The sequence below is a fragment of the Ranitomeya variabilis genome, chromosome 5, assembly GCF_051348905.1.
Source record: "Ranitomeya variabilis isolate aRanVar5 chromosome 5, aRanVar5.hap1, whole genome shotgun sequence".
Lineage (NCBI taxonomy): Eukaryota > Metazoa > Chordata > Amphibia > Anura > Dendrobatidae > Ranitomeya > Ranitomeya variabilis.
The window spans coordinates 56698147-56769573 of NC_135236.1; the positions used below are offsets into that span (position 1 = coordinate 56698147).

Consider the following 71427-nt stretch of genomic DNA (forward strand, 5'->3'; position numbering starts at 1 on the left):
CACATGCTTGTGCAGGGCAGGGACGGCTTGCCTGCTGAAGTAAAAGCGGCTGGGCACATTGTACTGTGGGACTGCCAATGACATCAAGTCACGGAAGCTGTCAGTCTCCACCAGCCTGAATGACAGCATTTCCAGTGACAGAAGTTTGGCAATGCCTGCAGTCAGAGCCTGTGCTCGTGGGTGGTTTGACGAGAAAGGCCGCCTTTTCTCCCATGCCTGTACTACCGATGGCTGTAGACTGGGCTGGGAGTGTGTGGATGACTGGGAAAGTGGTGCTGCGGGTGGAATTACAGCGGGTCTCTGGACAACAGGGCCAGAGGTTCTTCCACGGCGATCCTGGGAGGAAGCCGAACCAGCTGCGTGTGAGCTGGAGGAAGAGGCAACACGAGCTGAAGAGGTGGTAGCTGCCGCTGTTGGTTGGCCTAGCTCTTCAGTGTGTTTTTCTAACAACGCCGCGTGCCTGTTGCGCACATGTTTCCACATGTTGGAGGTATTGAGGCTGCTGACATTTCGACCTCTTTTGACTTTCTGATGACACACCTTGCATTTGACATAGCAAATGTCATCTGCAACTGTGTCAAAAAAGGCCCAGGCACTGCAAGTCTTGGGAGCGCCCTTTTTGGCTTTTGGAAGAGACATGCTCCTAACGGGTGCCAAAGCGGAGGCTGCAGGATCCGCAGTCTTCCCCCTCCCTCTCCCTCTTTGGGCCGTACGGGGAATCTCTTCCTCAGAGCTGCTCCCACCACCTTCCTGTCCCTCACGCCAAGATGGGTCAAGGACCTCATCATCTACACTACCCTCTGCCCCCAACTGCTCCTCCTGGGTAGTCTCAGCAGCAGAGCACGCACCAGTAAGTGGCACCTGAGTGTCATCATCAGCGGATGCGGCCTGCGATGTGGTGACCGGAGCCACTGGCCCACCCGCCTCTTCAGAGGAAGAGAGAAAAAGCTGTTGGGCATCACTGCACCCTGCCTCTTCTTCCATTTCTCCAATGCTGCTTGGCTGGCCCCCTGTTTCCAAGCCAAGAGATTCAGAGAACAGAAGTAGAGACGGCTCCTGTCCTGGGCTCTCTGTCTGCCTGGGCAATTTGGCAGGTGGTGAAGAGACAGATGGCTGCTCTCCAGTGCTCTGTGTCTGAGAGGATGTGGCACTAATTGAAGTTGATGCATTAGCTGCCATCCATCCGACAACGGCTTCAATTTGGTCTTCACGCAGCAGCGGTGTACGGCGCTCTGCGACAAAGCTGCGCATGAATGACTGTTCCCTTGTGAAAGTGGGTGCTGATGAGTCACCGGTGCCCGCAGCGGGCACAGAATCCCCACGTCCCCTCCCTGCTCCGCGCCCACGCCCACGTGCCTTACTCACTGCCTTCTTCATCTTGGGTGACTGATAAAGATAAGCAGAAAAGTACTAACGGCTTTGTGTGCTTATTCCTGAACAACTCCTCCTAACAGGTATAAGAAACACTAATTTTCTAAAGTGTGGACTAGACTTTAATATGAGCTAATGTGGCCTACAGAAATGTAAAGTGGTGTCACTGGTGTGTTTGGTGAACTTTATTATTTATTTATTTTTTGGGGGCTGAACTGACAACAGAGAGAGCTGCAGTCACACGGAGACCGTGCAGACAGCCGGAAACGGCGCTGCAAGGCCCAAAAACCCTCCTCTACGTTATCCTATGTAGTGTTTTTCCACAAGTTAGCTGGAGACGGGTGGAAAGACACTAATAGGAATTTTTTGAAAAAATGTGCAGCAGCCTGCACTACTTAAAACAAAATGAAAATTGATTTTGCGGTATGACGCAGTGAACAACCCTGAGCTGGAGACAACCAGGCTACGGCTGCTCACAGACTACAGGGCGAGCTGCAGTCACACGGAGACCGTGCAGACAGCCGTAAACGGCGCTGCAAGGCCCAAAAACCCTCCTCTACGTTATCCTATGTAGTGTTTTTCCACAAATTAGCTGGAGACGGGTGGAAAGACACTAATAGGATTTTTTGTTAAAACTTAGCAGCAGACTACACTACTTGGAAAAAAAAAAAAAAAAAAAGAACAGTATGAGGCAATGAACCACCCTCCCTGAACTGAATACAACCAGCTATGGATGGCCTATGTGGCTGCACTCAGACTAGAGAGTGGGCTGCACTCACACACACACACACACAGACCCTGCAGATCGCTGTGAAAACAGCGCTACAAGGCAAAAGCAAGGTGAATAGTAGGTGAACACAGCGGTTGCTAAATTAGCCTTTGGAAAGCACAAAGAAGCAAATCGCTATCTCTAAACTGTCCCTCAGTCAGCAAACAGCGTCCTGTCACTAACTGAATTCACAGCAGAGTGATCGCAAAATGGCGCCAGCGACTTTTAAACTGCATCATGACATCATTTCAGCAGCCAATCACAGCCTTGCCAGTAGTTTCATGCCCTCCATGCTAAACAGGATGTGCCCACACTTGAAATCATTCTCATTGGCTGAATTTCTGCATTTTGAATCTGGGAACTTCCGATTCCGGTATCCGATACGCGGCAAGTATTGGAATTCCGATACCGCAAGTATCGGCCGATACCCGATACTTGCGGTATCGGAATGCTCAACACTAGTATTCAGCTCATAAATCCATCTAAGTTCTAGTTTTTTTAAAAGGCATACCCTGTCTCCTCCCCTTCTCTGTATGGGGACCCTATCTATTATTCTACATTTGAGGTCTTTTTCTGTATGTTTAAGTTCTGCAAAGAGTTTAGAGACCGGGAGATCTAATCGCTTCTTTCTAATCGAATGCCGATGATTATTTATACGTGTTTTCAGCTCACAGGTCGTTTCCCCTACATACCACAGTTTGCAGGGGCATTCAAGTAAATAGATTACATGGTCAGAGTTACATGTCAAAAATTGTTTGATTGTATACACCTTATTCGTGTCTGGATGTTTGAATGTGGGACCTTTTAATATATATGGGCAATTTACACAGGACAGGCACGGGAAGCAGCCTTTTTGGTTCTTGCCTGTGATCGTAGTCTGACTGAGATTTCTTAGGGGACCAATGTCTGATTTGACCACATAATCTTTGATATTCTTACCCCTACGATATGAGAACAGTGGGGGCTCCCTTAGTTCTTTAATCCCTGGTAAGCAGTTACCTAACATCCCCCAATGCTTCCTGATAATATTTGCTATAGCTCCACTTTCCTCAGAGTATGTCATCACGCAAGGTACCCTGGTTAGTATTTTTCTACCTTGGTCACTTTTTTTAATGACCTTACACTTTGCAATATTGATTATTTCCTGTGGATATTTTCTGTCTAGGAATTTTTTAACCAAAGTATCAATAACTCCCTCCATCTCTTCAAAAACTTCACATTTTTTTCACCTGAAATCCTTGGAGTGCTGCCTTCTTTTTTGCTATCTGGTATACATGTTGGATAGATGTGTGGACCATTCTATCCAGGGGGCCAGGCACCCACCATTGGTGAGCATTGTGCTGTTCCATTTTTTCCCTATATATATATATATATATATATATATATATATATATATATATATGTATATATATATATAAAGACCCTTGTCACCTGAAATAAAGTTAAACAAAACAAACAATATTCCATACCTTCCGTCGTTCAGTCTTGTCCCACGCTGTAAATCCATCTGAAGGGGTTAAATCATTTTACACCCAGGAGCTCTGCTAATGCAGCTGTGCTCCTGCCTGTAAAACTTGGTGAATGAATGGAATGTTTAACTTTATTTCAGGTGACAAGGGTCTTCAGGTGGATTAAGAGTATAGTAAGATATTAAAACACCATATGTCTTTATTTCATTAAAATACTTTTTCCTAATGTGTGTGTTTTATTAACTATTTCGTACTATTGGATTAATAATGGATAGGTGTCAGAATTGACGGCTCTCCATTACTAACCTGGCTTAATGTCACCTTACAATAGCAAGGTGACACTAACCCTTTATTACCTCATATCCCACCGCTACACGGGAATGGGAAGAGAGGCCAAGTGCCAGAATTGGCGCATCTTCCAGATGTGCCTTTTCTGGGGTGGCTGGGGGCAGATGTTTTTAGCCAAGGGGGGTCCTATAACCATGGACCCTCTCTAGGCTATTAATATCTGCCCTCAGTCACTGGCTTTCCCCACTCAGGCGGAGAAAATTGCGCGGGAGCCCACGCCAATTTTTTCCATGATTTAACCCTTTATTTTAACAGCTAGAGCCCCAAAATTTTGCACACAGACACTTGGAACATTACTAATGAGAAATATATATAAAAAATAAGGGATATGAGATGGTTTACTGTATGTAAACCATGTCTCATATCCTGTCGGGTTTGGGAAGGAGAAATGAAAAGCCGGCAATTGAATTACCGGCTTTTCTGCTGTCTAGAGCTGTATTAAATATAAATACAGTATATATATATATACCTGTTCTATGTGTAGACATTTATTCTACCTATTCTATTCTATTCTGTCAGTGTGATTTTACTGTACACCGCACTGAATTACCGGCTTTTCTATAGAACTCTGCTGCGAATTTCTCGCAAGTCACACTGCTGGTCCGTGTGTAATCCGTATTTTTCTCGCCCCATAGACTTTCATTGGCGTATTTTTTGCGCAATACGGTGACAGATGCAGCATGCTGCGATTTTCTACGGCCGTACAAGACCGTATAATACGGATTAGTAAAATACGGCAGATAGGAGCTAGGCCATAGAGAATCATTGTACCGTATGCAATCCGTATTTTCTGCACTTCTCATACCTCCGTAAAACTCTCTAGTGTGACGCCGGCCTAAAAGTTGGACAGCACTCGCATGCTTTGAGTGCTGTGCGATTTTTTTCTCGCACCCATTGACTTGCATGCTGCGATTTTTTTTCTCAGTCCGATTTCGGCTGAGAAAAAAATCGCAAATGAGATGTCACCTATTGAATAACATTGGTCCGAGTGCAATCCGATTTTTTGTCGGATTGCACTCGTCCGTTTTGCTCGCAAGTGAGTATGAGCCCTTAGGGAAAACCTGTGATAAGAAGGATAAGTCCTGGTAATTCTCTGTTTCCAAGCCTGCTCTCACATCAGGACTACTTTCGCCTCTGTGGTTATGTTCACACCACGTCTTTTCCTGGCAGCCATAAATGTCTGTTTATCAAGTGGAAGAGACTCCGTTTCTCCAGCATTTTAGCCTATTCTTCGTCGTTTCCTGAGTGTTTTTTGATCGCCAGTAGGTTCTTTTTTTGAGAAATTTTTCCAACATTTTTGTGACATATGTGGTACTGGCATTTTCCTGAGCTTTTTCTTAAAATTTTTTTTTGTCCCCGTTCAACAATGAAGTAACTGTAAGTGTTCTTTAAAGCAGAAAAAAAGACTCCTTGGCAGTGAGGTTATTCATGGTCATCTGAGGAATGTTCTGCGATGCTGAATGCATGTTGGCAAATCATCAAGATCCACTGCTGGCAGCTCCTGTGTAATGACGTTCCAGATGTGCTCGATGGGAAACAAGTGCAGAGACCCTGCCGGAAATGGTGACACGTTCAGGCCATGCAGGCCGCTCACAGTAAGGGTATGTGTCCACGTTCAGGAAATGCTGCGTTTTTGTCGCAGCGCTGAGCCGCAGCATCAAAAACACAGCGTCCAGATGTTACAGCATAGTGGAGGGGATTTAATGAAATCCCGTCACCACTGGGCATTAAAAAACTGTGTTGGGCACAGTCATGTGACCCGGCTCTTCAGGGCAGTCCTAGGTCATGTGACCAGCGTCATTCAGGGCAGTCCTAGGTCATGTGACCCGGCTCTTCAGGGCAGTCCTAGGTCAAGTGACCCGGCCTATTCAGGGCAGTCCTAGGTCATGTGACCCGGCTCGTTCAGGGCAGTCCTAGGTCATGTGACCCGGCTCTTCAGGGCAGTCCTAGGTCATGTGACCAGCGTCATTCAGGGCAGTCCTAGGTCATGTGACCAGGCTCGTTCAGGGCAGTCCTAGGTCATGTGACCCGGCTCTTCAGGGCAGTCCTAGGTCAAGTGACCCGGCCTATTCAGGGCAGTCCTAGGTCATGTGACCCGGCTCGTTCAGGGCAGTCCTAGGTCATGTGACCCGGCTCTTCAGGGCAGTCCTAGGTCATGTGACCCGGCTCATTCAGGGCAGTCCTAGGTCATGTGACCCGGCTCGTTCAGGGCAGTCCTAGGTCATGTGACCCGGCTCTTCAGGGCAGTCCTAGGTCATGTGACCCGGCTCTTCAGGGCAGTCCTAGGTCATGTGACCCGGCTCTTCAGGGCAGTCCTAGGTCATGTGACCTGGCTCTTCAGGGCAGTCCTAGGTCATGTGACCCAGCTCTTCAGAGCAGTCCTAGGTCATGTGACCCGGCTCTTCAGGGCAGTCCTAGGTCATGTGACCCGGCTTGTTCAGGGCAGTCCTAGGTCATGTGACCCGGCTCTTCAGGGCAGTCCTAGGTCATGTGACCTGGCTCGTTCAGGGCAGTCCTAGGTCATGTGATCAGGCTCGTTCAGGGCAGTCCTAGGTCATGTGACCAGCGTCATTCAGGGCAGTCCTAGGTCATGTGACCAGGCTCGTTCAGGGCAGTCCTAGGTCATGTGACCCGGCTCTTCAACTGTAAGTGTTCTTTAAAGCAGAAAAAAAGACTCCTTGGCAGTGAGGTTATTCATGGTCAGCTGAGGAATGTTCTGCGATGCTGAATGCATGTTGGCAAATCATCAAGATCCACTGCTGGCAGCTCCTGTGTAATGACGTTCCAGATGTGCTCGATGGGAAACAAGTGCAGAGACCCTGCCGGAAATGGTGACACGTTCAGGCCATGCAGGCCGCTCACAGTAAGGGTATGTGTCCACGTTCAGGAAATGCTGCGTTTTTGTCGCAGTGCTGAGCCGCAGCATCAAAAACACAGCGTCCAGATGTTACAGCATAGTGGAGGGGATTTAATGAAATCCCGTCACCACTGGGCATTAAAAAACGCATGCGTTTTTCCCGCAAAAACGCACATGCGTTGCGTTTTTTCAGAACGCAGCATGTTGCTACAATGAGAAAAACACGCAGGAACACCGCAGGTGACCTGCCAGTGACCTCAGGTGCATTTTTGGTCAGGATTTTACCTGCATAAAATCCTGACCAAAGCCTGAAGCAAACCTGAACATGGACACATACCCTAACAGCAGGAACACGCAGCCTCTTTTTTGGCAGCCATATGATTAGACACTCAATCATTTTACTGTGGATTTGCAATAGAAAGAGTCTTTCGAGAAATGTTTCAGTGATTTTTCTGGTGTTCCTTTTACCTGACCTGCTAAAAAAATTCAGTGTACAGATACCCTACGCTCCTTTCTGTCCCCCCACAAAAAAAAAAATGTAAAAATTGATTTTTCTTTTACCTCCTTATGGGGTCCGCCAATACTGACACTCACATCCCTGCTTTTGGCTGCGGACTTCACCTTGTGCAGAAGGCTCCGGCCACCACCCTTCTACTATCCAGTCCTCTTCCCAATACTGTGCCCCTACACCAATACCAGGTGTGAGGCTATGTGCACACGTTGCAGATTTGCCTGCGGATTTTTCTGCACTAAATCCGCAGCTCTTGGCAGAAAACGCAGGTGCATTTTTTGATGCGCTTTTTGTGTGTTTTTTATGCTTTTTTTATGCGTTTTTGAAAGCTAAATAAAGATCTATTATTGAACAAAAAAAAGATTTGTGATGTAATTTCTTGTCCAACCTCCTCTTTTACATTTGTCCAACCCACACTCCATTAGATAGATAATAGATAGATAGATAGATAGATAGGCTACTTTCACTCATCAGTTTTTTCCGTTGTTTTCAAAACTCACCGGATTGTGCCTGACGGCAAAACCCTGATGTGTGAAAGTAGCCAGATAGATATAACTATCTATCTATAAATATATCTATAGATAGATATACCATAGTTATCCATCCATAGATATATAATAGCAAGGCCTATGTTTATTAATGAACGTTTAATTTAAAAAAATGGCGTGGGCTCCCGCGCAATTTTCTGCGCCAGAGAGGGAAAGGCGACGGCCGGGGCTAATATTTGTAGCCTGGGAAGGGGTTAATACCCATGGTCCCTTCCCAGGCTATGAATATCAGCCCGCAGCTGTCTGCGTAGCTTTTACTGGCTATTAAAATAGGGGGACCCCCCAAAAAATAACGTGGGGTCCCCCTATATTTTATAGCCAGAAAGACTACGCAGACAGCTGCGGGCTGATATTCATAGCCTAGAGAGGGGTCATGGATATTGGTCCCCTGGCTACAAATACCAGTCCGCAGCCGCCCCAGAAGTGGAGCATCTGTAAGATGCGCCAATTCTGGCACTTAGCCCCTCTCTTCCCACTCCCGTGTAGCGGTGGGATATGGGGTAATAAGGGGTTAATGTCACCTTGCTATTGTAAGGTGACATTAATCCCGGTTAATAATGGAGATGCGTCAATAAGACACCTATCCATTACTAATCCTATTGTAGTGAAAGGGTTAAAAAAAGGCACAGCCAGAAAAAAGTATTTTAATATTCTTAATTTCACCATACTTACCATACTCGATCGCCTGCAAAAAATTAAAAATAATAAACCGTATACTCCCTGTACGACGCAGTCCAATTAATAACGAGTGTCCCACGACGATCTCCCCTATAGAACAGTGACATCGGGTGATGTCACTGCTCTATAGGACCTCCAGTGACACACTGACACGAGACAATGGCTCCTGCAGAGCATCACTGAGGTTACCTGAGTTGAGGGTCTCACTGTATGGCAAAGCTGCGTGGGAATTTTCCCACACAGCAGTGCCACAAGTGAGACTAGGGACTATTTTTTACAGTGGCGGAGGAATACATTGCAGAAGGATATCTTCCGTCATTGTATTCCTGGAGCCCCTGGAGAGGGGTCGCATCAGCTGATGCTGCTGCTCTCCACGGGAGATGTTGTATGTACTGTTATATGTTTGTGTTTTTTTTTTGCTTTTTTACATTCAACACATTAGCCAGATGATGGGACTATACTGTCCCATCATTGGCTAATGTGTCAATCACTGTCACTGTAGCAGGCATAGCCCGATGGGACTTGTAGTCCCATCGGACAATGCCTGCACACACACACGACAGACATGGCAGACCCCCGACAGCCCAACACAGACTCCCGACAGATCCCCGACAGCCCCGCAGACCCACACGCACACACACGCAGACACTTGAGCTCATTCAGGGCAGTCCTAGGTCATGTGACCCGGCTCGTTCAGGGCAGTCCTAGGTCATGTGACCAGGCTCGTTCAGGGCAGTCCTAGGTCATGTGACCCGGCTCTTCAGGGCAGTCCTAGGTCATGTGACCCGGCTTGTTCAGGGCAGTCCTAGGTCATGTGACCAGCGTCATTCAGGGCAGTCCTAGGTCATGTGACCAGGCTCATTCAGGGCAGTCCTAGGTCATGTGACCGGGCTCTTCAGGGCAGTCCTAGGTCATGTGACCCGGCTCGTTCAGGGCAGTCCTAGGTCATGTGATCAGGCTCGTTCAGGGCAGTCCTAGGTCATGTGACCCGGCTCGTTCAGGGCAGTCCTAGGTCATGTGACCCGGCTCTTCAGGGCAGTCCTAGGTCATGTGACCTGGCTCGTTCAGGGCAGTCCTAGGTCATGTGATCAGGCTCGTTCAGGGCAGTCCTAGGTCATGTGCCCAGCGTCACTCAGGGCAGTCCTAGGTCATGTGACCCGGCTCGTTCAGGGCAGTCCTAGGTCATGTGATCAGGCTCGTTCAGGGCAGTCCTAGGTCATGTGACCCGGCTCGTTCAGGGCAGTCCTAGGTCATGTGACCAGGCTCGTTCAGGGCAGTCCTAGGTCATGTGACCCGGCTCGTTCAGAGCAGTCCTAGGTCATGTGACCCGGCTCTTCAGGGCAGTCCTAGGTCATGTGACCCGGCTCTTCAGGGCAGTCCTAGGTCATGTGACCCGGCTGGTGCAGGGCTGTGCAGCCACATGTGGGGTACTGCCACGTTCAGTAGAAAGTGCGGGACACATTTTGGGGCCATTAATACCCATTTGCCCTTGTGAGGATGTAAAATCTGCGGCTAACACAACATTCTAGTAGAAAAGGTCATTTTTCCTTCTATTCATTCCTGTCAGACGTCTCAAGGGTTCACAGACTTTCTGACACTTCTGAATACTAGTCTGAAGGGTCCAGAAATAAAATGTTCTCTCACACCGGGAGATGGAGAAGCCGAAAGGAACCACAAGTCCCAGAATGCCTTGCCAATCGCAAAGCACGCCGGTAGTTTATAGCCTCTAGGTAGAAATAAACAGGAGTTACGGCACCGCCCACGCCTGGTCACATGACTCCAGGACACACGTTCCATCCAATCATGTGTAGCGGAACGATAGAGCGCTAACCAATCACAAGGGGGAAGTAGGCGGAAGTAGGCGTGGCGGAAGAGGCGCATTGTACCCTGTGGACGGTGGGTGACGTACGGTGCTCTCAGCTGTGGTGTGACAGACGCTCCGGGGGCCGCGGATGGGGCGGACATGTGACCCCGGAGGAGGTGAGCGCCCGGTGGGCCTAGCATCAGTGCGGGACCCCTTCTCCCCCGCCTCACGGCTGCTCCGGGCTGTGCTGTCTGGCTGCATTGTTGTGCCGGGGTGCTGCGTACCTCGTTTTCTGCGTCACGTCCATAGACCCTGTGAGACTTGTCACCCGGATGTGTATTAACCCCTCAGTGGCCAGGCCATTTTTACCTCATTTTTTTGCCCCCTTTCTTTTTTTTATTATTTTGTTACCGTATCTGGGAACTTTGTGACTTTTCCGCCCGTGTGGACGGTGTCGGCTTGTTGTTTGCGACACGGGTTGTAGTGTTAGATGAAGCCTTTGGTTTTACCAGATAATGTACTGTGAGATGGGACAAAATAATTCCAAGCCTGGTGTAATGGTGTTAAAAAATGCTTTTCCATCACTGCCTGGTGCGGAGCCTGCGCCCTGGGCCGCTGACTGCCCGGTGTCGGGGTGCGGAGACTGTGCCCTGGGCCGCTGACTGCCCGGTGTCGTGATGTGGAGGCTGCGCCCTGGGCCGCTGACTGCCTGGTGTCGTGGTGCGGAGGCTGCGCCCTGGGCCGCTGACTGCCTGGTGTCGTGATGCGGAGGCTGCGCCCTGGGCCGCTGACTGCCCGGTGTCGTGATGTGGAGGCTGCGCCCTGGGCCGCTGACTGCCTGGTGTCGTGGTGCGGAGGCTGCGCCCTGGGCCGCTGACTGCCCGGTGTCGTGATGTGGAGGCTGCGCCCTGGGCCGCTGACTGCCTGGTGTCGTGATGCGGAGGCTGCGCCCTGGGCCGCTGACTGCCCGGTGTCGTGATGTGGAGGCTGCGCCCTGGGCCGCTGACTGCCTGGTGTCGTGGTGCGGAGGCTGCGCCCTGGGCCGCTGACTGCCCGGTGTCGTGATGTGGAGGCTGCGCCCTGGGCCGCTGACTGCCCGGTGTCGTGATGTGGAGGCTGCGCCCTGGGCCGCTGACTGCCTGGTGTCGTGATGCGGAGGCTGCGCCCTGGGCCGCTGACTGCCCGGTGTCGTGATGTGGAGGCTGCGCCCTGGGCCGCTGACTGCCTGGTGTCGTGGTGCGGAGGCTGCGCCCTGGGCCGCTGACTGCCCGGTGTCGTGATGTGGAGGCTGCGCCCTGGGCCGCTGACTGCCTGGTGTTGTGATGCGGAGGCTGCGCCCTGGGCCGCTGACTGCCCGGTGTCGTGATGTGGAGGCTGCGCCCTGGGCCGCTGACTGCCCGGTGTCGTGATGCGGAGGCTGCGCCCTGGGCCGCTGACTGCCTGGTGTCGTGATGTGGAGGCTGCGCCCTGGGCCGCTGACTGCCCGGTGTCGTGATGTGGAGGCTGCGCCCTGGGCCGCTGACTGCCTGGTGTCGTGGTGCGGAGGCTGCGCCCTGGGCCGCTGACTGCCCGGTGTCGTGATGTGGAGGCTGCGCCCTGGGCCGCTGACTGCCCGGTGTCGTGATGTGGAGGCTGCGCCCTGGGCCGCTGACTGCCTGGTGTCGTGATGCGGAGGCTGCGCCCTGGGCCGCTGACTGCCCGGTGTCGTGATGTGGAGGCTGCGCCCTGGGCCGCTGACTGCCTGGTGTCGTGGTGCGGAGGCTGCGCCCTGGGCCGCTGACTGCCCGGTGTCGTGATGTGGAGGCTGCGCCCTGGGCCGCTGACTGCCTGGTGTCGTGATGCGGAGGCTGCGCCCTGGGCCGCTGACTGCCCGGTGTCGTGATGTGGAGGCTGCGCCCTGGGCCGCTGACTGCCCGGTGTCGTGATGCGGAGGCTGCGCCCTGGGCCGCTGACTGCCTGGTGTCGTGATGTGGAGGCTGCGCCCTGGGCCGCTGACTGCCCGGTGTCGTGATGTGGAGGCTGCGCCCTGGGCCGCTGACTGCCCGGTGTCGTGATGTGGAGGCTGCGCCCTGGGCCGCTGACTGCCTGGTGTCGTGATGCGGAGGCTGCGCCCTGGGCCGCTGACTGCCCGGTGTCGTGGTGCGGAGGCTGCGCCCTGGGCCGCTGACTGCCCGGTGTCGTGATGCGGAGCCTGCGCCCTGGGCCGCTGACTGCCCGGTGTCGTGGTGCGGAGGCTGCGCCCTGGGCCGCTGACTGCCCGGTGTCGGGGTGCGGAGCCTGCGCCCTGGGCCGCTGACTGCCCGGTGTCGTGATGCGGAGCCTGCGCCCTGGGCCGCTGACTGCCCGGTGTCGTGGTGCGGAGGCTGCGCCCTGGGCCGCTGACTGCCCGGTGTCGGGGTGCGGAGGCTGCGCCCTGGGCCGCTGACTGCCCGGTGTCGGGGTGCGGAGGCTGCGCCCTGGGCCGCTGACTGCCCGGTGTCGGGGTGCGGAGGCTGCGCCCTGGGCCGCTGACTGCCCGGTGTCGTGGTGCGGAGGCTGCGCCCTGGGCCGCTGACTGCCCGGTGTCGTGGTGCGGAGGCTGCGCCCTGGGCCGCTGACTGCCCGGTGTCGGGGTGTGGAGGCGCTGACTGCCCGGTGTCGGGGTGCGGAGGCTGCGCCCTGGGCCACTGACTGCCCGGTGTCAGGGTGCGGAGGCTGCGCCCTGGGCCGCTGACTGCCCGGTGTCGGGGTGCGGAGGCTGCGCCCTGGGCCGCTGACTGCCCGGTGTCGGGGTGCGGAGGCTGCGCCCTGGGCCGCTGACTGCCCGGTGTCGGGGTGCGGAGGCTGCGCCCTGGGCCGCTGACTGCCCGGTGTCGGGGTGCGGAGGCTGCGCCCTGGGCCGCTGACTGCCCGGTGTCGGGGTGCGGAGGCTGCGCCCTGGGCCGCTGACTGCCCGGTGTCGGGGTGTGGAGGCGCTGACTGCCCGGTGTCGGGGTGCGGAGGCTGCGCCCTGGGCCGCTGACTGCCCGGTGTCGGGGTGCGGAGGCTGCGCCCTGGGCCGCTGACTGCCCGGTGTCGGGGTGCGGAGGCTGCGCCCTGGGCCGCTGACTGCCCGGTGTCGTGGTGCGGAGGCTGCGCCCTGGGCCGCTGACTGCCTGGTGTCGTGATGCGGAGGCTGCGCCCTGGGCCGCTGACTGCCCGGTGTCGTGGTGCGGAGGCTGCGCCCTGGGCCGCTGACTGCCCGGTGTCGTGGTGCGGAGGCTGCGCCCTGGGCCGCTGACTGCCCGGTGTCGTGATGCGGAGCCTGCGCCCTGGGCCGCTGACTGCCCGGTGTCGTGATGCGGAGCCTGCGCCCTGGGCCGCTGACTGCCCGGTGTCGTGGTGCGGAGGCTGCGCCCTGGGCCGCTGACTGCCCGGTGTCGTGGTGCGGAGGCTGCGCCCTGGGCCGCTGACTGCCCGGTGTCGTGGTGCGGAGGCTGCGCCCTGGGCCGCTGACTGCCCGGTGTCGTGGTGCGGAGGCTGCGCCCTGGGCCGCTGACTGCCCGGTGTCGGGGTGCGGAGGCTGCGCCCTGGGCCGCTGACTGCCCGGTGTCGTGGTGCGGAGGCTGCGCCCTGGGCCGCTGACTGCCCGGTGTCGGGGTGTGGAGGCGCTGACTGCCCGGTGTCGGGGTGCGGAGCCTGCGCCCTGGGCCGCTGACTGCCCGGTGTCGTGATGCGGAGCCTGCGCCCTGGGCCGCTGACTGCCCGGTGTCGTGGTGCGGAGGCTGCGCCCTGGGCCGCTGACTGCCCGGTGTCGGGGTGCGGAGGCTGCGCCCTGGGCCGCTGACTGCCCGGTGTCGGGGTGCGGAGGCTGCGCCCTGGGCCGCTGACTGCCCGGTGTCGGGGTGCGGAGGCTGCGCCCTGGGCCGCTGACTGCCCGGTGTCGTGGTGCGGAGGCTGCGCCCTGGGCCGCTGACTGCCCGGTGTCGTGGTGCGGAGGCTGCGCCCTGGGCCGCTGACTGCCCGGTGTCGGGGTGTGGAGGCGCTGACTGCCCGGTGTCGGGGTGCGGAGGCTGCGCCCTGGGCCACTGACTGCCCGGTGTCAGGGTGCGGAGGCTGCGCCCTGGGCCGCTGACTGCCCGGTGTCGGGGTGCGGAGGCTGCGCCCTGGGCCGCTGACTGCCCGGTGTCGGGGTGCGGAGGCTGCGCCCTGGGCCGCTGACTGCCCGGTGTCGGGGTGCGGAGGCTGCGCCCTGGGCCGCTGACTGCCCGGTGTCGGGGTGCGGAGGCTGCGCCCTGGGCCGCTGACTGCCCGGTGTCGGGGTGTGGAGGCGCTGACTGCCCGGTGTCGGGGTGCGGAGGCTGCGCCCTGGGCCGCTGACTGCCCGGTGTCGGGGTGCGGAGGCTGCGCCCTGGGCCGCTGACTGCCCGGTGTCGGGGTGCGGAGGCTGCGCCCTGGGCCGCTGACTGCCCGGTGTCGTGGTGCGGAGGCTGCGCCCTGGGCCGCTGACTGCCTGGTGTCGTGATGCGGAGGCTGCGCCCTGGGCCGCTGACTGCCCGGTGTCGTGGTGCGGAGGCTGCGCCCTGGGCCGCTGACTGCCCGGTGTCGTGGTGCGGAGGCTGCGCCCTGGGCCGCTGACTGCCCGGTGTCGTGATGCGGAGCCTGCGCCCTGGGCCGCTGACTGCCCGGTGTCGTGATGCGGAGCCTGCGCCCTGGGCCGCTGACTGCCCGGTGTCGTGGTGCGGAGGCTGCGCCCTGGGCCGCTGACTGCCCGGTGTCGTGGTGCGGAGGCTGCGCCCTGGGCCGCTGACTGCCCGGTGTCGTGGTGCAGAGGCTGCGCCCTGGGCCGCTGACTGCCCGGTGTCGGGGTGCGGAGGCTGCGCCCTGGGCTGCTGACTGCCCGGTGTCGGGGTGCGGAGGCTGCGCCCTGGGCCGCTGACTGCCCGGTGTCGTGGTGCGGAGGCTGCGCCCTGGGCCGCTGACTGCCCGGTGTCGGGGTGTGGAGGCGCTGACTGCCCGGTGTCGGGGTGCGGAGGCTGCGCCCTGGGCCACTGACTGCCCGGTGTCAGGGTGCGGAGGCTGCGCCCTGGGCCGCTGACTGCCCGGTGTCGGGGTGCGGAGGCTGCGCCCTGGGCCGCTGACTGCCCGGTGTCGGGGTGCGGAGGCTGCGCCCTGGGCCGCTGACTGCCCGGTGTCGGGGTGCGGAGGCTGCGCCCTGGGCCGCTGACTGCCCGGTGTCGGGGTGCGGAGGCTGCGCCCTGGGCCGCTGACTGCCCGGTGTCGGGGTGCGGAGGCTGCGCCCTGGGCCGCTGACTGCCCGGTGTCGGGGTGTGGAGGCGCTGACTGCCCGGTGTCGGGGTGCGGAGGCTGCGCCCTGGGCCGCTGACTGCCCGGTGTCGGGGTGCGGAGGCTGCGCCCTGGGCCGCTGACTGCCCGGTGTCGGGGTGCGGAGGCTGCGCCCTGGGCCGCTGACTGCCCGGTGTCGGGGTGCGGAGGCTGTGCCCTGGGCCGCTGACTGCCCGGTGTCGGGGTGTGGAGGCGCTGACTGCCCGGTGTCGGTGTGCGGAGCCTGCGCCCTGGGCCGCTGACTGCCTGGTGTCGTGGTGCGGAGCCTGGGCCGCTCACTGCCCGGGGTCGGGGTGCGGAGCCTGCGCCCTGGGCCGCTCACTGCCCGGGGTCGGGGTGCGGAGCCTGCGCCCTGGGCCGCTCACTGCCCGATGTTGGGGTGCGGAGCCTGCGCTCTGGGATGCTCACTGCCCGGTGTCGTCCTCATGATACTCTTCTTCCTTTCAGTTTTGCTGTGAGACATCGTCCGGTTCTGTGGTTGTTTGTACTTTTGTACTTTTGGTTTTGTGTCTCCACACGTCACAGTGAAACCTGCAATCACTCCCGGCTCTGCTACATCTGGTTATACATCGCTTACTATGTTCGCCCCTCTATATGCTATCTTGTCTTAGGGTGTCACTTTGCGCTTTCACCAGCCCCCCTTCCTTACACTTCTTGGGGGCCCCTAGATCTCACACTCTCCTATTTCTATTCATACTGCCCCATGCACCTCAAGTGCCACTTTTCTTCATGTGCGTCCTCCATCCATCCATGTGGGCCTCACGTCTTCCCTTCCTCTTCCTTCACGTCCCTGTCCATCAGAGGTTCCGGTCCTCAAGTCTTCTATTCTCCTACGAGCCCCTGGTCCTCATAAACCCTCCTTTCTCTTCCTCAGGTATATATACCTCTGGCCCTAACACACACTTATTGGTCTTTCCTGCGGACCCCTGGGCCTCATCCTCCCCTTCCTGTGGTCCCCTGGGCCTGGCTCATCTTTTCTTTTCCCTTCCTGCAGGCCCCTTGACCTCGCACATCCTTATGTCTGCCTTTCTGTGGGCCCCTGGGCCTTTACATCCTTCCCCTCCATCGGGCAGCTGGGCCTCGCACATCATTCCCTTTCCCTTATTGAGGACCCCCGGCCTCGCACATCCTTCCCTTCCTGCGGACCCCTCGGCCTCTCACATCCTTCCTTTTCCCTTATTGAGGACCCCTCGGCCTCTCACATCCTTCCTTTTCCCTTATTGAGGACCCCTCGGCCTCGCACATCCTTCCCTTCCTGCGGACCCCTCGGCCTCTCACATCCTTCCTTTTCCCTTCCTGTAGGCTTCACACATCCTTCCCTTTCCCTTTCTTTGGGCCCCTGAGCCTCGCACATCCTTCCCTTCCTGCGGACCCCTCGGCCTCTCACATCCTTCTCTTTCCCTTATTGAGGACCCCTCGGCCTCGCACATCCTTCCCATCCTGCGGACCCCTCAGCCTTTCACATCCTTCCCTTTCCCTTCTTGCGGGCCCTTGGGCATCGCACCTCCTTTTCTTTCCCTTCTTGCGGGCCCCTGGGCATCGCATCTCCTTTTCTTTCCCTTCTTGCGGGCCCCTGGGCATCACACCTCCTTTTCTTTCCCTTCTTGCGGGCCCCTGGGCATCGCACCTCCTTTTCTTTCCCTTCTTGCAGGCCCCTGGGCATCGCACCTCCATTTACCATCATATGGGCCCCTGGGCCTCGCACATCCTTCCCTTACCCTTCCTTCAGGCCCCTGGGCCTCACACCCCTCACCTCTGCTGACTGTGCAGTATTAGTAAATGTCCTGGTTTTGGGACCCTGGCCATCTCTGGAGCTGTAAGAGGCCGTCACTTGTCCTGTACCATCTATAATATTAGTGTCTTATGTGGTAGAGGGCCCGGCTAGGACTGCTGCCTCTGCGCCCCCTGTGGGAATCATTGGTGCCCCCATGCTCTTCCTTCCCAATAAGGGTGTAAACTAAACACATGGGAGAGATTTTATTCTGCGGGTGACTGACATACAGACTCCAGTGGCCCCTTCTTGGCCTTGGTCTTATTGTATTTGTAGGTGGTGTCTATTAGGGGTCCTCCTAACATGGCGAGGGTGTGAACGAGGCCGTGACGTGTCGGTGCTTCGGTAGTGAGGTCCTGGTGCTTGTCTCTGGATTAAATACTAATGTTGGCCCCCATAGCTGGCACTGTTTACAGAAGGATCGGTCCCCACTTCCCTCAGACTGTTTCCTCTTGGCTGCGATGCTGGTTACAGAAGCCACAATGTGTTGTCTCCTTGTTTGTGAAGGTCACGGCTCATACTAACAATGGACTCACAGAGAAGCTTGTGTCTGACGGGGACCGAAGCCAAGGAGGCTGTGAGGACATACGAGGAGGTGACCAGGTTACCTGAGGTCCTCACACCTTCTAGGTGACACCACCACTGGAGTTCCTCTCATAGGAGTCCATATCTCAGGAGCTTCCTCTTGTGTCCTCATTGTCTCGTGGGCCTCATCTGCTCTGCTTATTGCACCACTCTTTGTGTGGTCCTTGGTGACCTTTTACTTCCTCTGCCCCTTTAGCTCGATTTGTTGGGTAACTCAGGTTTTTTGGGTCTTCTCTATACTTGTCCAATGTGGTCAAAACAGCTTTAGCTTGGTGGTTGTAGGACGGCTCGATTCGCACCTGCTTTACTTGTAGGACATGGGAGGTAGGAACACGGAAAGGCTGACATCCTGATTCTGAGTGGTAGGCAGAATGATCGGGCATGTAGGAGGTCAACATGTCTGATCCTTTGTTGTCATCAGAGGTGACCTGAAGAAACTGTCCCAACACATGCACAGTCCGGGAGTGCGGGTGATCTAAATAACTCGTTTGGCCGAGAGCTGCCTTGGATGGTTGTCAATGATTCCCACCACCAATACACGTGCGTGCTCTGTATGATTGAGTGTGCATGTGTTCTCAATGGGGAGTGTGGTACCGCCCAGTGGACACTTGGGACCCGATTTGCATACAGAGGCGGAGTTACTTTTAGTTTCGTATTCTATAGTACACAGCACTGCTGCAGAATAATAGATCTGAATTTCTACAGTTCTTTTCCCAGCATGCATTTCAGTGATACAAAACACATTGATTCCCTGGTCTTCAGACCGCAGTGGCTGCTAACAAAGGACAATGGAGCACGATTTCCTGCTTCTGTCCTGTAACACTTTGGTAAGTTAATATTGTCTGCGCCGGAGTTTATAAAGCAGCTATTGTGACACGGGGTAAACACACGGGGACTTCCTGCTGCCGACTGTCTGTGTTATGTAATAGGCCGGGGGGGCAGAGACCGCCGCTGCTCGGCCCACAGTAATGACTGCACGCTCTGCCCTCTAGTGATGGCTCTCTGTCAGTGCACCGTCAGGAACAGCGACTCCGACATGGAAGGCTGCACCTTCACCGGGGCCGGGCTCCGAGTGTTTCTGTATTGGAGCAATGGAAAAGAGCATTATGTCAGCTTCACGCAGAACGTCACCACGGCCGAGGAGATCTGCATCCACGTGGCACAGAGGCTGGGTAAGAAGCACCGGATGGTTGGGAATTGTAAATGTTCCCGTATCAGGGGTTAAAAAAATGACATGATGGACTTCTGTATATACCATCAATACATATCTGACCTCTTTGTCCATGTACTGCAGGAATCACACCTCTGTGCTACACATTGTTCTCCCTGTACGATGTGCAAGCGAAACACTGGTATCCCCCAAACCATGAATTCAGGATCACAAAGGACATGAAACTGCTCCTACACTTCAGGATGAGGTGAGCGGAGTAATCAGTGATATATAGCACACATCCTCCCTATATCTCCTTCATTATTCCATATGTCCCCCTATATCTCCCCCATTATTCCATATGTCCTCCTATATCTCCCCCATTATTCCATATATCCTCCTATATCTGCTTCATTATTCCATATATCCCCCTATATCTCCCCATTATTCCATATATCCTCCCTATATCTCTTCCTATTACTCCATATATCCTCCCTATATCTCCTCCTATTACTCCATATATCCTCCTATATCTCCTCCTATTACTCCATATATCCTCCCTATATCTCCTCCTATTACTCCATATATCCTCCTATATCTCCCCCTATTACTCCATATATCCTCCTATATCTCCTCCTATTACTCCATATATCCTCCTATATCTCCTCCTATTACTCCATATATCCCCCTATATCTCCTCCTATTACTCCATATATCCCCCTATATCTCCCCCTATTACTCCATATATCCTCCTATATCTCCTCCTATTACTCCATATATCCCCCTATATCTCCTCCTATTACTCCATATATCCTCCCTATATCTCCTCCTATTACCCCATATATCCTCCCTATATCTCCTCCTATTACTCCATATATCCTCCTATATCTCCTCCTATTACTCCATATATCCCCCTATATCTCCCCCTATTACTCCATATATCCTCCCTATATCTCCTCCTATTACTCCATATATCCCCCTATATCTCCCCCTATTACTCCATATATCCTCCCTATATCTCCTCCTATTACTCCATATATCCTCCTATATCTCCTCCTATTACCCCATATATCCTCCTATATCTCCTCCTATTACTCCATATATCCTCCCTATATCTCCTCCTATTACTCCATATATCCTCCTATATCTCCTCCTATTACTCCATATATCCTCCTATATCTCCTCCTATTACTCCATATATCCTCCTATATCTCCTCCTATTGCTCCATATATCCCCCTATATCTCCTCCTATTGCTCCATATATCCTCCCTATATCTCCCCCTATTGCTCCATATATCCTCCCTATATCTCCTCCTATTACCCCATATATCCTCCCTATATCTCCTCCTATTACTCCATATATCCTCCTATATCTCCTCCTATTACTCCATATATCCCCCTATATCTCCTCCTATTACTCCATATATCCTCCCTATATCTCCCCCTATTACTCCATATATCCTCCCTATATCTCCTCCTATTACTCCATATATCCTCCTATATCTCCTCCTATTACCCCATATATCCTCCTATATCTCCTCCTATTACTCCATATATCCTCCCTATATCTCCCCCTATTACTCCATATATCCTCCCTATATCTCCTCCTATTACTCCATATATCCTCCTATATCTCCTCCTATTACCCCATATATCCTCCTATATCTCCTCCTATTACTCCATATATCCTCCCTATATCTCCCCCTATTACTCCATATATCCTCCCTATATCTCCCCCTATTACTCCATATATCCTCCCTATATCTCCTCCTATTACTCCATATATCCTCCTATATCTCCTCCTATTACCCCATATATCCTCCTATATCTCCCCCTATTACTCCATATATCCTCCCTATATCTCCCCCTATTACTCCATATATCCTCCCTATATCTCCTCCTATTACTCCATATATCCTCCTATATTTCCTCCTATTACTCCATATATCCTCCTATATCTCCTATTACCCCATATATCCTCCCTATATCTCCTCCTATTACTCCATAAATCCTCCCTATATCTCCTCCTATTACTCCATATATCCCCCTATATCTCCTCCTATTACTCCATATATCCCCCTAAATCTCCTCCTATTACTCCATATATCCTCCTATATCTCCTCCTATTACTCCATATATCCTCCCTATATCTCCTCCTATTACTCCATATATCCCCCTATATCTCCTCCTATTACTCCATATATCCTCCCTATATCTCCTCCTATTACTCCATATATCCCCCTATATCTCCTCCTATTACTCCATATATCCTCCTATATCTCCTCCTATTACTCCATATATCCTCCTATATCTCCTCCTATTACTCCATATATCCTCCTATATCTCCTCCTATTACTCCATATATCCTCCTATATCTCCTCCTATTACTCCATATATCCTCCTATATTTCCTCCTATTACTCCATATATCCTCCTATATCTCCTATTACCCATATATCCTCCCTATATCTCCTCCTATTACTCCATAAATCCTCCCTATATCTCCTCCTATTACTCCATATATCCCCCTATATCTCCTCCTATTACTCCATATATCCCCCTAAATCTCCTCCTATTACTCCATATATCCTCCTATATCTCCTCCTATTACTCCATATATCCTCCCTATATCTCCTCCTATTACTCCATATATCCCCCTATATCTCCTCCTATTACTCCATATATCCTCCCTATATCTCCTCCTATTACTCCATATATCCCCCTATATCTCCTCCTATTACTCCATATATCCTCCTATATCTCCTCCTATTACTCCATATATCCTCCTATATCTCCTCCTATTACTCCATATATCCTCCTATATCTCCTCCTATTACTCCATATATCCTCCTATATCTCCTCCTATTACTCCATATATCCCCCTATATCTCCTCCTATTACTCCATATATCCTCCTATATCTCCTCCTATTACTCCATATATCCTCCTATATCTCCCCCTATTACTCCATATATCCTCCCTATATCTCCTCCTATTACTCCATATATCTCCTATATCTCCCCCTATTACTCCATATATCCCCCTATATCTCCTCCTATTACTCCATATATCCTCCTATATCTCCTCCTATTACTCCATATATCCTCCTATATCTCCTCCTATTACTCCATATATCCTCCTATATCTCCTCCTATTACTCCATATATCCTTCCTATTACTCCATATATCCTCCTATATCTCCTCCTATTACTCCATATATCCCCCTATATCTCCTCCTATTACTCCATATATCCTCCTATATCTCCTCCTATTACTCCATATATCCTCCTATATCTCCTCCTATTACCGTATTTTTCGGACTATAAGACGCACCGGACTATAAGGCGCACCCAGGTTTTAGAGGTGGAAAATAGGGAAAAAAATATTTGAAGCAAAAAATATGTGGTAAAATATTTAATAACATAAATAACATACTATTATATGTGGTGTTATTACATATAATAGTATGTTATTATGTTGGAAGCTTCGGGACCAGTGTGGTGTCTGTATACTATATGAAGACACTGGAGGGTGAGTATAAGAATGGGTGCACAGGGCTTACAGTGAAAGCACCAGTCCAGCACTGCAAAATAACACTGGAGTGCTGCTTTAAAATCCTATGGGAGAACTATAACTCCCAGCATGTCCTGCAGATCCTATGATATGCTGGGAGTTATAGTTCACCAAAGGAGTGGCAGAGTGCTTTATTGTGTTTTGTAAAGACTAACCTCTTAATTGTGGGAGCCAGCCTGTGGTGAGGTAAAAGCTGGAGCATCCCATGGCTGCACACACAGAGCCCTCTCTCTTGTTGCCTTTCCACAGCGCACGCGCAGGAAATAAGAGGAAGCTGCAGATTCTAGGTGGGAGTCTGAAGGACCTATGATGATGTCAGAAGAGGGAGGGCTCTGAGCTGCCATGTGATGCTCCAGCCCGCCCACTTCTGACATCACACAGGTCCTCCTTGTGCACCACAGACAGCTCAGCGTCCAGCTCAGACAGGTATGCAGCGATCTCCTGGCCCCTGCTGCTGCCTCCTCCCCCGGACACAGATTCTCCCCAGAATCAGTGCTGGGGAAACTGTGTGTCGCTGCTTAAGTGCAGTATTCATTTGCTGCTCCCCGCTCACCACTCAGCTGATCGATGGGCGGGGAGCCGCTAATGAATATTCACTGCACCTAATCAGCGGGGCCATGTGGTTTCCCCAGCAGCTGATTCCGGCAGCAGGGACATCCTGAAGTGGGATATCATTGCGATCCCACTCGCTGCTGCCCCCCTCCCCACATGCTATATCCGTACTATAAGACGCACCCACACTTTCCTCCCAAATTTGGAGGAAAAAAAGTGCGTCTTATAGTCGGAAAAATACGGTACTCCATATATCCTCCCTATATCTCCTCCTATTACTCCATATATCCCCCTATATCTCCTCCTATTACTCCATATATCCTCCTATATCTCCTCCTATTACTCCATATCTCCTCCTATATCTCCTCCTATTACTCCATATCTCCTCCTATATCTCCTCCTATTACTCCATATCTCCTCCTATATCTCCTCCTATTACTCCATATATCCTCCTATATCTCCTCCTATTACTCCATATATCCTCCTATATCTCCTCCTATTACTCCATATATCCTCCTATATCTCCCCCTATTACTCCATATATCCTCCTATATCTCCTCCTATTTCTCCATATATCCTCCCTATATCTCCCCCTATTACCCCATATATCCTCCCTATATCTCCTCCTATTACTCCATATATCCTCCTATTACTCCATATATCCTCCTATATCTCCTCCTATTACTCCATATATCCTCCCTATATCTCCACCTATTACTCCATATATCCTCCCTATATCTCCCCCTATTACCCCATATATCCTCCCTATATCTCCTCCTATTACTCCATATATCCTCCTATATCTCCTCCTATGACTCCATATATCCTCCCTATATCTCCCCCTATTACTCCATATATCCTCCTATATCTCCTCCTATGACTCCATATATCCTCCTATATCTCCCCCTATTACTCCATATATCCTCCTATATCTCCTCCTATTTCTCCATATATCCTCCCTATATCTCCCCCTATTACCCCATATATCCTCCCTATATCTCCTCCTATTACTCCATATATCCTCCTATATCTCCCCCTATTACCCCATATATCCTCCCTATATCTCCTCCTATTACTCCATATATCCTCCTATATCTCCCCCTATGACTCCATATATCCTCCCTATATCTCCCCCTATTACTCCATATATCCTCCTATATCTCCTCCTATTACTCCATATATCCTCCTATATCTCCTCCTATTACTCCATATATCCCCCTATATCTCCTCCAATTACTCCATATATCCCCCTATATCTCACCCTATTACTCCATATATCCTCCCTATATCTCCTCCTATTACTCCATATATCCTCCTATATCTCCCCCTATTACTCCATATATCCTCCTATATCTCCTCCTATTTCTCCATATATCCTCCCTATATCTCCCCCTATTACCCCATATATCCTCCCTATATCTCCTCCTATTACTCCATATATCCTCCTATATCTCCCCCTATTACCCCATATATCCTCCCTATATCTCCTCCTATTACTCCATATATCCTCCTATATCTCCCCCTATTACTCCATATATCCTCCTATATCTCCTCCTATTACTCCATATATCCTCCTATATCTCCCCCTATGACTCCATATATCTCCCCCTATATCTCCCCCTATTACTCCATATATCCTCCTATATCTCCTCCTATTACTCCATATATCCTCCCTATATCTCCCCCTATTACTCCATATATCCTCCCTATATCTCCTCCTATTTCTCCATATATCCTCCGTATATATCTGTCCTGCTATTTATATATTTCATTGGTTTTTCAGGTATTATTTCAGGAACTGGCATGGGATGAATGAGAAGGAAGCAGTGGTTTGCCGCAATGTTCCTAAGGTCGGTGACGGTGAGGACAGGAGTCGGGTGGAGCAGTCTGGTGCCATCCTGGACTTGGCATCATTCGAGTACCTATTTGAGCAGGTGACTTCCCGTGTATCCTCTGGGTTATTCTGCCCATTGTTGGCAGGGTGGACCCTGGCATCCTGCCATACTAGATACGTTATCCTCTCCATCTGGTAGCCGGTGCCCTTATAATCCTGCCGGCTGCCAGAGACCCCTGTGAACGGCCCACGCTGACCTTCTGTATTTCCTGCAGGGCAAGTTTGACTTTGTGAATGATGTGGTGTCACTGAAGGATTTCCACTCTGAGCAGGATGTGCACAAGTTTAAGAACGAAAGCCTGGGCATGGCCGTGCTGCACCTGTCACACATCGCCATCAAGAAGAAAGTGTCTCTCGAAGAAGTGGCCAAGCAGATAAGGTGGGCATGGTATCGGCAGCTGTCTGCTGCAAACCCTCCAGTGTCGGCTGCCGTCTGCTGCCCACGCCCCCCCGCCCCCCGGTGTTTTTTTTTTTTTTAATGCTTTTTTTTTTTTTTGTGTCATCCTGTACAGATTAGAGGCTTTCCAGTTAAGACTAAAAAAAAACAAAAACCCTCTACCCCCTGACTTGCAATCAAATTATTTTCATGAACTATTAGCAATATCTTATCATTACAGTATATTTTGAAATTAACCATCTCCTATAAAGTCCGGCTTTAGGCTGGCTTGGCATCGGTGCAAAGATAATGACCGCAACGGGGAACTTCAGTTGGTCCCTGGCTGTAATGGAAACTCGTCTGTACCTTGCTGCTACATCGTGGGGTGGGTGATGGGCATCACAATGGACCCGCACTATTTAAATGCCGCCGTCAGAGATTGAGAGCAGCCGTTGGCGCCAGCTTCGGATGCTGATTCCTGGTGTCAGGTGCTGGCTGTTTAGTGCAGTGAGCACCCGCCTGTATGGTCCGGGTGCTGCGCCCACTCCAAACATTTAAACTAGGCTTATCATATACCTTAAGTTTTATGTCGTAAAGGGGTTAAAAGGGTTGTCCAGGCTTTGTGTCCAAGTCTGCAGTCACTGTGTGCGGTTTCAGGATTCTCCGGGAGCGGTCACATTCCAACTAGACATCTGCAGCCTTGCTCCATATAAGTGAATTGTGAAAGATCTGGCATGTCTAGTCGGAATGTGGCCGGAAGTATGCAAATTGCATAGTAGCGGTTGCATGACCGCCCGCTGCTGGCACTGGAGAATCCTGACAGCATGCATGTTATGAGGATTCACAAGTCTACCTTCATATAGAGTGACCGCTTCAGTGATTGGGGTGATTCTTGCTTATACATCTGAGAAAGCAGAGCTGCAGTGTAAAGTATTCTGATATGGACAAGACAGCAGGCCAAGCTTCTAATAATGCAAACATTAATTTTATAACGTCCCTATACAAGAGCAGAAGTATACTCCATAAGATGGGGTACCTGTACTGTCGGCTACTTCTGCAAAGCCTTGTGTGGTCCATGCATGCACCAGAACTTTCATATTGTAATACTGTATTACCGAGTTTTTAACACTAAGGTTCGGATACAGCTTTAAAGAAGGCTACTACTTGTGATATAACGCAAGTTTATTTTAAAGTACAAAATTAATGGAATAGTATGATTGTGTACACTTTTGTGTATTTTAACATACAAAGGTTAAGTACATATAAAGATTAAATACATATACTCACATCATCACCAAGGAGCTTCTAAACCTCATCGGCCAGGAAAATCAGAGAAGCAACACCAAGACAGAGAACCCCCGGGGGATTACCTACACTGCATGGGCGTCCCCAATTATGCAGGTATCAGCACACTGTACATGTACAGGTACCCAAGTGTTTGCTTCTGTCTCAGTCATGTTTCTCTGGCCTTTATATAGTGATTTACACTATGTAACTCTGGTTTCGGCCTCGCCCTCTAGTGGCCAGCTTTTGGGATAAGATGAGTCAGAGATACTAGGCAAACAGCAGACAATAGGCAATAAACCCATAGAATATTAAAAGCCCACAAGGATTAGATAAGTCCACAACAGACAGAGGTTAAATAACCCTTCATGTTTTACAATAACCAACATAGAGAAACATAGAACTATATGTAAGGTAAAGGCTTTCAGACAATAAGTAAACGGTTCTTAAGATCGTGTCACTGTGAGCATTGTCTGTAAATGTATGACCAGCAGTGCTGCCCTGTCATGGTCTGAATGCATTCTGTATGTTTCAATATGGACTCAAAATAGCCATTTTTATATTTGCACTACAAATACTTTTTCTTTTTTTTTTCCATAGTTTTAAGGAATGTATCCCCAAATCCTTCTGCCGGCAGATCCAGCAGAACAACTACCTTACAAAACTCCGCATGAGGAGCGTTTTTAAGAAATTCGTCCGCCATTTCCACCTGCACACGGTGAGCGCCGGGAAGCTGAGCGAGGAGGACGTCATGTACAAGTACCTGTCCACCTTGGAGAACCTGGCCCCCAGATTTGGCTGCGAGGTGTTCGGGACCCTGAGCCTGGAGCTTCCCACAGAGGGAGAGAAGCTTCCGTTGTATATTAATGGCGGCGGCTACATGGACCAGAGCAAGTCCGCGAGCAGCGAGGCGACTGCGACTCACCAGGTCCTGGTCAGCGGGATGGAGGGGATCCAGTGGCGGCAGAAGAAAGAGGAGGTGAGTGCGCGGTCTGCTACATCTGCGTGTAATGTTTTTTTGCACTTGGGTTGAGTTGAATTTCGCTGCAGAAATTTTTAAAGGGGGCTTACTCCCATCTTCACAAACGGATGTTGTCGGATTGTACATGTAAATACACGCAAGTTTGCAGTTTACCATTTGTTAAAATTTTCAGCCGTTCTTGAGACATGAACTTTTTTTTTTCTTTGTTTACAGCTCGTTGCCTTGGAGACCGACCACCATTGCTAGACAGCAGAACACGCTCAGCGCTTTCATCTTTTTTTCGGTTTTCTGTTCACCGCTGGAACGCACTGTTACCTCCTGAGCTCGGCTTTAGCGCATCAGCGGTGGTCGGTCTCCTAGGCAACGAGCTGTAAACAAATGAGTGTTAATATCTCTAGGACAGCTACAGATTTTTAACAGGCAGTAAAAACTCCCAACAGAACGAGTGTTATTCCTGAAGTGACTTCATTGGGGTACCTTTGGCCGCCACTTCCTTTTTTTTTTTTTTTTTTTTTTTTTTTTTTTTATAATTTAACCTTTAAATGGTGAGACTACCAAACAAGAAAGAGAATTGTAAATTGTAAGAATTAACAAGAGGCTGAACGTGTGCGCAGGATTGTCCTTGCAGTGTTTTTTCATGGTATCAGTTGTTTTGCGCTTTTTCAGGCGGTCTCCATGCAAAAACCGCCTGAAAAAACTTAAAAGGGTGAAGAATAGATGAGATCTCTGATTTTTAAATGCTGCGGCACATGATGGTGAGATTGCAGCTCTGCTGTAAAGCGCCGTGTTAGCAGCACACCACCACTGTGGGTTATTATTATTATTATTTATTATTATAGCGCCATTTATTCCATGGCGCTTTACATGTGAGGAGGGGTATGCATAATAAAAACAAGTACAATAATCTTAATCAATACAAGTCATGACTGGTACAGGAGGAGAGAGGACCCTGCCCGCGAGGGTTTTTCGCTTCCTCCGATGAGCAGATCTTATAAATGTAGAGCAATGGGAACGTTGTAGATTTACCTAAAATCAGATCCTGTAGGATGCATTTTCGTATCATTATTAAATTAATTCTTCTTTTTTTAACTTATTTTTTGCTCTTTTTTCCTGCAGAAGGCAGCAGAGATCAGCCATCATAGAAATTACTTCAGCAAGAAAAACCGCAACAAAGGACAGAAGGCGGCGAAACCGGTGACTGAAGCCAGCGAGCCCAAGTGGGAGCCGTTCTGTGACTTCCAGGATATCACCCACATAGTCATCAGCAAGAGCCGCGTCAGCATCAACTGCCAGGATAACCGCTGCCTGGTGAGCGCCCCCACTGTAACGTGACCCAACGTATAGGGGATAGCTTCTCTTTTTTGGGGTTGACCTTGCAGTGACACCACTGTGATTACTTTTCCCCCTTTATGGTACTCGCCTGATCTTGTGGTAACCAGCGTCCTCTTCATCCGTCTTGTCTCCAGGAGATCGTCCTGCCTTCATATGAAGAGGCGCTGTCCTTTGTTTCGCTGGTAGATGGCTTCTTCAGGCTCACCACAGACTCCAACCATTACCTGTGCCACGAAGTGGCCCCTCCACGCTTGGTGATGAGCGCTGTCAATGGGATTCACGGGCCCCTACAGTACGTGTGTGTGTGTATATATGTGGCATGGGGGAGGAGGTTGCGTTCTGCTTTCTCATCGTCTTGCATCCTGAAAATGTTGACATTTTGGGGTAAATTTGATTTTGATGACAGAACTTGCATTGGAAGAGTTTACGCTGTCATATACCTTAACCCCTTTTCAACATCAGGCGTAAATGTACGCCGATGTTGGGGTCCCTCCCTTTGATGCAGGGCTCCGGCGCTGAGCCCACGTCTTTCCCGGCACATGTCAGCTGTTTTGAGCAGCTGACATGTGCCCTGAACAGCCGCAGGTAGAATCGCGATCTACCCGTGGCTGTTAACCCGTTAAATGCCGCTATCAAGCGCTGACAGCGGCGTTTGACATGCATTTCTGGCAATCACGCCGGATATACGCCCACCGGTGACCCCCGTCACGTGATCACCAGCTACCGATGGGTTGGCATGACAACCAGAGGTCTCCTGCAGACCTCTATGGTTGTCAATGCCAGCTTGCTGTGAGCGCCGCCTGGTGGTCATTGCTCATCTGATCATCGCCTCTATGTAGCAGAGCCGATCGGGTTGTGGCAGCTTCTATGGAGACTATTAAAGCATGCAAAAAGTAAAAAAAAAAAAAGTTTCTAAAAATATTAAAAAAAATTGAAATCGCCCCAGAAGCCCTTTTCAGACTTTCTAGATTATCAAATGCCGGATTAACCCCTTCCCGACCTTTGACGCATACGCTGCGTCATGAAAGTCGGTGCCAATCCGACCTGTGACGCAGCGTATGCGTCATGGAATGATCGCGTCCCTGCAGATCGGGTGAAAGGGTTAACTCCAATTTCACCCGATCTGCAGGGACAGGGGGAGTGGTGCTTCAGCCCAGGGGGGGTGGCTTCACCCCCCCCCCCCCCCCGTGGCTACGATCGCTCTGATTGGCAGTTTCACTTTCAACAGCCAATCAGAGCGATTTGTAATATTTCACCTAAAAAACTGGTGAAATATTACAATCCAGCCATGGCCGATGCTGCAATATCATCGGCCATGGCTGGAAATACTGAAGTGACCCCCCCCACCCCACCGATCGCCCCCCCAAGCCACCGATCTGTCCCGTAGTCCCCTCCGTCCTGTGCTCCGCTCCCCCGTCCTCCTGTCCGCTCCCCCCGTGCTCCTATGTCACCCCCCCCCATGCTCCAACGCCCCCCCCCCCCCTTATACTTACCGAGGCTCCTGGTGTCGGTCCGTCTTCTCCATGGGCGCCGCCATCTTCCAAAATGGCGGGCGCATGCGCAGTGCGCCCGCCGAATCTGCCGTTCGGCAGATTCGTTACAAGTACATTTTGATCGCTGTGGTAGGTTCTATCACAGCGATCAAAATAAAAAAAATAATAAATAAACCCCCCCCCTTTATCACCCCCATAGGTAGGGACAATAATAAAATAAAGAAATTATTTTTTTTTCTTTTTCCACTAGGGTTAGGGTTTCAACTAGGGTTAGGGTTTCAACTAGGGTTAGAACTAGGGGTAGGGTTAGGGGTAGGGTTAGGGTTATGGCATGTGCACACAGTGCGGATTTGGCCGCGGATCCGCAGCGGATTGGCCGCGGATCCGCAGCGGATAGGCCGCTGCAAATTCGTAGCAGTTTTCCATCAGGTTTACAGTACCATGTACACCTAAGGAAAACCAAATCCGCTGTGCCCATGGTGCGGAAAATTCCGTGCAGAAACGCTGCGTTGTATTTTCCGCAGCATGTCAATTCTTTGTGCGGATTCCGCAGCGTTTTACACCTGTTCCTCAATAGGAATCCGCAGGTGAAATCCGCACAAAAAAACACTGGAAATCTGCTGTAAATCCGCAGTTAAAACGCAGTGCCTTTTACCTGCAGATTTTTCAAAAATCGTGCGGAAGAATCTCACACGAATCTGCAACGTGGGCACATAGCCTTAGGGTTAGGGTTGGAATTAGAGTTAGGGTTGGAATTAGGGCTAGGGTTGGAAATAGGGTTAAGATTAGGCTTGTGGTTAGGGTTACGGATAGGGTTAGGGGTGTGTTGGGGTTACAGTTGTGGTTAGGGTTGGGATTAGGGTTAGGGTTGGGATTAGGGTTAGGATTAGGGTTAGGGTTGGAATTAGGGTTACGGGTGTGTTGGGGTTAGGGTTGTGGTTAGGGGTGTGTTGGGGTTAGGGTTGTGATTAGGGTTATGGCTACAGTTGGGATTAGGATTAGGGGTGTGTTGGGGTTAGTGTTAAAGTTAGAATTGAGGGGTTTCCACTGTTTAGGCACATTAGGGGTCTCCAAACGCAACATGGCGCCACCATTGATACCAGCCAATCTTGCGTTCAAAAAGTCAAATGGTGCTCCCTCCCTTCCAAGCCCCGACGTGCGCCCAAACAGTGGTTTACCTCCACATTTGGGGTACCAGCGTACTCAGGACAAACTGGGCAACAACTGTTGGGGTCCAATTTCTCCTGTTACCCTTGCAAAAATAAAAAATTACTTGCTAAAACATAATTTTTGAGGAAAGAACAATTATTTTTTTATTTTCACGGCTCTGCGTTGTAAACTTCTGTGAAGCACTTGGGGGTTGAACGTGCTCATCGCACATCTAGATAAGTTCCTTGGGGGGTCTAGTTTCCAAAATGGGGTCACTTGTGGGGTGTTTCTACTGTTTAGGCACATCAGGGGCTCTGCAAATGCAATGTGACGCCCGCAGACCATTCCATCAAAGTCTGCATTTCAAATGGCACTACTTCCCTTCCGAGCCCTGACGTGTGCCCAAACAGTGGTTTACCCCCACATATAGGGTATCAGCGTACTCACAACAAACTGGGCAACAAATATTGGGGCCCAATTTCTCCTGTTACCCTTGTGAAAATACAGGTCCTTCTCAAAAAATTAGCATATAGTGTTAAATTTCATTATTTACCATAATGTAATGATTACAATTAAACTTTCATATATTATAGATTCATTATCCACCAACTGAAATTTGTCAGGTCTTTTATTGTTTTAATACTGATGATTTTGGCATACAACTCCTGATAACCCAAAAAACCTGTCTCAATAAATTAGCATATTTCACCCGACCAATCAAATAAGTGTTTTTTAATACCAAACAAAAAAACCATCAAATAATAATGTTCAGTTATGCACTCAATACTTGGTCGGGAATCCTTTGGCAGAAATGACTGCTTCAATGCGGCGTGGCATGGAGGCAATCAGCCTGTGACACTGCTGAGATGTTATGGAGGCCCAGGATGCTTCAATAGCGGCCTTAAGCTCATCCAGAGTGTTGGGTCTTGCGTCTCTCAACTTTCTCTTCACAATATCCCACAGATTCTCTATGGGGTTCAGGTCAGGAGAGTTGGCAGGCCAATTGAGCACAGTAATACCATGGTCAGTAAACCATTTACCAGTGGTTTTGGCACTGTGAGCAGGTGCCAGGAAGCATGAAGTGCTCCAAAATCTCCTGATAGCTAGCTGCATTGACCCTGCCCTTGATGAAACACAGTGGACCAACACCAGCAGCTGACATGGCACCCCACACCATCACTGACTGTGGGTACTTGACACTGGACTTCAGGCATTTTGGCATTTCCTTCTCCCCAGTCTTCCTCCAGACTCTGGCACCTTGATTTCCGAATGACATGCAAAATTTGCTTTCATCAGAAAAAAGTACTTGGGACCACTTAGCAACAGTCCAGTGCTGCTTCTCTGTAGCCCAGGTCAGGCGCTTCTGCCGCTGTTTATGGTTCAAAAGTGGCTTTACCTGGGGAATGCGGCACCTGTAGCCCATTTCCTGCACACGCCTGTGCACGGTGGCTCTGGATGTTTCCACACCAGACTCAGTCCACTGCTTCCTCAGGTTCCCCAAGGTCTGGAATCGGTCCTTCTCCACAATCTTCCTCAGGGTCCGGTCACCTCTTCTCGTTGTACAGCGTTTTCTGCCACATTGTTTCCTTCCAACAGACTTACCATTGAGGTGCCTTGATACAGCACTCTGGGAACAGCCTATTTGTTGAGAAATTTCTTTCTGGGTCTTACCCTCTTGCTTGAGGGTGTCAATGATGGCCTTCTTGACATCTGTCAGGTCGCTAGTCTTACCCATGATGGGGGTTTTGAGTAATGAACCAGGCAGGGAGTTTTTAAAAGCCTCAGGTATCTTTTGCATGTGTTTAGAGTTAATTAGTTGATTCAGAAGATTAGGGTAATAGGTCATTTAGAGAACCTTTTCTTGATATGCTAATTTATTGAGACAGGTTTTTTGGGTTATCAGGAGTTGTATGCCAAAATCATCAGTATTAAAACAATAAAAGACCTGACAAATTTCAGTTGGTGGATAATGAATCTATAATATATGAAAGTTTAATTGTAATCATTACATTATGGTAAATAATGAAATTTAACACTATATGCTAATTTTTTGAGAAGGACCTGTAGAAAATTGCTTGCTAAAACATCTTTTTCTCTAGTCACCTTCCACGACGGCATATGGAGGTTGTCTCTTTGCCCTAATGGGGAACAGGAAACACAGAGGTTAAAAGGACCTCCCACCTCCCACTTGCCAGTGTCTTTCCTGTTCCCCATGGGACAGGGAGAGGTTTCCTCATGTGCTGTAGTGGCCGGTGGCTACGGTACCTTGCAGGCGCTGCCTGTTTAGCCGGGCAGCAGATGGTCGCCTCTGGCCTCCTCCTCATGCTGCTCCCGTCGTCCTGCTTGCAGGTCCTCGGGACCCCCTCCCGGCCTTCCCGCGCCCCCACGAGGGCAAAGTAGGCCGGGGTTCCCTGACCGGGCTCCTCCTGGAGCTGCCCGGTGTCCTCCTCCTCCATGCTGTCGGCTCGGCGTTCCGGAAGTGACGTCAGCGGCTCTCGCGCGTCACTTCCGGTTTCTTCATGCATTCAGAAGCCGGTACTTCCGGGTTTTGCCGGCCGGCGTGTCGGACCGCACAGCTCCCTCACCTGGATTCTGGAGGGGGAGGGGGATTAAACGCTGGAGCAGGTGCTTGGACGGCGTCCATAAAAGCCTGCTGAACCACCACTGAGGTAAGGCTATCTCCTTCAGTATGGAAGGTTCTTCATGCCCCGTATCTGCGGAGCCCAGCGCCACCCCTGCCTCTGTAAGTGTTCGCAGGGATGGGATCCGGGAGGAGTGTAGCAGGGGTTAGAAGTCCTCACCCCTCTCTCCCTTTATATATTTCAGGGAGAAAAACCTGCCCCTAAAGGTGCCTATAGAAGGAAGTGCCCTATCTGTTCCTCTAAATGTCCTCCTAACTGGGACAAGAAACTCTGTCAGTCATGTACTGACAGAATAATAAGAGCTGAGCAGCCATCACTATTGGATGAGATTCGCTCATTAGTAAAACAGGAGGTACAATCTTCTCTGGCAGCCTTTACACCTCCACCCCCACCTCCATCTCCGCAGCCACAACCTCATTCCCCGGCTAAGAGGAGGAAAATTCAGGTTGTGGAATCTGACTCTGATTCGGACCTCTCTCATGCCTCATCTGTTGGCTGGGAGGATCCAGTATCTCCTAAAGCTGAGGTCAGGAAATACCTCTTTTCCTCAGACTATATTGAGGATCTAGTCTCTGCTGTCCGTAATACCATGGGACTAGAAGAGGAACCTGTACCGCAGTCCATACAGGATCAGATGTTCGGTGGTCTTTCATCGGAGAAGAGAGTGGGCTTCCCAGTTCATGCCAATATCGTCAGTATGATTAATCAGGAATGGGAACTACCTGAGAGGCGTCTCAGTACCCCTTCAGAAATGAAGCACAGATTTCTGCTTGAGGATGACCTTAAATTAGATATTCCCAAGGTCGATGTGCAAGTGGCTAGAGTCGCCAAGAGAACTGCACTCCCCTTTGAGGATTCTTCTCAATTGAAGGATCCCATGGATAGGAAGATCGAAAGTCTCCTCAGAAAATCATGGGAAACTTCTGCAGCTGTCCTTAAGGCTAACGTCGCCTCCACCTGTGTGGCAAGAGCTCTCTCCTGCTGGCTTGAAAAATTAGAGAATCACATATCTCAAGGTACCTCAAGAGGCGAGATATTGGATTCCCTACCCATTTTGCATAAAGCTACAGGGTATTTGGCGGACGCTTCTCTGGAATCTGTAAGAGTCGCCGCCAGATCCCTCGTACTTTCCAACTCTGCCAGAAGAGCCCTCTGGCTTAAGCTCTGGAGTGGGGATATCACCTCTAAGTCTAAGCTCTGCACCATACCCTTCAAAGGAGACTACGTCTTTGGTCCTGCCCTAGACGATATTCTCGATAAAGCCACCGACAAAAAGAAGTCGCTCCCTGAGCAAAAACAGCCTAGGAAACGTTTTTTTCGTGGCCCACAACCTCAGTCCTCTCAAGCAAGAGGCAAAGGAAAAACCGGCAGGTGGAGCTACGCAAAGGGTAGGGGAAAGAATATCTTTGTCCCGCAACAGCAGCAGCAGCAACAATCCCAGCAGGACAAACAATGACTCCGACCCGGTGGGGGGAAGACTCTCGAAATATGTGGTTCAGTGGGAGGATATTACCAGCTCCCACTGGGTTCTCAATGTCATCAGAGACGGCCTGTTAATAGAGTTAATTTCTCCCCCACCTCAGGGTCTAAAAGTCACTTCCCTTCCATCATCAAGGGATCGCAATCTATTGTCCTTAGGTCTCAAAGACCTTATCAGATCAAATGTAATCTCCCCAGTCCCACAATCAGAGTGGGGAAAAGGACACTACTCCCGACTCTTCCTGGTTCCCAAACCTTCAGGAGACGTCCGGATTATTATAAACTTAAAGGGTCTGAACCAGCACGTGAAATATCGCAAGTTCAAGATGGAGTCCGTAAGATCTGCGATTCCTCTGATAGAACATCACTCTTTTATGGCTACCATCGATCTCAAGGATGCGTATTTCCACATCCCTATTCACCCGAGACACAGAAAATATCTCAGGTTTGCGATACAGGGGAATCATCGGGTGGAGCACTATCAGTTTGGAGTCCTTCCCTTCGGCATTTCATCAGCACCGAGGGTGTTCTCCAACGTGATGGCCGAAGTAGTGTCATTTATCCGAAAGCAAGGTGTCTGTATAGTGCCCTATCTGGACGATCTTCTGATAGTAGCTTCCACCGAGATAACCCTGATAGCACATGTCTCTACCACCCTAGACATTCTGAGATCCCTAGGTTGGATTCCGAACCTACAAAAATCTCAGCTTCAACCTGCAAAAACCAGGAGATTTCTGGGAGTAATGCTGGACTCAGCAAGACAAATGTCCTTCCTCCCGGACGATCACAGGCTTCCCCTACTAACAAAAATCAGGAAGTTCAAAGAAATGAGATCCCCTACTCTGCGAGAGGGAATGTCGCTGTTGGGTTCCATGACAGCCTGCATACAGTCGGTGGCTTGGGCTCAAGCTCACTCAAGGACTCTACAAGCCCACATTCTTCACAATTGGGATGGTCGACCTGGCACTCTTGCCAAGAGGATCCACACTCCGGGCAGAGTGAAAGCCTCTTTAACATGGATGAAGCCCAGGAACCTTCTGAAAGGAGTATGCTGGATTCGGTCTCCTCTAACCACCATCAAAACAGATGCCAGCAAGAGAGGCTGGGGAGCCATAGTGAACCATGTCCCCTATCAGGGCCAGTGGAGCCAATCGATTTCCGAGAAATCATCAAATTTCAGGGAGCTCAAGGCTGTGGAAGAGACTCTACTAGCGGCAAGTCATCAGATTTCGGGTCAACATGTACAGATATACTCGGACAACATGACCACGGTGGCCCATATCAGGCACCAGGGCAGTACAAGAACCCTCAGTCTAATAAAAATCTCCGCTCGAATCTTTTCTTGGGCCGAAAAGCACTTACTATCCCTGACGGCAATCCACCTCAAGGGAACTACAAATATTCAGGCAGACTACCTAAGCCGCCAGGAAATCCATCCTGGCGAGTGGAGCCTGGATCCTCAAATATTCAGCATGCTGGTTCACAGATGGGGTCATCCAGACGTCGACCTCTTTGCCTCTCACCAGAACGCAAAGGTCGAAACCTTTTTTTCCCTGAACCCGAGAGGCAATCCCAGGGGGTTGGATGCTTTAACCCAAGATTGGCCGTTTCGTCTAGCTTATGCTTTTCCGCCAATCCCCATCCTTGCCAAGGTTCTACGGAAGATACGCCTAGAAAGGACTCCAACTATCCTGATAGCTCCATTGTGGCCCAAAAGGAGTTGGTTCAACCTAATTACCCAACTACAAGTGGATGGACCAGTAATGTTGCCGATAAAACACGACCTTCTTTCTCAGGGTCCCATTCTCCACCCAGACCCTCAGAAGTGGAGCTTGGCGGCGTGGTTGCTGAAACCCAGGTTTTAAGAGCTAAAGGACTATCAATTCCTGTCATAGCTACCCTACAAAAATCGAGAAAACCGGTGACCAACGCCATCTACAACAAGATCTGGAAAAAGTTTTCTTCATTCTGTCTGCCTAACCTTCCAGACCCCCTCAAGCCTAATATACCCATCATATTGGACTTTTTACAAAAAGGCTTGGAAATAGGTCTCAGGCCCAGTACCCTCAAGGTCCAGGTCTCTGCACTTAGCTCGGTCTTTGATCAAGATTTAGCGAGTCATCGCTGGATTAAAAGGTTCATGACATCGGCTACTAGAATGAATCCTAGAAAACAGGTCATAGTTCCCCCATGGGATCTCAATATAGTTCTCCAGGGTCTGACAGGTCCACCCTTTGAACCACTATCATCTTGTTCTCCACAATACCTAGCCTATAAAGCCGTGTTCTTGGTTGCCATTACTTCAGCCAGAAGGATTGGTGAATTACAGGCCTTGTCTACACGAGAACCTTATCTCCTGGTAAGAGATGATTCAATTGTGCTTCGTCTTGATCCGTCCTTTCTTCCGAAGGTTATCTCTGACTTCCACCGTTCTCAAGAGATTTTTCTACCAACCTTTTGCCACAATCCAACAAACTCGGAAGAAAGAAGATTCAACACCTTGGATGTTCGACGTATTCTTTTACAATACTTGGACCACACCAGTACATTCCGAATTGATCATAACCTGTTTGTCCATCTCTCAGGACAAAACAAAGGGAAAAAAGTAGCCAAAAGTACCATCGCTACATGGATCAAGAAGGCTATTACGGAAGCCTATCTCGCTCAAAACAAGTTACCTCCAGTAGGTATCAAAGCCCATTCAACAAGATCCACATCGGTTTCCTGGGCAGAAAGAGCAGGCGCATCTCCGGAGCAGATTTGCAGGGCAGCAACGTGGTCTTCACTCCATACCTTCTCTAAACATTACAGACTAGATGTATTGTCCAACAAGGACTTAGCCTTCGGCCGCAAAGTACTCCAGGCCGTTGTCCCTCCCTAGTGCCAAAATTAGTTGGTATTCCTCCATATGCCGTCGTGGAAGGTGACTAGAGAAAATAGAATTATTCTTACCGTTAATTCGGTTTCTAGGAACCTTCCACGACGGCACTAATTTCCCACCCGATATATATTCCTGGATTAGTTCTGGGATTTTAAAGGTAAACCAGTGCAATGGTCTCAGTTGTAAGTCACTGGCAAGTGGGAGGTGGGAGGTCCTTTTAACCTCTGTGTTTCCTGTTCCCCATTAGGGCAAAGAGACAACCTCCATATGCCGTCGTGGAAGGTTCCTAGAAACCGAATTAACGGTAAGAATAATTCTATTTTTGAGGAAAGAAAAATGATTTTTTATTTTCACGGCTCTGCGTTGTAAACTTCTGTGAAGCACTTGGGGGTTGAACGTGCTCACCACACATCTAGATAAGTTCCTTGGGGGGTCTAGTTTCCAAAATGGGGTCACTTGTGGGGGGTTTCTACTGTTTAGGCATATCAGGGGCTCTGCAAACGTAACATGATGCCCGCAGACCATTCCATCAAAGTCTGCATTCCAAAACGTCACTACTTCCCTTCCGAGCCCCGGCATGTGCCCAAACAGTGGTTTACCCCCACATATGGGGTATCATCGTACTCAGGACAAACTGGACAACAACATTTGGGGTCCAATTTCTCCTATTACCCTTGGGAAAATTAAAAAATTCTGGGCTAAAAATCATTTTTGAGGAAAGAAAAATTATTTTTTATTTTCACGGCTCTGCGTTATAAACTTCTGTGAAGCACCTGGGGGTTATAAGTGCTCACTATGCATCTAGATAAGTTCCTTGGGGGGTCTAGTTTCCAAAATGGGGTCACTTGTAGGGGAGCTCCAATGTTTAGGCACACAGGGGCTCTCCAAACGCGACATGGTGTCCGCTAACGATTGGAGCTAATTTTCCATTCAAAAAGTCAAATGGCACGCCTCCCCTTCCGAGCCTTGCCGTGCACCCAAACAGTGGTTTACCCCCACATATGAGGTATCGGCGTACTCAGGAGAAATTGCCCAACAAATTTTAGGATCCATTTTATCCTGTTGCCCATGTGAAAATGAAAAAATTGAGGCTAAAATAATTTTTTTGTGAAAAAAAAGCACTGTTTCATTTTTACGGATCAATTTGTGAAGCACCTGAGGGTTTAAAGTGCTCACTATGCTTCTAGATAAGTTCCTTGGGGGGTCTAGTTTCCAAAATGGGGTCACTTGTGGGGGAGCTCCAATGTTTAGGCACACGGGGGCTCTCCAAACGCGACATGGTGTCCGCTAAAGATTGGAGCCAATTTTTCATTGAAAAAGTCAAATGGCGCTCCTTCCTTTCCGAGCCCTGCCGTGCGCCCAAACAGTGGTTTACTCCCACATATGAGGTATCAGCGTACTCAGGACAAATTGGACAACAACGTTCGTGGTCCAGTTTCTCCTTTTACCCTTGGGAAAATAAAAACATTTTCGCTAAAAGATCATTTTTGTGACTAAAAAGTTAAATGTTCATTTTTTCCTTCCATGTTGCTTCTGCTGCTGTGAAACACCTGAAGGGTTAATAAACTTCTTGAATGTGGTTTTGAGCACCTTGAGGGGTGCAGTTTTTAGAATGGTGTCACTTTGGGGTATTTTCAGCCATATAGAACCCTGAAACTGACTTCAAATGTGAGGTGGTCCCTAAAAAAAATGGTTTTGTAAATTTTGTTGTAAAAATGAGAAATCACTGGTCAAATTTTAACCCTTATAACTTCCTAGCAAAAAAAAATTTGTTTCCAAAATTGTGCTGATGTAAAGTAGACATGTGGGAAACGTTATTTATTAACTATTTTGTGTCACATAACTCTCTGGTTTAACAGAATAAAAATTCAAAATGTGAAAATTGCAAAATTTTTGCCAAATTTCCGATTTTTTCACAAATAAACTCAGAAATTATCGACCTAAATTTACCACTAACATGAAGCCCAATATGTCACGAAAAAACAGTCTCAGAATCGCTAGGATCCGTTGAAGCGTTCCTGAGTTATTACCTCATAAAGGGACACTGGTCAGAATTGCAAAAAACGGCAAGGTCATTAAGGCCAAAATAGGCTGGGTCATGAAGGGGTTAAAGGGATTTAAATGTACGTGTATGAACTTCAGTAAATGCTGTCATAGCGTGTGTACCGCCTCATGCCGCTGCCCGTCTCTTACTATCACAGGGAGCAGTACGTCGTCCAGAAGCTGAAGCGCGAGGAGCAGGCGGACGGCCTGTACATCATCCGCTGGAGCGCCTTCACCTTCAACCGGCTCATCATGACTGTGAAAGGCACCAGCCAGGTCAGTAGGGAGGCCGCCATTCCTTGCCGCCTTCAGAGATCTTTTCTTGCTCCTTGTCAACGATATTCTATTCACTTATAGCAAGCAAGTTGCTACACCGCACCATGCATGCTCAGCCTAGCTGAGCGCTCATTACATGTGTGGCTGTGTTACGTTGTTGGCTGGGGGTCGGAAAAGGGATAAGGTGAGCAGCCCTGGTGATCTGGGGTCGGTAAAGGGATAATGTCATCATCTCTGGTGCTCTGGGGCCGGAAAAGGGGATAAGATCCGCATCCCTGGTGATCTGGGGCCAGAAAAGGGGATAAGGTCAGCATCCCTGGTGATCTGGGGCCAGAAAAGGGGATAAGGTCAGCAGCCCTGGTGAACTGGGGTCGGTAAAGGGATAATGTCATCATCCCTGGTGAACTGGGGCCAGAAAAGGGGATAAGGTCAGCATCCCTGGTGATCTGGGGTCGGTAAAGGGATAATGTCATCATCTCTGGTGCTCTGGGGCCGGAAAAGGGGATAAGATCCGCATCCCTGGTGATCTGGGGCCAGAAAAGGGGATAAGGTCAGCATCCCTGGTGATCTGGGGCCAGAAAAGGGGATAAGGTCAGCAGCCCTGGTGAACTGGGGTCGGTAAAGGGATAATGTCATCATCCCTGGTGAACTGGGGCCAGAAAAGGGGATAAGGTCAGCATCCCTGGTGATCTGGGGTCGGTAAAGGGATAATGTCATCATCTCTGGTGCTCTGGGGCCGGAAAAGGGGATAAGATCCGCATCCCTGGTGATCTGGGGCCAGAAAAGGGGATAAGGTCAGCATCCCTGGTGATCTGGGGCCAGAAAAGGGGATAAGGTCAGCAGCCCTGGTGAACTGGGGTCGGTAAAGGGATAATGTCATCATCCCTGGTGATCTGGGGCCAGAAAAGGGGATAAGGTCAGCAGCCCTGGTGAACTGGGGTCGGTAAAGGGATAATGTCATCATCCCTGGTGATCTGGGGCCAGAAAAGGGGATAAGGTCAGCAGCCCTGGTGATCTGGGGTCGGTAAAGGGATAATGTCATCATCTCTGGTGCTCTGGGGCCGGAAAAGGGGATAAGATCCGCATCCCTGGTGATCTGGGGCCAGAAAAGGGGATAAGGTCAGCATCCCTTGTGATCTGGGGTCGGTAAAGGGATAATGTCATCATCCCTGGTGATCTGGGGTCGGTAAAGGGATAAGGTCATCGTCCCTGGTGATCTGGGGCCAGAAAAGGGGATAAGGTCAGCATCCCTGGTGATCTGGGGCCAGAAAAGGGGATAAGGTCAGCAGCCCTGGTGAACTGGGGTCGGTAAAGGGATAATGTCATCATCCCTGGTGAACTGGGGCCAGAAAAGGGGATAAGGTCAACAGCCCTGGTGAACTGGGGTCGGTAAAGGGATAATGTCATCATCCCTGGTGATCTGGGGCCAGAAAAGGGGATAAGGTCAGCATCCCTGGTGATCTGGGGTCGGTAAAGGGATAATGTCATCATCCCTGGTGATCTGGGGTCATTAAAGGGATAATGTCATCATCCCTGGTGATCTGGGGTCGTTAAAGGGATAAGGTCATCATCCCTGGTGATCTGGGGCCAGAAAAGGGGATAAGGTCAGCAGCCCTGGTGAACTGGGCTCGGTAAAGGGATAATGTCATCATCTCTGGTGATCTGGGGCCGGAAAAGGGGATAAGATCCGCATCCCTGGTGATCTGGGGCCAGAAAAGGGGATAAGATCCGCATCCCTGGTGATCTGGGGCCAGAAAAGGGGATAAGGTCAGCAGCCCTGGTGATCTGGGGCCAGAAAAGGGGATAAGATCCGCATCCCTGGTGATCTGGGGCCAGAAAAGGGGATAAGGTCAGCAGCCCTGGTGATCTGGGGCCGGAAAAGGGATAATGTCATCATCCCTGGTTATCTGGGGCCAGAAAATGGGATAAGATCCACATCCCTGGTGATCTGGGGCTAGAAAAGGGGATACGGTCAGCAGCCCTGGTGATCTGGGGCCAGAAAAGGGATATCATCATCCTTGGTGATCTGGGGCTGGAAAAGGGGATGATGAGGTCAGCAGCCCTGGTGGGCTGGATCAATAATGATTTTGGTATCGGCATCCTTGGTGATGGAGAACCCCTTTAACCTCTAATGTTGCCCATCCAGGAACGCTCTGCCTCCCGGCTTCCTGCATTACCAGGTGGGCGCTGAACTCCTGAACCTGGGCAGATCGCTCGGACCAGCAACATGATCGCACCCCTGGCCCAAACCGAGCGTTCTCTGCTGGCAGAGGCCATTCTGTCTCTAGGGCATGGGAGGAGATGGACAGGACTGTGCCGCTGCTGATATCTCCATATGATTGGGCAGAGTGACACAGAACCGCTCTGCCTCCCCATTTAGTGCTCAGGGAGTCTGTACAACGGATACCTGTCACATCCTGCACGGAGCTTGTGGGGGAACAGCGCCACTAATGTTCTGGGCTTTGTCTCATATTACAGCTCAGCTCCAATCACTTCTGCTGCAGTACCAGCAACAACCTCTGATCAAGAGTGGCGCTACTTCCAAATCTCTTACCTATTTTTAAATATTTTTATTTTTTTGTTTTTCTTTTTCTCCTTTAGAATAAAGGGTTAAGGTATAAGCAGTTCCGGATAGATAAAGAGGACGACATGTACACACTGGAACAGTGGGAGCGCGGCTTCACCAGCGTGAAAGAGTTAACGGACAACCTGCGGGGCTGCACGCTGAAATCCGGCCAGGAGGTCTTCCACGTGAAGCAGTGCGTGCTGCCAAAATCTGGAGGTACGAGCGCCGAGAGTCCGGCTTTCGCATCAGATGCCGCTGACACATTGTTGCAAAACGGTGCTGTGGAGGACGCTGCGGTGTGGACCAAAACAATATTATAAGATTTGTCCTGGGGAAATCGGGTGGTTGGCCCCATACAGCTGATTACATGGGTATCCTGCCCTCTGGTGGCTGGCAGTGGTAGGACGGCTATTTAAATAAAAAAAAAAAATAATTGAAAAATTGTTCTGTAACATTTCTTTAACCCTCTATGACCTGACTGTTTTTTTATTTTCTTTTTTTCTTATTTTTTTTTTCTTCCCTTTATTCCAAGAGTCAGAACATAGAAGTGCCATGCAATGTGATTCTCGTTATATTATTTAGCTCCCATTATAATAGACCCCGGGGCAGTGACATATTAGCGCCTGTTTACATTGATTGATCATTTACATAAGATGCTTTTTTTTTTTTTTCCAGAAATTTCCAACTTGACCATCTGTCGGAAAGGGAAGAGCAGCAAGGAGAACGCATTGTCCAGGAATCTAAATTTGAGTCAGCTCAGCTTCCACCAGATCCGAAAAGATGAGATCACACAAGTACGTGCTTTGAATGGGGATATTCCTAATTAAAGGATCCATTATGGCTACTTTTTTTTGATTCCTGTAGATGTCAGACTATTTTTACTCCATTATCTCTGCCCTCCTTTCTGCTGCATGCGGATGACTTCTGCTGCTGGGCCTCACAATTGTAGGATCTGAGCCTCTCCACCAGCTCACAATATGGAGTCATCTATAGAATTATCACTTGTGGATGATTTCACGTCTTGTGGAGCGTCCCTTTCATATTGTACATGTCTTGCAGAAATCCCACCTGGGTCAGGGGACCCGTACGAATATCTACGAGGGGGTTCTCCTAGTGAGCGGTGGTGGTGACCACGACTTGGACTACGATTACCGGGAACAGAACAATAACTCCCGTGATCTACGAGTGGTCCTGAAAGTGCTGGATCCCAGTCACCAAGACATATCGCTGGTGAGTGCTGTCCGTACCCTTCTGTATCTGATCATCTGTGGTGCTGTCCTCCCTAACTTCAATCCTGGCACCATCTTCCTCCAAATTGGCCCCACCACCCAACACCGGTCATATCAGTTATGATCATCTGAAACTGGCTTGTCCTATATTATCTCTATCTGTAGGAAGAAGTGATGGCCACAGCCAGTTGTCCTATGGTCACACACAGGAAGCTGTATAGGGGGGAGGATCCTGCTGCAGCCAGTTGTCCTACGGTCACACACAGGAAGCTGTATAGGGGGGAGGATCCTGCTGCAGCCAGTTGTCCTACAGTCACTCACAGGAAGCTGTACAGGAGGGAGAGTCCTACTGCAGCTAGTTGTCCTACAGTCACGCTGGAAACTGTATAGAGGGGGTGTCCTGCTGCAGCCAGTTGTCCTACGGTCACACACAGGAAGCTGTACAGGGGGGAGGATCCTGCTGCAGCCAGTTGTCCTACAGCCACACACGGGAAGCTGTGCAGTGGGGAGGATATTTTTATTTTTGGGGCATTTTCTGAATTTATTTTTAAGCTGCTCATACACATTAGATGCTGAACCTGGCAATTTCAGTGGGATTGGATGACCTCTTATGTGTCATGGTGTCCCCTTGCTGTCCCCTGATGACAGATCCATTGATCCTGGCCTTTCATGTCTATAACTTTGCTGTAACACATCATACCCCACCACGACATTTATCTCCAGCTTTCTGGCAGCTTACTGTCTTTATTTTGCATTTCAGGCTTTCTTCGAGACTGCAAGTCTGATGAGTCAGGTCTCCCACATCCACCTGGTTTTTGTCCATGGGGTTTGTGTCCGGGAATCGGAGAGTGAGTGGTGGCTGACACCTGCGGTGAATAGCGAGCGCTGTATGCTACAGACTTGTATCCACTACTGCATTTCGTCTCTCATCAGACATCATGGTGGAGGAGTTCGTTGAACACGGCCCGCTGGACGTTTGCCTGCGAAAGGATAAATCTCTTATCTCCGCCGGGTGGAAAGTCACAGTGGCCAGACAGCTGGCGAGTGCCCTGAGTTACCTGGTGGGTATCCGCTGCCTGGGACCACCCAGTCCTGTACTGCACACATTCTGAAGTCTGCAGAACTGTGAATACCCCTCTGGAGTAAAATCTATTTAAAAAGTAAAAAAAAATAAATAAAAAAAATCCATTGTCCTCCCATAGAAGAGCATACTGGATCCTTCCAGCAGTATAATGCCCCGGAGTGATCCCCCAGACTGTAGATAAATGGGTTCATTATGTTTCTGCAGGAAGATAAGCGTTTGGTCCATGGAAATGTGTGTGCGAAGAACGTTCTTCTGGCCAGGAAAGGTCTGGAGGACGGGTCCTCTCCATTCATCAAGCTGAGCGACCCCGGAGTGACGTTCACGGTGCTGTCCCGAGAAGGTACTGGATTATACAGTGACCCCTGAGGACTGTATAGAAGCCCACCGTATTACCGGTCACGTTCTTCCTGCAGAGCGGGTGGACAGGATCCCCTGGATCGCCCCAGAGTGTGTCCGCAACGCCTCCTACCTGAGCACCGCCGCAGATAAATGGAGCTTCGGGACCACCCTGCTGGAAATATGTTTCAATGGGGAGGTGCCTTTAAAGGAAAGGACGGCTTCTGAGGTAAGGGGCCGCGACAAGAGACAGTGTGCCGATCACTGGCCATTAGAATGCTCTGATGGGCCGGCCGGTGTCTCTTGGGTGGCGCGTTGCACCGGGCCCTCGGGGATGGCACCGGGCTGGCCCGTGTCTCGGGGGTGCTTCGCTGCTGGAGCCAGGAGAGTAAAGGTACCTTCACACGAAACGACATTATAACGATATCGCTAGCAATCCGTGACGTTGCAGCGTCCTCGCTAGCGATATCGTTTCGTTTGACACGCAGCAGCGATCAGGATCCTGCTGTGATGTCGCTGGTCGCTGAATAAAGTCCAGAACTTTATTTGGTCGTCCGATCGCTGTGTATCGTTGTGTTTGAAAGCAAAAGCAACGATACCAGCGATATTTTACACTGGTAACCAGGGTAAACATCGGGTTACTAAGCGCAGGGCCGCGCTTAGTTACCCGATGTTTACCCTGGTTACTAGCGTAAAATGTAAAAAAAACAAACAGCACATACTCACATTGCGTCCCCTGCAGTCTGCTTCCTCCTCTGACTCAGCGCCGCAAAGTGAAAGTGAAAGCAGCACAGCGGTGACGTCACCGCTCTGCTCTCACTGTACGGCGCTCAGTCAGTCAGGAAGTGGACGCAGGGGGACGCGAATGTAAGTATGTGCTGTTTGTTTTTTTTTAGATTTTACGCTGGTAACCAGGGTAAACATCGGGTTACTAAGCGCGGCCCTGCGCTTAGTTACCCGATGTTTACCCTGGTTACCAGGGGACCTCGGCATAGTTGATCGCTGGAGAGCGGTCTGTGTGACAGCTCTCCAGCGACCAAACAGCGACGCTGCAGCGATCGACATCGTTGTCGCTATCGCTGCAGCGTCGCTTCGTGTGAAGGTACCTTAACCGTTTAGTAAAATTGTCTTCTTGCCACCACCACTAGAGGGAGCTCACTGTCTGATTGCAGCAGTGTAAAGTGTTAGCAGGGAGCTCCTTCTAGTGGTGACTGCACAGAATTTTTCTGCGATTAAAAATAAATGACGTAGCTTTTTAATTTCCTCTCGCGTGTCTTCCCATCTTCCTTTTGCAGAAGGAAAGATTTTACGAAAAGGAGTTGGGCCTCCCTGAGCCTTCCTGCAAAGAGCTTGCTGACCTCATAGGTGTATGTCATAATTACAACCCCTCGGGGAGACCGTCCTTCCGGACCATCCTCAGAGACCTGACCCAGCTCCAGCCCCTTGGTGAGCAATGGTCAGGACTTGTCGCGCCCAGCCGTCGCCACCTTACCGTGTGGTGCTCACCCTTTGTGCTCGTCTCCTCCATAGATCTGTCTGACATTGGCTCCATCAGTCCTGATTTCTCCATCACAGACCCAACCGTGTTCCAGAAGCGATACTTAAAGAAGATCCGGGAGCTGGGAGAGGTATTGCTGTAGTTTTTATTTTCTAACTATTTTGTGGCACACAACTTTTCGGATGCCGTGGCTATGTGCTGCCACCTGGAGGCTGACGCTAAGAATACATCGTAGGAAAAAGATCAGCTCCCTCCCCAGTAGGCTACACATGGCCTGCCGCCCCCAGCTATTCACTTACCTTTGCTTCGGCGGATGCAAATCTTGGCAGCAAAATACTGCAAAGCGTCAGATTCTGAGGTGGTAATATGCGGGATTGCCTTATCTCATTCTGCAATATTAGTTATCCCACCCCAAGGACTGTTTTTAGACATCTCATGGTTTCATGTGTCCCCCAATGAAGTGTCCGAGGAAAGAGGATTTTTGTTACTTTCCATAAAATCTGTCTCAAAATAATGGAATAAAAAATGATCGAAAGAGGACTTTTGGTTCTCGCTTTAAAATCTGTCTGTAGCCTTCATTGGTGGGACACAGCTCCTCTCGTTTTGAGATTGCAGCACATAACCAATGTTTCCTGCGTCCCCCAATGAAGACTACAATACAGAGATTTTAGGATGAGTACCAAAAATCCTCTTTTTTGATTATATATACCGTTTTGAGAATTGTTTAAACTGGTTATTGCATCTTTCTAAAATGGCTAAAATTGCAAAGTGCTTGTGGAGACGCGCCAATTTATATTTTTCATTAGACATTTCCGTTTCAAAGAACGGAAGGATTTTTAATGTTCTGTACTCGTTTCCTAGGTCAGCTTACGTGCAGTGGCTGGGTACATGGGCAAGGAGCTCAGCGTTTTCAAGCATCTGAATGTGGCCTTATTAGCCGCACAGCTGCATCGCTGGCCCCAACTGTGTACTGTCTGATGGTGCAAGCAGAGGCAACGTTACCTCTGCAGCACCAGTGCAAGGTTAATCCTCAGGAAGCCTGAAAGGGGGTGAACAGTGCGCTCATGCAGAAGCATAATGAGACCACACCTTAAAAACTTTTGATCCTGTGGCTCAAGGTTCCAGCATCTTGGTGGTTTAAGTGATGTAATGTGAGCCAAGTTCGGTCGCTGCTGTTGCATGTCAGTTACAGCTGTATAACACAGTCGGCTCACAGCCATACACAGAGGCTTAAAAGCCTTCAAAACTCACTGATTTCTCTCCTCATCCCTTTCTAGGGACACTTTGGGAAAGTGAGCCTGTACTGCTACGATCCAAATAACGATGGGACGGGGGAGATGGTTGCTGTGAAGTCCCTGAAGTCTGGGTGCGGTCAGCAGTTGGAGACCAGCTGGAAAGGAGAAATCCGGATACTGAAGACCCTCTACCATGAGAACATTGTGAAATATAAAGGCTGCTGCAGCGAGCAAGGTAGGTCTGCTTCCCCTCGCTTCTGCTTCCTCTCACGCTATCTTCCTCTTGCTCCCGCTCCCTTTTGCTCCCCTCCCGCTTACCCTCGCTCCCTTTTTCTCTTCCTCCCTCTTCCAACGCTCTATCTCTTTCCCTCGCTTCCGCTCACTTTTGCTTTCCTCTCTTTTCCCCTTGCTCTTGCTCCCTTTTTCTCTCTCCTGCTTCCGCTTCCCCTTGCTCCTGCCTCCCCCCGCTCACGTTTGCTCCCTTTTGCTCCCCCTCGCTCCCTTTTGCTCCCCTTTGCTCACTTTTGCTCCCTCTCGCCCCATCTGCCATATTCATCCCCTATTATCTGTGTCCGCAGGAGATAAGATCGTGCAGCTCATTATGGAGTACGTCCCTCTGGGCAGTCTGCGGGATTATCTACCCAAGCACAACGTGCCCCTGCCTCAGATATTACTGTTTGCCCAGCAGATCTGTGAGGTGGGGTCTCTGCCCTCTCGGTTTCCCGGGGGGCTGTGGTGGGTATGGCGGTGGCATACACTGATCCATCTCTTGTACACACAGGGCATGGCATACCTGCACTCTCAGCATTACATCCATCGGGATCTCGCTGCCCGGAACGTCCTGGTGGAGAATGAGAATGTGGTGAAGATTGGAGATTTTGGCCTCGCTAAAGCCGTACCGGAAGGACATGAGTATTACCGCGTAAGAGAGGATGGCGACAGCCCTGTGTTTTGGTAAGAGCCGGGTATGGGATCTTTATTTTGCACTGCTCTGACAATGGCTCACTCTCCGCTCCCCATTGAAAGCACATGTACGCTCAACTGAACGGAGCGTGCAGTAGTGTAGGTAGTGTGCATTCTGTGTGGTGCTGCCACCTGGAGGCCGCATTCGTTATATCTCTAGGGCAATGGGCAGGGGAGCCTGCGGGCTGCAACTTACCAACTACATGCTTTCACTTTTTTTTTCGTCCCTCTAGGTACGCCACGGAGTGTCTAAAGGAATGCAAGTTCTTCTATTCCTCTGATGTCTGGTCGTTTGGGGTGACGCTCTATGAACTTTTGACTCAGTGTGACTCCAGTCTCAGTCCCCCGACTGTAAGTCCATATTTCTTCACATCTTCTCTTCTACACTTATAGTCAGGGGGCAGACAATGGAGCCATTTTTCAGAAAGGCAGCGTTATGTGTAACACAGTCCTCGCGGTTTTTTGGTTCCCTTACTAGTTTCCAACGGTCATATCTCACACATTGTTTGCAGACCCTCCTGCTGTTCTGGCCTCCAGAGCCCCCCTGTAAAGTCAGTCTCCTATCAGCATCCTTCTCCCACACTCAGTGTGCCCGCATGTATGATTTCCCGGAGCCTCCGGCTATCTCTTCCCTTTCACCGTGTGCGTCACAATCTCCCCAGTAGTCTCAGCCATCTCTCTGATCTTGTTTTCTGTGTCACGATCTCCCCAGCAGTCCGAGACCTCTCTGCGATTACCGTCTGTGTAATGATCTCCCCAGCAGTCCCAGACATCTCTTCCCTCTTACTGTCACAATATCCCCAGCAGTCCCAGCCATCTCTCTGCTCTGTGTCTGTGTAATGATCTCCCCAGCAGTCCCAGCCATCTCTTCCCTCTCACTGTCACAATCTCCCCAGCAGTCCCAGCCATCTCTGTGCTCTGTGTAATGATCTCCCCAGCAGTCCCAGCCATCTTTGCTCTGTGTCTGTGTAATGATCTCCCCAGCAGTCCCAGCCATCTTTGCTCTGTGTCTGTGTAATGATCTCCCCAGCAGTCCCAGCCATCTCTTTGCGCTGTCAGTGTAACAATCTCCCCAGCAGTCGAAGCCATCTCTTCCCTCTCACTTTGCCACGATCTCCCTTGCAGTCGCAGCCATCTCTTTGCTCTGTCTAATGATTCTCCAGCAGTCGCAGCCATCTCTTCCCTCTCACTGACACGATCTCTCCAGCAGTCCCAGCCTTCTTTGCTCTGTGTCTGTGTAATGATCTCCCCAGCAGTCCCAGCCATCTTTGCTCTGTGTCTGTATAATGATCTCCCCAGTAGTCCCAGCCATCTCTCTGCTCTGTCTGTGTAATGATCTCCCCAGCAGTCCCAGCCATCTTTGCTCTGTCTGTGTAACGATCTCCCCAGTAGTCCCAGCCATCTCTGCTCTGTCTGTGTAATGATCTCCCCAGCAGTCCCAGCCATCTTTGCTCTGTCTGTGTAACGATCTCCCCAGTAGTCCCAGCCATCTCTGCTCTGTCTGTGTAACGATCTCCCCAGTAGTCCCAGCCATCTTTGCTCTGTCTGTGTAACGATCTCCCCAGTAGTCCCAGCCATCTCTGCTCTGTCTGTGTAATGATCTCCCCAGTAGTCCCAGCCATCTCTCTGCTCTGTCTGTGTAATGATCTCCCCAGCAGTCCCAGCCATCTTTGCTCTGTCTGTGTAATGATCTCCCCAGCAGTCCCAGCCATCTCTGCTCTGTCTGTGTAATGATCTCCCCAGTAGTCCCAGCCATCTCTCTGCTCTGTCTGTGTAATGATCTCCCCAGCAGTCCCAGCCATCTCTCTGCTCTGTCTGTGTAATGATCTCCCCAGCAGTCCCAGCCATCTTTGCTCTGTGTCTGTGTAATGATCTCCCCAGCAGTCCCAGCCATCTCTGCTCTGTCTGTGTAATGATCTCCCCAGCAGTCCCAGCCATCTTTGCTCTGTGTCTGTGTAATGATCTCCCCAGCAGTCCCAGCCATCTTTGCTCTGTGTCTGTGTAATGATCTCCCCAGCAGTCCCAGCCATCTCTCTGCTCTGTGTCTGTGTAATGATCTCCCCAGCAGTCCCAGCCATCTCTGCTCTGTCTGTGTAATGATCTCCCCAGCAGTCCCAGCCATCTCTCTGCTCTGTGTCTGTGTAATGATCTCCCCAGCAGTCCCAGCCATCTCTGCTCTGTCTGTGTAATGATCTCCCCAGCAGTCCCAGCCATCTTTGCTCTGTGTCCGTGTAATGCTCTCCCCAGAAGTCCCAGCCATCTCTCTGCTCTGTGTCTGTGTAATGATCTCCCCAGCAGTCCCAGCCATCTCTCTGCTCTGTGTCTGTGTAATGATCTCCCCAGCAGTCCCAGCCATCTCTCTGCTCTGTGTCTGTGTAATGATCTCCCCAGCAGTCCCAGCCATCTCTCTGCTCTGTCTGTGTAATGATCTCCCCAGCAGTCCCAGCCATCTCTCTGCTCTGTCTGTGTAATGATCTCCCCAGTAGTCCCAGCCATCTCTCTGCTCTGTCTGTGTAATGATCTCCCCAGTAGTCCCAGCCATCTCTCTGCTCTGTGTCTGTGTAATGATCTCCCCAGCAGTCCCAGCCATCTCTCTGCTCTGTGTCTGTGTAATGATCTCCCCAGCAGTCCCAGCCATCTCTCTGCTCTGTCTGTGTAATGATCTCCCCAGCAGTCCCAGCCATCTCTCTGCTCTGTCTGTGTAATGATCTCCCCAGTAGTCCCAGCCATCTCTCTGCTCTGTCTGTGTAATGATCTCCCCAGTAGTCCCAGCCATCTCTCTGCTCTGTCTGTGTAATGATCTCCCCAGCAGTCCCAGCCATCTCTCTGCTCTCACAGGTATGAGCTGATACAAATTTCTGCTGGCTTAGAGTATAGCAGACTTGTCACGACACCCCCCCCCCCTCCTTGTGCTTAGCCACACCTCCTTTGCTTAGCCACACCCCCTTATTAACCCTACCCACTTCTTGGAAAGATGGCTTAGAAGGCTGAAAAGCACAAAACATCAGTCATGTCAATAGAATAACCATAGTAGTATTGCCCACCTGCTATCCTCCCATCTCATAAGACACTGCTCGCTTGCCTTTTCGCCATGCTTTACACTGCTGCCCTGCTTGTTCCGACCTGTTGCTGTGTACCGGCTCGGCCGGACGCCTGTGCTCGCAGAGCCTGCTTCCCTTACTGTGAGATTTCGGCCTACGCTGACACGCTGCCCTCTTTACTAGAAATTCATAGAGATGATTGGCGTCACCCAAGGACAGATGACGGTGGTGCGGCTCATCGATTTGCTGGACCGGGGTCAGAGACTTCCTTGTCCGGATAAATGTCCGTCAGAGGTAAGCAGCATGACTGTAACAAGATTTTAGGATCTCTGCTTGCTGTCAGTGAATGCAGCATGCTCCCTTATATCCAGAGCCTGATAACCAGTGTCTACAGAACAAGACTGGATCGGAGTGCAAAAAGAGAGTGCAGAGATCTTAAGGGTGTATTCCCATCTCCAAGATCCTATCCCAATATGTAGTAGGTGTAAGAATAATAATATTTAGCAAATATCTCCAATTAGAAATGTAGGATAGTTCTTCTGATAAGACTATGGCGCTTACCCCATGTAACTCACAGTGACAGTTAGCTGTTAGTGATTGTATCCATATATACCGAAGCTACCGCAATGCCCTGCACATGGGGTGAGTGACATGGCTAATCAGGAGAACTATACTACAATTCTAATTGGAATATTTTCTAATAATAATAATATTATTCCTACAACATATTGGGATGGGTTTACCCCTTTAACTTTGTGAAGAACTGAAGTACAATGATTGTTTGGAGCCTTTCATGATGTCTTTTCTTGCTAGATCTATAAGCTGATGAAGAACTGCTGGGAAACAGAAGCGAATTTCCGGCCATCGTTTCCAACCCTCATCCCGATACTGAAAGCCTTCCATAACACGCACAGCAGCACACAGGCGCCGTCTGTTCAGGAGCTGCTATAGCAATGGTGAGAATCATTCCCTTTAAGAGAAGTTGTTGATCGCACGGAGGAGGAGGATAATTCTCTGCTGCGCTCCTGCCAAGGAGAAGAAATTCTGCAGTTAATCTGGTCAGTGCCATGATTCAGCCTGTAGGTGGCACCGCACAAGGCAGGTGGGGCCTTAAAGGGATGTGTTCATCTCCAAGATCCTGTCCAAATATGTAGTAGGTGTAATAATAAATATTAGCAAATACCTCCAATTAGAAATGTAGTATAGTTCTTCTGATTCGCTATGTTGCTTACCCCATGTGCAGGGCATTGCAGTAACTAAGTACCTAAGCTACTGCAATGCCTGCACATGAGGTAAGCGACATAGTGAATCAGAACAACTATACTACATTTCTAATTGGAGGTATTTGCTAACATTATTATTATTATTACACCTACCACATTTTGGGACAGGATCTTTGAGATGGGAATACCCCTTTTAACCCCTGTGAGGTGATCACCTGCGCTGGTGGCATCATGGAACTTGTCTGGGATTGGAGACTGGTCCTCAGGACTGTGTGAGATATGCACCTAATGCGGCATAATATTGCTGCGCCTGACACTATGCTGGGTTATATAGGTATACCTATAGGGTGATAGAAACAAAATGACACAACTGTTCATGCAATGGTTTCCCATGTTCTTATTGGAATGTGCACATTGTACCTTCAGACTGAAGGCGGCAAAACCACGAAGGAAAAAGTATTGAAGCAAGGAGTAGCAATCATGTGTGAAACGAACCAGAATGTGTTAGATCTTACATTCCTCACAGTCCCCCTCCTTTATTCTGACAGCCGCTTTATTCCCACTCCTCTATTCTGATGGCCGCTTTATTCCCCCTCCTTTATTGTGATGGGCGCTTTATCCCCCCTCCTTTATTGTGATGACCGCTTTATTTCCCCCTCCTTTATTGTGATGACCGCTTTATTCCCCCTCCTCTATTCTGATGGCCGCTTTATTCCCCCTCCTTTATTGTGATGGGCGCTTTATCCCCCCTCCTTTATTCTGATGACCCCTTTATCCCCCCTCCTTTATTCTGATGGCCGCTTTATTCCCCCTCCTTTATTCTGATGACCGCTTTATTCCCCACTTTTATTCTGATGACCGCTTTATTCCCCCCCCCCTTTTATAATAATTATAGGGGATAACTCAGGAGACTCTTTGCGTGGAACAAGACAACTACAGGACACAGTTGTATAAGTGGTAAAGTCAATATTATCACACGGTGATTCAAACAGGTGCAGAGAGAAACTCAGGTCCACAACACTTGGTGCAAATAATAAACGCAGCTTAGCAGTCAATAGGAAACTTCAGAGGAAAATGCAATCAAGCAGAATGTCTATGAAGCACAGTTATTCTTGAGGATACTTGACATGAATAAGTCCTGGCTTAGTCCCAAACACAGATATGTTTCTAAGGCAGTTCAAATCATATCTTAGCTCAACCAGGGAGACCTGGTTAATAGTCTTAGGTTTAAGCAGAGCAGCAAACAGCTTACATGTCCAGCAAATGCAGATGGAAGTAACACGAGCAGCAGATGAAGGAGGATTACTGGAAACTGGTGTATGCAGCAGGAACTCAGAGCAGAGTAGCAGGATCACCACACAGGTTCACAGGAGCAGGTATACAGCCAGGGAGTCACCAGAGGTCAGGAGCTGGATGCAAGGCAGAATACTCTAGCACAGACTGAAGGCTGGGGTGGAGTTTTATAGCAGGAAGACACAATGCTCATGAGACCAAAGACGCCATCTTGGAAAAGGGCAGTAATGCACAAAAGGTAAAAAATGTTCAGAGTCCTGACACCTTTATTCTGATGACCGCTTTATTGCCCCTCCCTTATTCTGATGACCGCTTTATTCCCCCTGGGCAATTCAGCAGCTTCATCAATTAGTCACCTATCATGGCTTCCAATGTACAGAAATGTCTCATCAAGAGATCATTTGTGGAATCGGCGGCCTTCACAAAGCGTTTGCTACCATCAGGTATGTTTTGCCTCCAGTTCTGAATCCTATTCTGCCACTGTTGTAAGCCGGAATATGGCAAGAACCCCTCAAGTGGGTAAAAAGAAACGACAGTCCATCAATACCGTTACACACGATCAGCCAGTACAGAAAATTGCTAGAACCTTGAAGATAGCTTTCATGACTGCACTTGAGGATATCACTGTGATGAAACTTGCTCTGAGGATGGCCTCAGGAATGCAAGACCAAGAATACCATCTGCTGCAGAGGATAAGTTCATTAGAGTTACCAACCTCACAAAATAAAAACTGACAGCAGATACCTCGAGAAGCAGACCTTTATGTTTGAATTGCTGCATAGGGGCCAATACGGAGACAACCCATCAGTTTTGCATTTGGAGCGACCATCCTTTGCGTTGCAACAGGATGATGAACTAACTCGCCTCCATGCCATGCAAGGGGCTAAGACCAAGAAGGGAAGAGACGGAGGCTGCCTCAGATGACATGGCTTCCTTAAAGGGAACCTGTCAGCATGCCTGTGCACAGTAACCTACACACAGTGTCAGGTCGGCGCTGTTATTACAATGATACCTGGTGATGAAATCTGTCTTGTGGTTGTTAGTTTTCAGTTTTGAGTTGATATGCTCGTGCTCTGGGGTGGCCTGTGGATGGGTCTTCATGTGGTACCACAAATACCAGACAGATTTCATCACCGGGTATCATTGTAATCAGTATAACGACGCCGACCTGACACTGTCCAATTACTCAGCACAATCCTGCTGACAGGTTCCACACAACCTCAAACCAACTGAGATGCTTTGGGATGAGTCGAACCGTAAAGTGAAGGGCCAGCAGCCGTCAAGTTCTCGGCACCTCTGGGGTCTTCTTCAGGACTGTTTGCGGCCTCTCCAGGTGACGACCTGATGAAGCTGCTGAAAGAAGGGCAACGGGGGGTTAAAAGCGTCATCAGAGTACGAGGGGGCACTGTGCGGATTACTTCACATGTGTTTCTTTACTCGTTTCCACATGTTTTCCTTCAGCCTGAATGTATATATATTAGCTATTGCTATAGGTGAGCTAGATGAGTAGTGTTTTTTTTTTTTTTTTAATCAATTTTTCTTTTTCAGGTCAAGGCTTTGTAAGTGTGGAGCATGGACTACCTACGACAGCTGTTACTTGTGCCACATGGCGGTGATGTCCCCATACGGAGGGTCTCGTCGTCACTGCAGCAGTGTTAACCACTTCAGGTGCACATCTGTCAAGAGCTCCTGTATGGTCCCCATATAATGATGGGCTCAGACCAGTCGGGGCAGCAGACTGACCGGACAGTACCCTACCCTGTGTCACCACACAGAAGCTGTGAAGTTCCTGGCGTCCTCCCGTGCTGTATAGCCCCCGAGGCTGGAGTCCCCCGTGTTGCATGTTACATGTGAAATGCAAAATGTATGCATAAAACTGGTGCAATATTGCAGTATTTTCTGGATATCTGTGCAATCCCCTCCTCGTTCCTGGGCAATGTGCAGCTCTCGGCCAGCTGACTGGACATGCTTGGACTTATAGTACTACAGTAGCTGGAGCTCCTCCGGTTGCCTTTCCTTTCCATATGAAGCCTTAAAATCTGTGAAATAAGTGTTTCTCTGTGCCTGCACATTACGGAGGGGGTCTGACCTCCCGACGTGGCGCCCTTATACTGTGCTTTTTTTTTAAGGGGGTTTATTGCCCCTGTTCAGATGTGAAATATTAAACTGCTTAAGGGGAATGTGCCAGCTTGATTTTGTGGGGTACATTGGTCCCAGCACACAATGCAAGGGTTGTCAACAAAGCCCTGGCCATAAGTGCCAAGGCCCAGGAAGCTGCCACAAGGGGGGGGACGGGGGTCTTTCTGCATACTGATCACACGGTTCCAGCCATCTAAATCTGTATCTGAGAAGCTCCCTCTAGTGGTGAACATAGGCAGCCAAGCTTTTATCATTCCGCCCTATGGTTGTGTGAAGAGAAGCAGCAGATTTTGACCACTTATAAAGTGGCTGTCGAATACCTAGTGGTTGGGAGATAAACTTGAAGTAATGCTTTAGTAAATAATTAGAAAATGCTCCAGCGCACTAGGTGCTGAGAGGGGTTCATCGGCCATGACAGATTGTGAGCAGCTGGCACCATATCGCCAACCCTGAGTATGGTTCACTTTATAAAATTGAGAGCTGTTGCTTTCACACAGGGTGTGTGTTTGTCGAGGATACAGATCTCCTGGATTGAGTGCCTTTGCTAAAGGGTGGACTCAAAGCCAGGCTGGCTAACCAGCACTATTGTATGGAACTGTTACTTTGTGTTTTACCTTGTGCTGGAGAAAGGCTGTATTTCATTTTTCTGGTGACGTGGTTTGAGGACTGCAATAAACCAGCCAGACTTTCAATAGAAAGAATAAAATATGAAGCCAAGCGAGTTGACGTATCGTATTTGGTGGAGTATGCGGGCAACGTTCCCCAGAAACACGTGTGTCTGCTACAAAAGTACTGCATGTCTTGGGTGAAGATTGTTATAGGGCAAGGAGCAGCGTCAGACATCATGGAGGACCTGATTAAACACCTGGTGCAAACCCAACAGAGCAACAGCTGGCACAACAGGAGACAAGTAAGCTGCTTATACAACAGCTCCAGCAACTGCACAGACAGCGGCAGCAGTACATTGAATTACTCAGAGGTAGTTTGTGGCACAGAGGCCGCTCCAATTCCAAGGCCATTTGATGATTTTTCTATCCGGAAAGCTGTGAAGAGAGCCTTGTGGAAAATGAGCCCAAGAGATGATGTAGAGACCTTTTTTAACCATTTTGGAAAGGGTCATCAGAGACCTTGATTGCTCAGGTAAGAGCTGGGGTGGCCCTAAAGAAGTCTCACCAACCCCAGAGCCTGATAGGTTTCCCTTTTCTGTAATGGTGGGAGATGAGGTCTTATCCTCTGAGGCAGACATTCCTGATACAGAGATGACCGGAGGAAAGTTTGGGCCCGCCCAACACAGGGACCTAACTCTAAAAGAAGCGTTCAATAAGGTAACCGTTATGAACTGCATAGCACAGAAGCCGGGGGCTGACACCAGGTTTCCCAATTTCATGTTGAGGGGGGGACATATTGTATTGGGTAACGAAGGTGAGGGAGGAGATAGTGGAGCAAAAGTTGGATAGCACCCATACTTTGGTCTTTGGCCATCTGGGGGTGGACAAAACTCAAGGACGGGTCCTGTCCCACCTGCCAGTTAACTGCTCCCACCTCACTTTCTAAATTCCCTCTTGCTGCTACCCACCAAGGCATGGCCAGATAGGGACCCAGTTGACACTCCATGTTTGGTCGTTAAGCTAGAAAGGGATATTGAATGAATGTCACTGCAGCCAAAACACTGTCAAAGGCTCAAAAACAGCAATGTTGTGAATCGCTGCAGAAGATCCAAGACCTGTTCTCAGATTTGCTGGGGTGTACAGATGTCAGAGAACATGAGGTACTGATGGCTGAAGTTGAAGACCTACCAAATTCGAGAGGCCTGATGAGAACTAATCTCCAAAGACGTGAAGTCTATGCAGAATCTCGGAGTCATTGAGGAATCAAAGAGTGGGTGGTCTAAACCAGGGGTTGATTAAGAGTAGCCATGGCCTCGGGCAGTTTAGAAAGTGTGCCCCCCAATACTTGATGTATCATGTGACATGTCACATGACTTCTCAGTAGATTATGTGATGGGTCATATAACACACAGGTGCCCTGGGGCCGTTAACCATCCATTTACAGATTTTTTGAAGATAAGTCTGGGTCTGGTCTTAAAACAACCCTATCTTCTGTAAGTGGCCATAGTTTTCGTTGAAGCCAGGAGATTATTCTTCCCTCCTTTTATTAAATGATCTTAAGAACCGCAAAGAGGAGAAACGTCTGACACTAGATGTTAGACGGGCTCTAGTAGACTATATTTAGCGGTGACAAACCAGTGGAGGAACAGTTGGTCCTTGTTGGTTTCCTTCCAAGGCTCTATGAAAGGCTTTAAAGTGACAAGGGGTACCCTAGATTGCTGGATCCGGGAGGCCAGTAGGTTAGCCTACTCCTCTAGTAATGTCAGTCGCAGATAACGTGAAAGCTCACTCTCTCAGGCTGACGCAAACTCTTGGGCAGAGAAGGTGGAAGTGTCTATCGACCAGATATATAAGGCAGCAACGTGGTCCTGTCCTTCCATCTTCTATAAACATAGGCTTATAGGGAAAGGGAAAAATCTTAGTTACCCGTAACGAGATTTTCTAGAGTCCATGACTGCACCCTATCACTGGTTGGGGTGCACTATTTAGTTGGGGTGTTGTTGATTGGTGATGGTTTGTACATACAACTGGAGGTCCTCTCATGCCCTGTAACCCAACTGATGCGGGTGAGAGGTTCCTCCTTTTTATTTTGTAGGTTTCCTGTCCTTGATGAGTGGATTTCCCCTCTCAGGCGGCGCTATCATGGGCACTGGAAGAAATATAATATTACATAGCGACTCTTCTACTGACGTTACTAAGGACAAGTATGATATGTGTGACGACCAGGGCGGTGGAGTCGGAAAGCGGAGGAGTCTGTAAGCCAAACCTCTGCCAGGAGTTAAATCCTCAGCTTGTAACTTTTAAGCCACTGTAAATGGGTGATGAAGCAATTCCTTCAGTTCAGCCACCTGTGTCCATTGACCTTCATATAGTGTTAAGGCCCCGTCTCACTTAGCGACGCTAAAGCGATCCCGACAACGATACGACCTGTCAGGGATCGTTGCTGCGTCGCTATGTGGTCGCTGGTGAGATGTCAAACAGTGAGATCTTCCCAATGATCGCTGCTGCGATCTCACTGTTTGACATCTCACCAGCGACCTGTACAACGATGTCACATGGGAGCTATTATGACGATTCAGTGTCTGAGTCGTCAACGAGGTCGTTGGTAAGGTGGCAAACACAGCGATGTGTGCTACCCAGCGGGACCTCAACGATCAAAAAAAGGTCCAGGCCTTTCCGACACGACCAGCGATCTCACAGCAGGGGCCTGGTCGCTGATACGTGTCACACATAGCGAGATCGCTACTGAGGTCGCTGTTGCGTCACAAAACTTGTGACTCAGCAGCGATCTCGCTAGCGATCTCGCTTAGTGAGACGGGGGCTTTACCTGAGGGTTGGCCATATCTACAAGGAAGGGTTTCAGCTCAAGCAATCAATCATTAAATAGGTGCTGCCCCACCGAGTGGCTTGATCCACAATTGCCCCTTTTCCAGCACGTATCTTCAAGATGGAATCAATTTTAGGGGTTCTGGCAGCAATATCCAATTTCCTCACTTTGCTAATCAGAGTTACAGCATGTCCCTCTTGCAGACTATCTGTTATTGCCAGCTGCAGCGTGTGCACAACACAGTGCATGTGATGAATAGGAAAGAGGTGTGAAGCAGCTTCAACTAGATCATCTAATTGTAAAGAATCATTTTGCTGTTCTTCTGGAGTAATATCTGTTTGTTCCTCAGTTATGGGAACAGGACTGTGGCCTTCCATCTCCAACATACTGAATGTGAGGTTTTCTTCTAGCTGCTGTTCACCTTCATGATTCTCATCCATCAGTTTAATTGTACTTGTTTGAAGCATTATCAGTTACACTAGCAAGAACCTGTTCTTTTTTTAGTTCAGAATCTTGCAGAACTTTTTCCATTAAGGTGTGGAGAAACTGCTGTGAAGAGCTTTAGTATCTTTTACTGTCAGCGTCTTAGTAACAATTTTTTTGTTCTCACAAACATATCAAACGTTGATGGCAAAATAGTTCACTCTGTGACATGTGCAGGCATCCATTTTAAGAAACACAAAGTTTCTCTTGAGAGTGTTTTTAAGATCTTCCTATTAGTTAAGGGCTTCTTCAATCACTAATTTTCTAATACTTTCTTGTTCCAGAGAAACACCAAGTTTGCAGGCCCTTTCTCCATTAAGAGCTGTAAAAGCTGGTCGAGCAAATACTGATAATGGTACACAGTCCTTCACAAGCTCGATGAGCTGTCTTTTGAACACATCTGCTGTCATTGTTACAGTAACTTTGTCACTTACAAAATATCTGGTAACTGACTTTTAAGACGCTCTTTCCTCCTCTTTTGTCTGGCGGGAAGTGATGGTTTCATGAACTGGGGTTGTTTGGCTGCTCTGGTTCTTTTCTGATGGGGATTTATTTATATCCCACTTCCCAGTTCCAGTTTGGAACTCGTAACTTTGGCGCCCCCCCTTATCCTCAGGTCAGTCAGGGAACTGCACCTAGAATAATTAGTCGCCAGAAAGGCTGCCTGCTATGTACTGGCTGTGGGGCACCCACTGCAGTGAGGGTGATATAATTATTCCGAGCCGCAGCTGAGCAATACACGTATAAACCCCATTCCGTCACTGTCAGCGTTACCCACCAGCTCCTGTTTCTGAATTAATAATGGGTCAGGAGCCAACCCAATTAGTAGCGTAATTTACTTCAGAGGACGTGACAGTACGTTATAGAGCAAGGAGAAAACAAAGCTAGTAATTTTATATATTTTACTCCAAAAAGTAGGCAGTGTTTACAAAAGTGTAAAAAGATATTATAAAATGAGACCGGTATCGTATGTACAGACAATTACAAAATAAACAGGGATTAAAGGAAGAAAAGCATGTAGAGTTCCTAAGTCATTTCATAGCAGACCATGCGGCTGGGGGGGAAGGGAGCATATATCCCAATACATCAGGCATATTTGCAGAGCCTCGCTCTCAGTTGACTCATAGGGCGAAAGCTACCCCTCCTAAATGTATATGCTCTGCTTGATGACCTCACTGAGTGGGCTGCGCCCTGGAATGCCTTCCCCTTTCTGGAAGTTATGTCAAATCTTCTATTACTCCTATTTGTCCTACCGTACGCTAGGAACCTCGTAGAGTGACGACAAACCTATTGCATGTCTTCTCACGAGGTTAGCTTCCATTTAAGTCTACACATGGGGTAGCTGGGTGACCCGGTTAAGTAGTAATCCGTTTCTCCATTTCTGCTAGGCATTGTCCTTAGAAAACACACTGGTGTGTAGCCCTTGTTCCATATCCCAAATATGTAACTTTCACACCTATGTCACTACTTGGGGTTGAATTATTCCATCTTGAATAACTCTGATACACAAATGGGGCACATGGTTTCAAAGAACTGGTTTTGCTAGTTTCACGTTACAGCTGTATTGTCAACAGGAAGCAAGAGGAGTCGGAAAGCCCACCGCGTTTGTCTGTACTCAGTTTTAATAAACGTAGCAGAGCTCAGTGTGCGTGATCATAGACAATCAAATACATCATATTCCTGACAGATGGTCTCTGGTTTCTTGGTGCTGCTGTGATATTTCAATCACAGCATTGTAAACTTCTGGGTGGCAGCACTGTAAATGTCTTTTTAGATTGGAAGCTCTTGAAGCAGCATTTTTTTTTCTATCATTGCCTGAGTATGCACTGATTTTGGCATCACAGCATTTGTTTTTACTGGGTCACTTATACACTGACACACTGAATGTTTATCTTGAGTCACTGTGAAATGCTCAAATACAGAGGACTTAATAAGATGCTTCTTAGACGTTTTGTAATTATATAAATTCGCTCTCCAAAAAATTTTATCCTGTAAAAATAAAAAAGTTATTTTGTAATTCTTGGAAGAATTAGGGAATCATACACTGTATAATTTAGGATAGAAATAAAACAATATTTGCATAAATCAATAGGACAGATAAGTATAAAATTTGCAAAATATGTTGTTAGATTTACTCTGAACTTTCAATGTCAGGCTTGTCTCAGGGTACAGTTCACTAAATGCTTCACATCATATTTCTTCACAGTCTATTCAGCACGTTTGTGCTGGATCATATTCCAGAACATGAACACACACACACGTCCTCATCGATCCTGTTACTGTATTTCCGAATTTGAGATGTTAGAAAACATTTTATCCCCTTATTTTCTATGTATAGTGTATATGTCATCAGAGCGGCTAATTTCTCCAAACATGAGCTAAGAGCATAAACAAACTAAAACATCAAGCATACAGAGACAACAAATACTTGACTATTGATTTATGCAGTTTATTGAAAGTTTAGATATGCTTTAGGACGCATTTACCTTCTTTAATCCTGCTTTCCTGTTCACTCCAGAACTTCTGAGATTAATGCAGGCTTTCCTTCCCTGTGTGTTTGTTATTTTTTTCCCCATATCTGTAGAGGAGGAGCTTCACTACTTATCATGAACATAAACTGCGGCACAGATTCTTCTTCGCTAAAAGTCTAAACCTTAGATCAGGAATAAGACAGACATTTATAGGACATTTCATAACTTTCCCAAATTTTTAAGGAAAAAATATTCCACACAAACTGCTTTGAACTACTGTACCCAATTTATTATATATTTTAGGAGTTGGAGTTTATACTGATTCCACCAAAATGGGCTCCGACTCCACAGCCCTGTGGGCCACTACTACAATATAGGGATCAATATGGGGACATTACTACAAGATGGGACAAGGATGTGACATTACTACAAGATTGGGACAGGGATGTGACATTACTACAAGATGGGGATCAGTATGGGGACATTACTACAAGATGGGGACCAGGATAGGACATTACTACAAGATGGGGACAGGGATGGGACATTACTACAAGATGGGGACAGGGATGTGACATTACTACAAGATGAAGATCAGTATGGGGTCATTACTACAAGATGGGGATCAGTATGGGGACATTACTACAAGATGGGGACAGGGATGTGACATTACTACAAGATGAAGATCAGTATGGGGTCATTACTACAAGATGGGGACCAGGATGGGACATTACTACAAGATGGGGACAGGGATGGGACATTACTACAAGATAGGGATCAGTATGGGGACATTACTACAAGATGGAGACCAGGATGGGACATTACTACAAGATAGGGACAGGGATGGGACATTACTACAAGATAGGGATCAGTATGGGGTCATTTCTACAAGATGGGGATCAGTATGGGGACATTACTACAGGATGGAGATAAGGATGTGACATTACTACAATATAGGGATCAGGATGGGACATTGCTACAAGATGGGAACCAGGATGGGACATTACTACAATATAGGGGTCAGGATCGGGACACTACTACAAGATGGGGACCAGGATGGGACACTACTACAATATAGGGATCAGTATGGGGACATTGGTACAAGATGGGGACCAGGTATGAGACATTACTACAATATACGGATCAGGATGGGGACATTGGTATCACATGGGAACCAGGATGCGATACTACTACAAGATGGGGACCAGGAGGATACATTCCTGCAAGATTGAGACCAGGATGGGACATTACAAGATGGGGAATTACTACAAGATGTTGACCAGTATGGGACATTACTACAAGCTGTTGACCAGTATGGGACATTACTACAAGCTGTTGACCAGTATGGGACATTACTACAAGCTGTTGACCAGTATGGGACATTACTACAAGCTGTTGACCAGGATGGGACATTAGCACAGGATGGGGACCAGGATGTTTGAGCCCCTGGTGTAGCGGCTGGAGAAGAATATGATCCTGGCTGCCGCATTCGGGACGTATTGGAGAGGGGAGAGTTTATTTAGAGGGAGACGGCTCAGTAGTGAGATGCAATTGTCCAGATGAGAATGAATAAAAGCAACAATAGAAAATTTTGCAGAGTCCAAAGTAAGAAACATTTGAATGCTAGAGATGTTCTTGAGGTGCAGGTGACAGGAGCGAGTCAGTGATCGGATGTGGGGAGTGAAGGAAAGATCTGAGTGAAATGTATCCTGAACATAGCGGCCATGTTACTGGGGAGTAATGGTGGAACCACACATGGAAACGGCAATAGCGGGCATACAGTGGGGAAATAAGGATTTGATACTCTGCTGATCTTGCAAGTCCCCACTTACAGGGAATGGCGAGGGCTGTAATTTTTACACCGTTGGTTTCGGATGGTCTGAGGTGACACATGGACACCTCCCGGAGATGTGCCTTCAAAAAGAGCCTGAAGACCCACCTCTTCCGACAAGCCTACAACCTGCACTAACCACCGATCGACCAAACTGCTGCACGACCAGCTCTATCCTCACCTACTGTATCCTCACCCATCCCTTGTAGATTGTGAGCCTTCGCGGACAGGGTCCTCTCTCCTCCTGTACCAGTTGTGACTTGTATCGGTCAAGATTATTGTACTTGTTTTTATTATCTATACCCCTCCTCACATGTAAAGCGCCATGGAATAAATGGCTCTATAACAATAAATAATAATAATAATGTGCCTGGCGTTGTGCAGCATTCACCATCCGGTTCTGAGGGGCATTGTCCACAATGAATATATCACCAGTGTGACTGCAGGCTGCGTCTTTGGGACGCCTGCTCTTTTGTAATGATGCATCTAATGTGCGTGTGCAGAGGTCATTGTGAAGGGAGGAGGAGAGCTGTACTATCAAGAGATGAGTACGAAGCTCCCAGCGATTGGCGGTGAAGATCCTTGGCACAAAACGTGAAAGTCTTCATTGTTTGGCAGGAGATAGGATGCAAATGGAGGTGTCCGGGGGCTGGATATAAAACGTCACCACTTTATTAATACAACTTAACCCCTTCACGACATATGAAGCCCAGATAGGTCATAGGCTGACAGGTATCAGACACGCTGATGTTTCCCAGCAGATGATGGCTGATGTAATGAGCCATCATGTGCCGTGGGTGGAGCGGTGCTCTGTCCACGGCTGTTAAATGCCACCGTCTATTCCAAAAAGCGGCATTTAAAGCGTGCCGGCATGTGGGGGCGTCATTCTACGCTCCCATCAGCACACACGTGACATGATGGCGGGGGGCACCGATGGGTTGCCATGACAGCCGGAGGTCTGCTGAAGACCCCCGTGCCCGTCATTACAATCTCCCTGTAATACCGGCACGTTTATAGAAGACGGTAATGTTTCTACACGCAGCCCTGCCGTATGACACAAGGGATCAGACGATCGCAGCTTCACGTTCCCTAAGGGGACTAAGAATACGTAGAAATAACATGATTTTAGGTTTTTTTTCGGTTGCCACATTGCAATATCGACCAATCAAAACATTGTATCTAAACCACCAAAATGGTATCAATAAAAACGTCAGCTCGGCACACAAAAAACAAGTCCTCACATGGCCACAGGGACGGAAAAATAAAAAAAGTTATGTCTCGGAGAGGAAAAAAAATAAGCAGAAAAAAACCCCAGAAAAATAACGCTGCGGTTGTATTCCATACGTCACTCCGCTCCGGGCGATAATTATCGGGCGATCTGGTCGCGCTGACGGCAGACGTCTGACTAGACTCAAGGTCTCTGTGCATCATGACGTCATCGGCAGCGCCCGCTCCTTGTGTCCAAGGTAACAGCAACTAGGGCGTGGCAGCGTCCGAAACGACCAATCAAAGCGAACCTCGCCGGCTGGTTTAAACTCGACCAATGAGCGTCCGCCTTCAGTGTTGTGCTCGCTCAGGTGCTGGGAGAGCGGAGGAGACGGGTGTGAGGCAGCTGCTGTCAGACATGGCGGCCGCCGGGTCCGTTAGAGCCGCCGGGACGGGGAGGGAAGACGAGGACGGGGAAGTGTTCCTGAGGGAGGAGGAGCGCGAGAGCCGGCTGGAGCCGCAGGAGGTCCGGAGCCGGGTGGAGAGGATGAAGCGGGAGGTGAAGAACCGGAGGAAGCTCCTCATCAAAGGGCTCCCGGGAGACGTCAGCAACCAGGTGGGAGAGCGAGCGGCGCGGGGCGGTCACGTGTCGCCTGCTGAGACTTTCTAGCTTGTTCCTTAACCCCTTCGCGGCCGGGCGGCTTTCTTCTCCTCTACCTCCTGGGTCATGTGACCTTCTGATGGCTCCTACTGGCGGCAGATGGAGCCGGGACACGCGGTTCTGGGGCTCCGCAGTGCTCGGGCTCCGCAGTGCTCGCTGCTCCTGGTGTCTGTTACTGTCTGCGGCGCTGACGGCAGAGATTGGCGGCTCGTCCCAAGTTGCTGACACCACCAGATGAGCTCACTGACATCAGCGCTGCAGACAATCGCACTGAGCAGCAGCGGAGACTCCACACTGGACCTGGGGAGGGTGGGTAATGCTTGGCTTGTTGCGAAAATTGATAACTGCAGCACAAGGCCGGGAGTTTCTGAAATCGGAGCCTTCCTCTTTAATAGCTGGGGTGGATGCGCTCTCCGATCCCGGCGTGATGTGTGAATTCCGTCCAGTATGTTCTCATTTTACTGCACCTTGTGTTTTCCCTAGTGGACAATTAATGGGTGACCCCTCTGTAGGGCGACCCCAGTAATGGCTCTGTACGAGCTCGTCCCATGCCGGCTGTAACGTCACGTACAGAGGTGCGGGAGTATACATGTATACCACCAGGGGAGGGCAGGCTTCTTCTATCCTGTTTGTCATCTGGTCACTGTCAGCACCCCCCAGTCTCTGCTGTAGCCCCCGCGTCGCTGTCGGCATCCCCGGGTCTCTGCTGTAGCCCCCGCGTCGCTGTCGGCATCCCCGGGTCTCTGCTGTAGCCCCCGCGTCGCTGTCGGCATCCCCGGGTCTCTGCTGTAGCCCCCGCGTCGCTGTCGGCATCCCCGGGTCTCTGCTGTAGCCCCCGCGTCGCTGTCGGCATCCCCGGGTCTCTGCTGTAGCCCCCGCGTCACTGTCGGCGCACCCCCAGGTCTCTGCTGTAGCCCCCGCATCACTGTCGGCACTCCCCCGGTCTCTGCTGTAGCCCCCGCATCACTGTCTGCACCCCCCGGTCTCTGCTGTAGCCCCCGCATCACTGTCTGCACCCCCCGGTCTCTGCTGTAGCCCCCGCGTCACTGTCGGCACCCCCGGTCTCTGCTGTGTCACTCTGCCCTGTGATCTCCATGTGCCTCTCTGTGGCCTCCTGACAATGGGCAAATTCCAGGCCCCTCTCCCCAGACCCGTGCTCGGTGCCAGTGCAGGGAGCCGCCCCCTCTAGGTGCCCCCCGGTCTGGGTGAAGTAGCCACAGCCCTTCTGGAAGCGTCGGGCACATGAGCTCAGTGACTGACAGCTGCTATTCTATTCCTATCCTGCCCTGGTGCGCTCAGTAAAAATAGGCCTGAGGGTCCTGGTGACACAAAATCTGCTCTGTCATTGGATGGATCAGCGGTGCCCCCCTATGATGGTTCTGAATTGTAGACATTGTGGATGCCACCCACCTTTCCTGCACTCCTGAGTGGCAGTTCTGATATTGTGAGTTAATGGCTTTTCTGTCTCCTTGTAGGAAGTCCACGATCTGCTGGGAGACTACGAGCTGAAATACTGTTTTGTCGATAAATACAAAGGAACCGGTAAGGAACGGAGGAAACATTGGGGCTCAACCTCGGGGTCCTGGGGTGCAGATCTACAGCCAAAGGGGCAACAATTGGGAACGAGCATCAGTGATCCATCGTTCTGTCAGTTCCTTGTGTAAGATTATCAGTTATCAAGAGAAGACGCCCATTTGTCACTTTTTTGGAGAACATAAGTCAGCAGCCCATCCCCCGGTGTAGACAGGAAGAGTGTCAGAGAATGAATGATCGTCCCATACTCCTATGTAGGAGCTGCTCCGCTCCTTATAAAAGTGCTTACCTGACTGCAGAGAAAGGGTTAATAAATAATTTCTTAAAGAAACACAAACTGGTAAAAAAAAAGTTGTACTCTCCCAGGTCCCTGCTGGTCTCTACAGTCCTGTACTGAGTTGTCTTTTCAGCCAATCACTGACTAGGGCGTGTCACTAATGCTGCCAGTGATTGGTTGACAGGATGGGACCGAAAATTAAAGACCTACAGGGACTGTAAGCGTCTAACAGGAGTTGTCGGGTCGTGTTGGGGACTGTTGCATTTTGTAAGTGTCGCTGGAGGGTCGCGTCATCAATCCAATATTGGGGTGCTCTGAGCCTGTGGGGATGACTGTCGGCGTGCCCTTTACTATGTGGGGCAGATCTTGGGCTTTATACACGAAGGTTGTTCCCCCTAATTTAATCTTGGTCCCCGGGTCCAGCTCTGGTCTCTACAGCTGCTCTCACTGTCTGCAGTGCTGCGTTGATGGCGCTGCAGCCAATCGCTGAGCTCACTGACTCTCACCACGACATCAGCGCTGCAGCCGATAACAGCACCGAGAGCAGCAGCCGTGGACCCGGGGTGATGAATGCAGTTTTTGTATAACAAATTGCAACCAGGGACCAAGACGTCATAAAATGGCGACAACCCCTTTAACAGGTGTCAGGTTTCCCCCTTTGTCCAGGCATGGTTGTCAGTGGCCTGACGTGAGTGTTGGCGGTACTAGAATGGCACAGTGTAAGGTGCACAGAGCAGGCCTGTGCTCGGCATGTGGGGGTCCGGAGCAGGGGGCACAGGGGTGACCTGTATTGTTGGTGTCACGGCTTACTAATGCCTTCTCTCTCCCCATGTGCAGCTTTCGTGACACTACTGAACGGAGAACAGGCAGAATCCACCATCCGCCGCTTCCACCACACGCGCCTGCGGGAGCGCGAGATCTCGGTCCAGCTGCAGCCCACGGACGCCCTGCTCTGCATCGCCAACCTGCCCTCCGGCTACACCCAGCAGCAGTTTGAGGACCTGGTGCGCCCCTTTGGTAATCTGGAGCGGTGCTTCCTGGTGTACAGCGGGGTGAGCGGGCAACCCAAGGGCTACGGGTTTGTGGAGTACATGAAGAAGGACTCGGCCTCTCGAGCCAAGTCGGATCTGCTGGGCCGACAACTGGGGACCCGCACGCTGTACGTCCACTGGTCCGACGTCAGCCAGCTCACCTACGAGCTGCTCCAGTCCCGCTGCCTGTGCGTGGAGCGTCTGCCGGAGAGCGACCTTGCCGAGCTGAAGGAGGCCTTCTCCAAAGTCTGCGCCCCTTCCTTCTGTCAGGTGGGCAGCGCTGGTCAGAGACGACTTGGTTTTGTGTCACTGTAGGATTAAGACTCCTATAAGACGATCTCTGCGGTGTCTGGAGCGGTCGCTGCCTTAGGACCGTGGTTATTCTGGGTGGGGGGCCTGGTTACCAGGGCTGTGGAGTCGGTAAGCCAAACCTCTGACTCCTGACGCCACCAAAATGGGCTCTGACTCTACGACTCCAACTCCACACCCCTGCTGGTTACCTTTTTACTTTTTAGTCTTTCCAATTTTAGTTCCTACTCGAGGTAAGGCTAGGACTAGCAGGGGGTCCGAAATGAGACTTTAGTGGCTCCTATTGGATGACAAGTGGTGGGAAAACGCTTATAGGGCTTTTTGTCTTAATGGGGTCTCCGGCAGCCATTTCCCTAAAGCCCATGGCTTCAGAAAGAGGGGCGGTGTTTGCGCACATTGGGATCTCGGCCAGGGGGAAGTGTGCCCCAAATGGAACAGGTGCCACCTGTGTTAGTCAGCACCTGCC

General features: G+C 49.9%; 2 protein-coding genes across 4 annotated transcripts in view; both read left to right on the top strand.

The window, feature by feature from the left end:
- The first annotated feature begins 10383 nt into the window (after positions 1-10383).
- On the top strand, positions 10384-57768 carry TYK2 (tyrosine kinase 2). Of its 2 annotated transcripts, XM_077262050.1 has the most exons (25): positions 10384-10531; positions 19008-19187; positions 19310-19433; positions 25073-25223; positions 25399-25562; positions 27444-27822; positions 28942-29133; positions 29292-29449; positions 41003-41120; positions 43722-43902; positions 44362-44480; positions 44746-44916; positions 45676-45763; positions 45849-45976; positions 46204-46339; positions 46413-46564; positions 47631-47781; positions 47866-47963; positions 49111-49303; positions 49647-49765; positions 49850-50022; positions 50265-50382; positions 53256-53366; positions 53886-54028; positions 57137-57768. In XM_077262050.1, exons 1-24 carry the CDS (start codon positions 10504-10506, stop codon positions 54021-54023), a joined length of 3570 nt encoding a protein of 1189 aa, XP_077118165.1. In that variant the 5' UTR covers positions 10384-10503; the 3' UTR covers positions 54024-54028; positions 57137-57768. The 2 variants fall into 2 exon arrangements, with proteins under 2 accessions (XP_077118165.1, XP_077118164.1); XM_077262049.1 differs by having other exon boundaries at positions 47631-47963.
- A 9716-nt stretch (positions 57769-67484) lies between these two features.
- RAVER1 (ribonucleoprotein, PTB binding 1) overlaps positions 67485-71427 on the top strand; it is a 13418-nt gene continuing 9475 nt past the window's right edge. The window contains exons 1-3 of one of the 2 annotated variants that reach the window (XM_077262052.1): positions 67485-67766; positions 69287-69353; positions 70459-70922. In XM_077262052.1, the coding sequence (XP_077118167.1) occupies positions 67488-67766; positions 69287-69353; positions 70459-70922 (810 nt within the window). In that variant the 5' untranslated portion in view covers positions 67485-67487. The remainder of the gene's footprint in view (positions 67767-69286; positions 69354-70458; positions 70923-71427) is intronic. The other variant, XM_077262053.1, reaches the window with a different exon arrangement.

Coding starts and splice junctions, on each gene's coding strand:
- TYK2 (XM_077262049.1), top strand. CDS start 10,504: ATGGGGCGGACATGTGACCCCGGAGGAG. Junction 46,340..46,412: donor CACGGTGCTGTCCCGAGAAG/GTACTGGATTAT, acceptor TTCTTCCTGCAG/AGCGGGTGGACAGGATCCCC. Junction 49,766..49,849: donor TTGCCCAGCAGATCTGTGAG/GTGGGGTCTCTG, acceptor TTGTACACACAG/GGCATGGCATACCTGCACTC.